At 48.4% G+C, this 54,915-nt stretch overlaps 8 protein-coding genes across 10 annotated transcripts; 4 read left to right on the top strand and 4 right to left on the bottom strand.

Annotated features, from left to right (window-relative positions):
- Positions 1-544: 544 nt before the first annotated feature.
- Positions 545-4,976, bottom strand: LOC112891539 (serine/threonine-protein kinase AFC1-like). Of its 2 annotated transcripts, XR_003228570.1 has the most exons (13): positions 4,638-4,976; positions 3,812-3,989; positions 3,238-3,264; positions 2,900-3,053; positions 2,769-2,817; positions 2,572-2,686; positions 2,293-2,384; positions 1,843-1,999; positions 1,667-1,731; positions 1,444-1,541; positions 1,186-1,291; positions 793-1,074; positions 545-684 (listed from the first exon to the last, which is right to left on the bottom strand). XR_003228570.1 is itself a non-coding variant. In XM_025958428.1 (12 exons), exons 1-12 carry the CDS (start codon positions 4,746-4,748, stop codon positions 922-924), a joined length of 1,305 nt encoding a protein of 434 aa, XP_025814213.1. In that variant the 5' UTR covers positions 4,749-4,976; the 3' UTR covers positions 735-921. The 2 variants fall into 2 exon arrangements, 1 of the variants encoding a protein (XP_025814213.1); XM_025958428.1 differs by lacking the exon at positions 545-684 and having other exon boundaries at positions 735-1,074.
- A 3,596-nt stretch (positions 4,977-8,572) lies between these two features.
- On the bottom strand, positions 8,573-9,193 carry LOC112895167. The gene has a single exon (XM_025963072.1). It carries the CDS (start codon positions 9,082-9,084, stop codon positions 8,824-8,826), a length of 261 nt encoding a protein of 86 aa, XP_025818857.1. The 5' UTR covers positions 9,085-9,193; the 3' UTR covers positions 8,573-8,823.
- Positions 9,194-12,840: 3,647 nt separating this feature from the next.
- Positions 12,841-16,304, top strand: LOC112895242 (40S ribosomal protein S15a-1-like). 2 transcript variants are annotated; one of them, XM_025963182.1, is made up of 4 exons: positions 12,841-12,963; positions 15,425-15,568; positions 15,648-15,808; positions 15,922-16,261. In XM_025963182.1, exons 2-4 carry the CDS (start codon positions 15,436-15,438, stop codon positions 16,018-16,020), a joined length of 393 nt encoding a protein of 130 aa, XP_025818967.1. In that variant the 5' UTR covers positions 12,841-12,963; positions 15,425-15,435; the 3' UTR covers positions 16,021-16,261. The 2 variants fall into 2 exon arrangements, with proteins under 2 accessions (XP_025818967.1, XP_025818966.1); XM_025963181.1 differs by lacking the exon at positions 12,841-12,963 and having other exon boundaries at positions 15,922-16,304.
- A 1,354-nt stretch (positions 16,305-17,658) lies between these two features.
- Positions 17,659-20,851, top strand: LOC112893672 (ras-related protein RABE1c-like). The gene is made up of 8 exons (XM_025961126.1): positions 17,659-18,003; positions 19,479-19,551; positions 19,694-19,794; positions 19,921-19,986; positions 20,081-20,178; positions 20,305-20,367; positions 20,445-20,537; positions 20,623-20,851. Exons 1-8 carry the CDS (start codon positions 17,931-17,933, stop codon positions 20,698-20,700), a joined length of 645 nt encoding a protein of 214 aa, XP_025816911.1. The 5' UTR covers positions 17,659-17,930; the 3' UTR covers positions 20,701-20,851.
- A 1,484-nt stretch (positions 20,852-22,335) lies between these two features.
- On the bottom strand, positions 22,336-23,137 carry LOC112895062 (zinc finger protein ZAT12-like). Its single transcript, XM_025962932.1, has one exon. It carries the CDS (start codon positions 23,081-23,083, stop codon positions 22,433-22,435), a length of 651 nt encoding a protein of 216 aa, XP_025818717.1. The 5' UTR covers positions 23,084-23,137; the 3' UTR covers positions 22,336-22,432.
- Positions 23,138-34,530: 11,393 nt separating this feature from the next.
- Positions 34,531-38,355, bottom strand: LOC112894065 (protein ALP1-like). The gene is made up of 2 exons (XM_025961648.1): positions 38,121-38,355; positions 34,531-35,794 (listed from the first exon to the last, which is right to left on the bottom strand). Exons 1-2 carry the CDS (start codon positions 38,248-38,250, stop codon positions 34,713-34,715), a joined length of 1,212 nt encoding a protein of 403 aa, XP_025817433.1. The 5' UTR covers positions 38,251-38,355; the 3' UTR covers positions 34,531-34,712.
- Positions 38,356-42,737: 4,382 nt separating this feature from the next.
- Positions 42,738-46,367, top strand: LOC112893831. The gene is made up of 4 exons (XM_025961334.1): positions 42,738-42,892; positions 44,590-44,734; positions 44,819-45,145; positions 45,514-46,367. The coding sequence occupies exons 2-4, from the start codon at positions 44,591-44,593 to the stop codon at positions 46,153-46,155; spliced, it is 1,113 nt and encodes a 370-aa protein (XP_025817119.1). The 5' UTR covers positions 42,738-42,892; position 44,590; the 3' UTR covers positions 46,156-46,367.
- Positions 46,368-49,718: 3,351 nt separating this feature from the next.
- LOC112894335 (zinc finger protein ZAT12-like) lies at positions 49,719-50,700 on the top strand. The gene has a single exon (XM_025962002.1). The coding sequence runs from the start codon at positions 49,902-49,904 to the stop codon at positions 50,463-50,465; it is 564 nt and encodes a 187-aa protein (XP_025817787.1). The 5' UTR covers positions 49,719-49,901; the 3' UTR covers positions 50,466-50,700.
- Positions 50,701-54,915: the final 4,215 nt, after the last annotated feature.

The raw sequence follows: 54,915 nt of genomic DNA, 5'->3' as shown, positions 1-54,915 counted from the left end.
GTACAATGTCTACGTTTTCCAAACTCCGCTGCTTTGACTGAAAACTAAAACGTGTCTTGTAATAATCTCTCCTCCGTGGGAGCTAATGATGTTTTGTACATTTTTGTAATATAACTGCCTGTGGTGTAAGATATTTTAGCATTGTATCTCTGGACTCACCTTCGTGTGAGGTACCTTGTTGGATCCGCGTTCGGTGGTTTATCGGGACGTTACCCGACAGACCAATAGTTTTATACCGTTTGAAGTACGAGGTAGCCCTTCGGTGAAGACTCGCGTACTTGAGCCGGTATAATTCAGGTTGGTTCTGCCACATTTTTCAAGCAAGCGTCACACTAAAGCTCAGTGCAAACCAAGCCTGACCATGATACAACGGCCAATCTCAAGCAGAAGTCACAGTCCAAACAAGTTGGGTGCACTTGTTTTGTGTCTGGACCAAATTTGCGCATTTGAAGACAAAAAAAAACACAAACAAACCAAAATATCCATGGCTTGCCAACTTGCACAAGAAATACTCAACTTCTAAATGCGCGCAAAAATGATTACCTGTTGACAAGTATGCTCACCGAATACCACCATTAAATATAGTGTACCAGTCTTCCATGCAAGCCACTGGAATCCCACTTATCATCAATTGACTCCACCTAGTTAGAGATTTCTGCATGCTACCTGCTAGTACTGACTGGTCTGGCAAAAATTAGTTTGAATGAAGACAGAAATTTGTAAGAATTGGAAAATAACATCCAGTTAAAATGGATCAACTGACGTAGAACTCTGCTTATATACAACAATTACCTTTCACATCATTGAACAGAATGCAAGTTAGCATATTTCATTTTTCGTAGAACATCTCCACTTTTTTTGTAGTTCTTAAACATCAAAATGAAGAAATACAGCATTGAGATTTTCAATCTCAGTATAGCCTCAGAAACCACATCTTCTGATGCATCTGGTAAAGAAAGGGTGTCGTAGAGCTTCACGTGCTTTAAGGCGCTCATTAGGATCATACCGAAGAAGTCCTTGAAGAAGATCTATTAGATCTCCAGCAGAATGATCAACATGTTGCATCACAAGATTCTGCATGGGTTGAATGATTAGAACATTTCAAAAGGCATACCATCATGCCAGTAGAGCAAAGAAAAAAATTTGGGACGAGTAACAGATGAACTACATCAGAAAGCAGAGTACCTGCAGACGAGGCAATTTCCAGACTGCCTTCATGCTCTCTCGTGAGGCCGCCCCCTCTGGCCAGTCCAACCTTACTCCGCGCTTGAAGTATTTTTCAGCACGTCGACTGTAAAATAGCATTAATCAATGTGAGTAGCTAATCGGGGTAAGAATTAAAATGGAACTCATCAGCTGCCTCATCTTAGAAGTACATCATCTAAGATTATTAAAAAATTAGTAAAATACATTAAAAGGATAGCAAAGGACTGGTAGACATACTCAGCTCTGACAATCATATGCTTTGGCAAGGGTCCTAAGACCCTCTCCATCATAGCCAAATGCTCCAAATTTTCATGAGTTTGAAAGAGAGCTTCGCCCTAGTATTATCATGCAAAACCAAAAATGCAAGAGGAACTTATCAAGACAAACACCACAAAGTAGCAACAGCTATGGATAAAAGATTAACCAAGTACTCAGATTCGAAGAGGTTTAGGAAACTAACCGAACAGAGCTCAACTAAAATACAACCCACGCTCCACAAGTCGCATGGATAGTTCCACCCAAGACCTAAAAAGGAAAGTAGCACAGATCAAAATACAAACAAAGCAATTCGTGGCATTTAGAAAATAAGGTGAATTGCCCATTTTGCATGGATTGGTGAAGAGGCGTTCATTATACCAAGGATAACTTCGGGTGCACGATAATGTCTTGTCGACACCACATAATTGTGGTCTTGGTGCTCAAATGCAGTACTCCCAAAATCAATAAGCTTGATTGCACTAGATTTTGGAAGGTTCTTGAAGAAAGAACCATCCTTGGGTGGTCGTATAAAAACCTTCATTGCAAACAAAAGGAATTCAGAAAGAGAAATGTATCCATGCACAAATGAAATTATGTTATCAACAATTCCATCCACATTAGAATCTGATGAACTCCTAATTTTGCAATTTCACAATCCCTTTTACTCATTATCAGTGACACAGGTGGACCCCACATGGCATTGGCACACAGCGGGACATAAGGAGTCGCATAAGAAATTCTATGGCAAAAAAAAAATTCTGAAAAATAACCTTAATCGACAAATGTCATACAGAAACACACGTGACAATTTAGGAGTTCAGTAACAACCTTATAATCAGGCACCCTAATAGACTCCGCTGAAACAAGGAGAATGTTCTCTGGCTTCAGATCCGTGTGAATAAGTCGCAAGTCATGCATAACTGCAGAGGTAAAACAAACATCAGCTGCTTCTAAAGGGAAGAATCAAGCACATCAGAACTAGCAAATCCAGCTTGACAAGATCATGCCAAACAAACTTATAGCAGTTTGGTAATTTAATGGTATCGATGGAAATTCAAAAGACTTGATGATTGCATCAAATGCAGCAAAAGTAGACTGAGTACTCACATGCAACAGACTCTAATATTTGTCTGGCAAATTCACGAACAAGGTCGATCGGAAATGAACGGTAGCTATTCTTTCGCAGAAAGTCATATAAGCTTGGCCCGAGCTTTTCAAATACCTGAAGAGATCATTAATCCGATATCATAACCTGAACATCAAAAACAAGAAAAGGATAGGCTTCTTGATGCATATGTACTTACTATACATATATGATTACGATAGTCAAACCAATTCCGTATTTGCACACAACTGCAGGCATAGAACCATCGATGCAAATCCATCAACTCACAAAAAGGGTCAATAAGTGAAATAAGGGAGGAAGATTTCTTACCGGCTGCCAGTAAAATCATGCTTTCCAAGTCTCTGAAGCACGTCAATTTCTATCATAGCAGCCTCTCGGTATTTCTGGAGGGAGCGCACAATCTTGATAGCCACTGCTTCTTGGTTTTCCAAGTCCCAGCACTCCAAAACTTGTCCAAATGTCCCTGTTACACACAAAATGAAAAGATAAGTATAGCATAGAAACAATGAAAGCACCGAGACTGAGAACATAAAACATCATGCCTCCTCATCCAGTACAATTCAAACAGAAACTAAACATTCAAACTAAGAACCAGATCACTACAGAACAGAAAATGGATTGAAGTAGATCAAACGAAGCACACTAACCTTCACCCATCTTGCTAAGTATCCTATCTGCAAGACCAGGAGAGCAGCGTTAGTAACTATTATAAAATAACATACAAAACAGAACCAAAAATATAAAGAACTGCTAGAACAGATGCAAGGATCAAACAGTTGTCAACAAAATCTAGAGGCTAAGACAAATACAGAATATCAAGCCTGTTTAGAGCAAATAATAAAAGCACTTTCTTAGGTTTTAGTTGACAGCATTTGATGAATGTGTTACTTGAACTTTTTTATTCAATGATATGTGGTTCTCCTGCGTATTCGAGAAAAACAAAAAGAAAGAGAATGTGTTACTTGAAACTGAAAAATGAACCAATGATCGGTAGATGAAACATGAATCTACATTCAACTAGTGATTAATTCATGAAGCATGAAGCTATGTAGAGCCAGAACACAGAGATGAAAACTCCATGGACAAGACTGCAACTTTCAGCAACAGATAACATCTGAATGAAATTTCATCTAAACAAGCTATAGGTCAGAGATTCAAACCAAAAACAAGCAACCAGTGCAAGGAGCGTAAATGAAATATCATTGAGTTGTGGAAATATACATCTTGGTGTGAGATTCTCCCCAACTGCAAAAACATAGTGCCCATCCTTGTCATCAGGCCTCCATGGAGGTGAAAGATTCCGTGGAGGTCCGGTGTAATAAATTGGTGGCGGCGGCAGAAAAGCAGTCGCAAAATTACCATTGATTAGTTCCTGCCCACAATATAGCATTGGAATTGCCTACAAAAATATCAAGCCATTTAAACTTCTTATTGACAGCAGACAACTAAAATTGACCACAATGGTACAGAAAAAACTGAAGCCTGGCCTCTTGTATTTTGTGTAATGTTTAGAAACCAGTCATATGAGTTGATGCTATCTGAAGTAGCAATTGATTTCGTTAAATAGCCACTGATTGAAAGCTTGCATATTCCCACAGAATTTAATGTGGAATTATAGATTGGTGCAACAATAGTGAAGCTCTCCAGATTTAATAACTGTTTTATGTCTATAGCCTTTACTTGAAAAATTCACCCTGCAACACTTCCGCATTCTATAAAAAAGGGCCGTTATCAACTCCAAAGTGATATTAGAAGGCTCCAAAAGCCAGAACAACGTAACGCCTAGGTCATAAAATTTTCCCTTATTTCTCGAAATAGCTCTTATCACGAGCGACCTGCTCCCACCAAATACACAACTAATTGGCCAAATCCCTATGATGATCCGCAACAACCGCACCACAAATCTTCAATTCTTCGAGCTACATGCCCTGATCGAACATATGGACTCCAAATCTAGTGAAAACTGCGCCTAGATCTGGCCAAAACTACCACCGCAACCCCACGCCCAGTAACCGAAGGAGGCGGCAACACAGCGCGAGTACGATACCTTGGGGGGCTGGAACACCGTGGGCGCGACATCCCAGGCGAGCCGGGGCCGCTTGCGCGGCCGCTTGTCGGCGCCCTGGTGCGGGTACTCGGCGAGCCACTGCGCCTCCATTGCCGGCTTCGGAACCCTAACTGGTCACTCCATCCGCGGGTCCAGTCCGGCGGCGATTTTCAGGGTGGAACAACTGCGCGATTCGGGATGGGGACGCCGAATCGGAGCTCAATTTGGGGGGAACTTGGAGGAGGAAACGAAGCGGTTGCAGCAGAGGAGGGGGGAGGGGAAGCTCGAGGAGGTGGTGGTGGTCTGGTTGCGCTCGCGTCCCGTCCGAGGAACCCTGGTTTGGTCTGACCCCCGCGGGAGAGGCGACGCTAACTATGGTTAGTTCATTTTTAGTTCGTTTACATATCAGCCCCTGAGTTTACGTCGTATTTGATTTCCCTAACTGATCCGACGCGTTTTCCGTGTGGACTGGGCGGGCGCAAACCTTGTGCCTATCTTGCGGGGCTTTTATGAAAAAGAGCCTTTGCGAATTCCCGTCAAATTTCAGACCTGGGGGCTGGGGCCTGTCCTCCGCGGTTGGTGGGAAACGGTTTCAACTTCCAGCCGTACCTCTGCAACTGCTTCGTTGGGCATCCTCTTCCTCTCTCGCCTTCTTCCAATTTCAGCGTTCCTCGCAGATGGGTGTCATGGAGGCATGCGCTGGATAACTCATGGATATCATAACTGCCTCATGGGCAAATTGATATTCTAAGCACGCCTTCGTCAGGTTCTCTTTTTGGGGTTGCCTTGCTTGAGAGAGCTCACCGTATTCTGATCGAATCCATTCTGCTCTGCAGATTGTGAATTGCAGGTTTCAGATCACTGCAATCTCCAGGCCGGGGGAAAGCGGATTCTTAGATCGCAGATTGAATGGACTTTTGAAACGGTTTTGGCCTTTTGGGTGCAGGCATCAGATGCAGAGCAAGGATCTGTTCAATCGCCTGGTGCTTGGACCTTGGAGGCAGAAGCCACCTTCGTCCTGCAGGTTGGCAAGTGACAAAGCTCGTGGAATCGTGGCCTTGGTGCATTGTTTGGTGCTGGTCGTTGAGAAAGAGGAGACCAGGCCACGATCCATTGCTGGTACAGTTTTTTTAGCTAACTAAAGTCCAACTTCCTTTGCCGAAAGAGGATAAAATGGATCAGCCGATTCAACTTAGCATTACCTGACTCGTAACTTCAAGCACAACCATCCATCTCAATCCAAAATCTCCGATCGTCTGTGATCCAAACCCTCCTCCGATTTTGCATATATGGACAGTGCCTGCTCTCAAACCAACCAAGACAGCAGCAAGTTCCTATCGAGAACAAGACGACAGATCAATATGACCGCTTTATCTAATATCTCGGGTGAATACGTGAAAAAGTGTTGCTTAGCTCAGTTAAATGGAATAAGGAAGAGAAAGTGTAGTGTGATAAGGGAAGATGCAAGTCAATTTTTAGGTTTTCAAGCAAGGGCGGGATCGTCAACAAACCTTAGCTATTCGTTGGATCCTTGGAGCAGCTTTCAAACGATGTATAAGCTACAGGATAAGCTTAGAGAAATGTTCATTTGCTGAGATACTGGATGCTTACCGAAAGAGGGGAATTTCACGTAAGAGAAGGAAGAATCTTCATGGACTGGCTTCCACCAATCGGAGTTTCGTGCATTTCAGATGGTGGTAAAGTGATACCAAATAAGAAGCTCTTCCTCATTCAGTCAATCATATAGAAATTACCTTTTGCTGTCCAACTAGCAATTACATTTTGCTGTCCAACTACTTGCAAGTGATATACCCGTCCTTAGGGCACTACAGGAAGTCAATCATATAGAAAGAAAATAGTAATCCTGGTGAGTCCGCACAAGGCCTCAGTTTTCCTACTCCAACTCCTGTTCCAGGTGATCCTGGTGAAGGAAAGAACACAGGGTAACTAGCAATTACCTTTTGCTGTCCAACTACTTGCAAGTGATATATAGGGCACTACCCGTCCTTAGGGCACTACAAAAGTCAGAAATATTTGATCCTGATCCTTTTTTCATCTTCATATAGAAAGAAAATAGGCCTGATCTTCACCTACTTTCTCCAAATCAAGTGCTAATTGATGCATTCATGCGAAGTTTGGCCACGGGGTATCGTCTTGCGAGCGTTCGATTCGCAGGACCGGAAGAACGGAGCTGCCAAATTCATGACCTGCGGAGGCGCCATGCCGTCGAAGGAAAAACGCGGCATGGCGCGGGCGGCAGCACCGTTGCAAGCTGGCATCTGGCAACGGCAAGTTTCGCCCGGTGCGCGGCGTTAGGCATCGATGTGTCTGAGTCTCTGAGAACCCGGTGTTCTCTCCTTTTCCTAAAGGTCAGCTAGTTAGGCCATCCCGAGGCTGAGAACTTGCTTTCTGCGAATAAACACTTCTTTTTCCTGCAGGATTTTTGAGCTGCTGTTCGTGCTGCTAGAAGCTAAAAAAAAGGAGCGCCGAACTTTGCCACCATGAGAAGCTGACAGCGATGCCTCATGCCTGTTACGCCGCCGCATCGAGCGCGAGAGGCAGCATGCGATTGCACGAAGCGTCAGAGCCCATCACCGGTCATTACGGATCGCAGGAAATGCGAGCGGGGCTCACTGGAAATGCCCAAAAAATTGAAGTATTTTCATGGATACTCCAATAACAGCCATCTAATCTCAGCGAGAGCAAGTATATTGGAACCGTCTAATAGACGATCTCATAAACGATCTCATGCAGTGACACATCATCCTAAAACGATTGAACAAATAATCTCTACAATATATTATCGTTTTATTGTCTCATAGTATATCGTATCCCTCAATTTGTGGAATGTAAAAAGGGAATATTATGAGTAGTATAACAACAGCTCGTACAATGATGAGTAAGGGTCTCATAATCCTTAATCTTAGTCTACAACCATCTCGTTCTCTCTCCTCCGTATCATCAAAAATTATACATAAATCTGTATTAAACAAGCTATGAGACCGTTGACACGTAACATTGCCCCTCACTCGCCGATCTGCGGTATACAAGCGGGTTCGCCAGTGGTGGTTCGTGACCTGCCGAGGCCAGTTCTGCCACGCTGGGACTACGGGCCGCCAAGAATTTCACATTACGCATGCCTCTTCCTACAATCCTGCCGACCAGATGAGTTCATAATTCAGACGGCCCGAGGGCGGGCCCTCGAGTCGGGGGAAGCGAGCGCTCCACATGCACTGCTGAACCGCGCGCCCGGCCGAGACGTTGCCGCAATGCGGCGTGCTCGCAGCATCCACGAAAAGGACTTCGCCCAGTTGGTCACACTCGGCTGAATCGCATCGCACAAGACGCGCGCGCCGCCGGTTCTGCTCCATCCCCGTGGGTCCATGACCGCCGCTGCCCGGAGTCTGGACGGACGCCTCCACCAGCACACGAGCGGCGCGGCGGCCGTTCCGAGGGCAACAGCGTTCCGGGCAAAATCAAAGCGACCGAGGCCGTGGCCGCGTTCCTGCTCGCGGAGGCGCAACGCGGCTTCGCCATTTGCCGGCGAGCACGCGTACGCTGCCGCCGTACGGGCACTGCCTGCGGGTGAGGGGACACTGTCGAGTGTCAGGCACGAGCTATTCCAGACTTCCAACACCTCAAAGTGTCAGACTGAGGCCATGCCCCTTGCTTCAGCCTTCAGCAGAATGCGCATTTGAAGAGGACTGGATGTCTGTATCGTGTCGTGGTACTGAAGAGGACGATGTCTGAAGGCTGTGGCCTGTGGGTTACTCCATTCTAGCCTGAATGCCGAATGCTATGGCTACTGAATTACAGATGGCTTCAGCAGAACGCTGAATGCACATTTGAAAAGCCCGCTCGCAGGCTGGTTGCGTGTATGCACAAACAGGACGATGTCTGAAGGCTGTGCGTTACTCCATTCTGACCTGAGACACTGAAGCTGAAGATTTTTTTTATTTACTTCTAGATCAAGGAGAAGGCAAGTACACGTTGATATAGAGAAGAAGCATCGATTCATCGAGGAACTCAACGCCAGCAAAGGACAGGACACCGGACTCGATCGGAACACCGCCACCTCCTTCTGCACCTAACTGAACGGCCCGAGAATCAACGAACCGGAGCCGGAGGAGCGCGTGCACGCACCAGCCGCTACTACCACACGCACGCCACCGGGCGCGTTCATCCCCTACGCGCCGTACTTGTAGCTCCCGATGTCCTCGGAGATCATCTCCAGGTCCCTGGAGGCGACGGCCATGGACATGGCCCGCCGGTGGCGCCCCGCCTGCCTGGCCGCCTGCAGCTCGGGGGCGTCCGCCGCCGCGGGCTTCCGCTGCTCGACGCCGCCCTCGGCCACGGCCGCCGGCACGTCCTCCAGGGCGAAGTTCTCCGGGAGCACGAACACGCTCTGCGACGCCCGCCGCTGGTGCCTGCCCGCCCTCTGCGACATCTCTGCAGCTTGCTCAAACGACGACAAGGCCCGGCCTCGTGCGGCTGTTCTCGCTAGCAGGCAGAGGAAAGAGAGCTCGAGCTACCTGATTGTGAGCTAAGCTGAGGAAGAACTGGCCGCTATATATAGCCTGCCCGGCGCATGCTCGAGACTGGAACGAAGGAAAATGTTTTTTCCACGATCAGCTGAGCATCTCGCCAGTACGAAATTTGTACAGTAATCTGTACGCTCACGCCGCCGGCCTATGCGTATACGTATCTGACATCCTGACGGTTTCTGCTTCCCGAGGGCGCTGACTTGCGAAAGATGCATGTGCAGACGTGCGTTCGCATGGCCATGCCACATATCGTCAGGGATTGGGTCCCTCATCGCGAGAGGAGATGGCGTCTTTGCGTGCTCATCTGGCGCCTCATCAGGTTCTACATCAGTGTGCGACCTCTCTGCAGCTGGCCCCTGGCTGCTGGGCCTGCACGCTGCGATCAACTTGGCACGAACTGTCTGCTGGCCTGCCCGGCGAGCGCAGGGGCGTACGAATTTCCTGCTCGTCTACGATGTCTCCAGGAAGCTTCCTGCTTGGTAAACAAATGGTATTCGCGAAGCGTATGTACCGGAATCTTAGGACCGGGCTCGCCAATTTTATTAGGCTAGTGCTGCACTCATGATCCATTCTGGCGTTGTTAACTGAGGCCCACGTGCAAACCGAAAGAAGGAATCCGCCAACGAAACCAATCACGGAGGAAGAGCAATCACCAGTTCGTATAATATGCCGGTACGGATCGAACTCCTGCCCTAACGGTTTCTTATTGGAAGTTCCTTTTTCTGATAATACACTAGCTCGATATATCGTCTATTCCATATTTTCAGTACTTGCAAATCTGCAATTATTTTTTGAAGGAACGGCACACGACGTGTTCGTTTCTACTGTTATAGCAAAAAAAATACAAAGACTATTTCCCTATAAGACCATAATCAGGTAAAACAAAGACAAATTAAAGAAAATCAACTAACAACCAGCATATTCGATTAGGACATCGACACCGTACCACACAGACAACCTTAGAAGGTTGGATTGGGGCGGCGCACCACCTAAACCACTTCACGTCGCCATCGCTCGAGCACCAGAAATGCACCACCATCACCAGGGCGAAAGCCCTCACAGGATAAACCATTATCATCGTCAGCGCCGTCGTTGCCAACGATGTCCCACATCGGATTAGCCACTGTTATACAGGGTTAGCCACCGTGATCCACTGCAAGTTGTGTAGCTACCAAGCCATCGAGTCCGCTTACGCCTCCTCACGAAGTTGCCATACACAGGACCAACACCCGCCGTGCAGGGCTGACCGCCGTAGGTCGCTGCAAGCTATCAAATCGATACCCTAATAGCTGACTCTGGCCATCCATCTGCTGCACAACGTCCACCAATATCTGATAGAACACTTTTGGAGTCCAAGCCACCAATCGCCTCATCCAAGAAGCAGAAATGTCGCACGATCACTTTGGAAAGGCACCTCCATCGGCCTCCTACCACACTGGTCTCTGCCAACTTCGTGGTCACCTCAGGCGCACGGTCCGGCCAAACCATCACCCTCAAGCGCCAAGTAGAGGTCCTGCCCTCCCAACACAGCGGCAACGTCCACTGCTTGACCACCATCTGCCACCGCATACACATGCCCCTCAAGTCCATGACCTGGTGTTCTCCGACTGTACCACCTGGCCCCTTACATCAAGGTTGGGGTCTAGCACCGGCACGGCCGATGCTATACATGGCCACTCGTCATCAAACCAACCAGTGAAGGCTCCAGCGCACTGCAGAGAAAGGGAACTCCAAAGGCGGCATCTTTAAGAAGAATATGACGCTAAGCTGCGGCAACGCCGCCGCCCGAGAAGGGCAAGGTTTCCACCTGGAGAATCCACCATGGAAGCGAGGAGGGTGCCTTGACAACGTCCTCAGCAGGAATATGGTGCCCAAGGCGTCGCCGTTGTCGGCTCAGCGTATCGCCGAGAAGCATTTCTCCCGGCACTCACCTGCCCGCAGCCGCCACAAGCCCATTTCACTACCAACCATGGCCACCACCACCACCAACCTCGCATCCTGGACCGCCTATCGCCGCCGCCACGCGGGCATCGCTGAGCGACCTGCATGCCCCGCACTCACGTCCCACTGCTGCCACGCGACCACCTCCACACCCCGCACGCGGCCTCCGCTCCCTGCAAGCTCCACACCTGCCTTACCGCGGCCGCCGCCGGGAGCGCATGGCCAGCCCAGCCACGCTGGCGCGAGGCCGGTAGGCCGCCTCCCTGGTCAACCCTGCCGCATCGGCGTCCGCAGACACCGCACACCCTCTCGCGCTGCCAAACCGCCTCCACTTTCTGCACCGTCACACCGCCTCCGCCTGCAGCCACTACTCATTGCGCTGGTCAAGCCGGAGCCGCCGCCACTCGCCCATCGCCGGGCGTCGATCTCGCGTCGTGCCTTCGCCCCCGCACTTGGGAGCAGCAACCGCCGGCGGATTATACCGCGGGGACACCGGATCCACACTCGCCGACGTCGGATCCGGCCTTCCTTGCTGGCACCGCCACGAGCCGTGCTTTTCCAGCGACTGAAGCGGCCGCGCTCGCTTGAAGGCGAGGGGGAACAGGACTGCCCCGCCATCCTTGCAGGCCGCACGGACTTCCGGCGACCGGCTCGGGCCGTGGTGCCGCGAAGGGAATGGGGGAGGGAGAGGGTGGCGGCGGGACGCCCGCCCGAGTCGCCCATGCGGGAGCGACGCGGGGGGTAGCCAGCGAATCTGTAGCTGTGCTCTTGTTCCTAAATCTGCAATTATTGATGATTGAATATGTCCTGCACTGGGTTTATACCCTATTATCACAATGGAATCTGTTGTTTTTCTTGCTGTTTTCCTTTCTATACTAGGTGCTACAGCCTGATCGAGCTGGATGCTTATGCAACCAGAAAAAAGATTGCGAGGGCCAGTAGTGTTTAACTGTTAAAGATGGCACCCGTGCATGTTAGTAGATTCCAAAATCCTAGCCCTCGTGTCCAGCCTCACATGGGCTGCTCACATGGCTCCATCAACCGACCGGGGCATGACAAGCCCACGCTCATACACAGAATTATTGGTGTCCCTCCGCTCGTGTGCGCGTCGCCAAAATGTTTGCTGCCGGAAAACGAACGGAATTTTGCAGAAAATGTGTGGGCATATATAAAAGAAGGTACAACTCAACATTTCCAGCATCCGGAATATTAACTTTGTAGTTTTGGTGAAAAAATGAATATGATATGGTAAATTTAAATTCAAGCCTCCCATGTCTTGCAAATTAGTAGAGTTATTACTTCCTCCGGTCATAAAATGACGCATAGTCTGAGTCCATACCAAACTTTTAAAATTTGAACTGTCATATCTTCTTTTCTTAATATTGTCAATATCCTCTCAAAATATTGGTTCTTTGGGTCATTGTCTCGACTCAATGCTCATTTAATTCAACCATTCAAGATTACAAAGCAAAGAAAATATGATTGAAATATTTTAACAAAGTGACCCAGAACTTGGAATCTGAATCTGGCCCGACTTGTCCAGTAAGCCCATTTGGTAAGATGACCTGGCAGGGAGCCGGAGCCCATTTAACAAACCATCGGCTTAAATGGGCCTCAGGCTTTTGTATCAAGTTCCGGCCCTTCAAGCCCACATACCGGACCCGTCCACACAGAGGCAAATCGTCACCGTTGCATCGATATCCAACCACGCGCCGGCAGTACACCCATCCCCTTTTAAGAGCTCAAACCCCTCGTGGAACCCTACTGCGCCGCTTCCTCCTCGCGATTTCGCCTCTCGCCGCCGCCGCCGCCACGGCCAAAGCTCGAGTCACTCCCACGAGGTATGTGTTCTCCATGGTTGTACATAGCGGTCTCTCCTGTTAGTTTTATATCTGCTATTTCTATTACCCATTTTTTCCCGTAAAATCGCCATTCTAGATCCCTGCGCCCCGGATGCTCCAACTTAGCATCATGTTGTTTTCGGTGCCGTTGTATTTGTATCTGCTTTCTACATGCGATGTCAGCGGTGGCGGCGCTGGGAAGGGGGCAGTGCGGTGGAGGGTACCGGTGACGAGCAGGTTTTGCTCGGATCGCACTGACCATGCCGCTCGCACGGGAAAGGCATTGCTACTAGAGGCAGGGTAGGCTTCTTACTTCTTAGGGTGTCCGGTGTCAGACTGCCGAGCTGTGGATCATTTCATGTGGTATCCTGTAGGTTGGAGACGACTTATGAGTTACTTGATGTCAGTTGGGACTTGGCAAGGGGAGATCACTCGTTGGATCTAAGATCCTATGGTTGACAAGGTGACTGGTTCCGGAAGAGATTATTCGAAATGGAAATGGAATGTGTATGCGACGCTGCTCTGGTGGGGAAGCTATGTAGGATCACCACTTAATGCATGATGATTTTGCTAATCTCTGTAGGTTCGTATTTCATTAGGGACTGTGCAGTTTACCTTAGATAATAAATATGTTTCGTGTAGTTGATCTGTGGCATTTATGGTTTATCTGCTTTATGTATTTGTTCTGTGATGTGATAACATTCCACATTTGTGCGTGCAATAAGCCAATAACAGATAGAAAGTTGGTCTGCGGGAATTATGGTCTGTAGCGAATTACTCATTTGTCTGTGTCCTGTGATTAGAACGACTTTCCTAATGTGCATTAGTTTTAGCTTCTAGGTGATTATTCATGGCAAAATAGACAATCTCGTCCTTGAACTTTTGCTCTCGGGTCAAGTTCATCCCTGTACTCTAGAGAAGACCAATTTAGTCCTCAAACTCTTGTTTTTGGATCAATTTCGTCCTTCATCCGAGCTGGACGTCCACGTGGGCATCCAACTCAGCCAGCCGCATCTAAAATGTCTTATGTGCCCTTCATTCCATTCAGCTCAACAGCTAGCTCACCTGAATGTCCTGACCTGGAATCAGGTCTCACGCACAGAGACCAGCTCATCATAAACCAGCTCGGCCTCCGAACCAGTCGACCCCAAGTCATCCTCGCCAACTTGGCATGAGAGGGAGCAAGCACTAGCAATGCAGCGGCGGCGCGAGTTGCTGCGGTCCGTGCCGAGCCTTGGCGTTGGGCACTAGCTAGCTGGGATTCCTCTGGCTAGCCTTGGCGCTCCGCAGCGTGAGGCGAGCTCCGCATCTCATCTGACATTATCTGACTATCTGTAGATCCTCTGCAGTGTCCGCGTACCAGATCAACTCCTCTTGCAACAATTAGTAGCATTTCTGCAGTTCCTCGACAAAGGCTGAAGATCCTCTGCTCTGAATCGCATAAAAAAGCCTCACCTCTGAAGGAACATCCGCAAATCCATGAAGCATGAACAATCGTCTTGAGCATGTGTTACTCGAGTTCTTCCTTGCTTGGGTGAAATCGAAAGACGGTGGCGGATGACCGCCCTACCGCAATCGCAATCCCGGCTGCCGTCGTGTGCCCATGCCCGTCAGATCGAGGGCCCGCGGTGGCTCGCTCTGCATTGCCCGGGTGCGGCGAGCCGCCTGCTAGCCTCCTAGTTCTTGCTGCGGGTGGTGAGATTGGTGTTGGATGGTACTAGGAATTGAGCCGGGGACTGGTCATGAGTCTGATGGTCATGACTCCCGTTCCGGCAATAGGGACTTTTTGTGAACACAGGTCTTTTCTTTGTTTGAGATTTTAGATGGTAAGCTGAATGGAATGAGGGGCACATATGACATTTTAGATGCGTCTGGCTGAGTTGGACGCCTACGTGGACGTCTAGCTCGGATGGAGGATGAAACTGAACCCAAAAACAAGAGTTCGAGGATGAGATTGCCTATTTTGCCATTATAGGGATGTCTAGCTCGGATGGAGGATAAATTGGACTACGCAAGAGTATAGGGGCGAACTTGACCCGGGAGCGAAAGTTCAAGGATGAGATTGCCTATTTTGCCATTATTCATTCTTGCCTACAGAGTTATGAATACCACACTAGCCCTTTGTTGCTGTGACACTTGTGGTTCAATTCATCAACTTGTTTGTTATTTTTGCACGTCTGTATTAGTAAATGTAGATGAGCCTCAACACTTCCATTTTGGTTCTTTTCTAGCGCCAATTTACTAGTGTTGTATTGCAGTCTGCTTCTTCTCTATTACTTAGTTTTTGACCAATATAAATGGGTTTTAACTGTCTTATGTCACCTTGCTTAAGTATCAGTTGTATTTATTAAGCTTTATATTTGACCCTCAATATACTATTTTTATGACACTTCGGTTGATTGTACTTATTTAGAATGGTTCCACTCCTAAACTAATTTTTTTTTGATGTGATGTTCTGCAGGTAAGGTCATTATGGTTAGAGTCAGTGTTCTCAATGATGCTCTGAAGAGCATGTACAATGCTGAGAAGCGTGGGAAGCGGCAAGTCATGATTAGGCCATCATCCAAGGTCATTATCAAGTTTCTTATGGTCATGCAGAAGCATGGTTAGTTACCAATTGCTTATTCTAACGATTTTTTGTTTCTCATGGAGGATGTGGTCTTAATTGCTGTTCTATTGTGTAGGCTACATTGGCGAGTTTGAGTATGTGGATGATCACAGGGCAGGAAAAATTGTGGTTGAACTGAATGGTAGACTGAACAAGTGTGGTGTCATCAGTCCTCGCTTTGATGTTGGAGTGAAGGAAATTGAGGGATGGACGGCCAGGCTACTTCCATCTCGTCAGGTCAGTTCCTTGACGATGTTACTGATTGCATTTACTTATATATTATGAACTTTCTGGATTTTGTACATTGCTGAAAAGTGCTAATTTGATTAACATACAACTTGGATTTGCAGTTTGGTTACATAGTGCTGACAACATCTGCTGGCATCATGGACCATGAGGAAGCCAGGCGGAAGAATGTTGGTGGCAAAGTTCTCGGCTTCTTCTACTAAGAAGGAAATTTTGCAAGGAACATCAGTTTTTTTGTCTGAATAGCTGGAGACATGGAACTTATGAAGAATCATCATGTTTGCTATATTGTTTTGGCTTTTGTGCTATGTGAGGGTAGTTGAAGGCTCGCTTGTTAGACACCAAACTGAGCACAACTTATATAGTTGGCAGTTGTGTTTTAATCGAATTAAAGCTTTGATATGCTCTTTCGAGTCGTGGTAATTCTTATGCGCGTGTTCCCAACCGCCAGTGAAGTTTCTTTCACTTATGTGAATAATTTGGATAATATTGATGCTGCTGAATTGTAGCTCCTGGAGTATTCTTGATCTGGAATTTTATGGGAACTCTTTGCTACAGTACACACGATTTACAATTCTCTTCCATATTCTGTTGTCACCGAATGTATTGCAGAGCATATGCATCAGATACACCAATGAAGATAAACCTTCGGAAAGAGCACAACGTTACTACTAGCTCACTACAAACGAGGGCACTGGCGTGCTCCACATGGAGTACTTCACTGATACTGATGTATTGAATAGAAAACGGGTACAAGATGTTGCATTTCTATCGTGACTCGTGAGAGCCCCGGGGGATACACGCGCTCGATTACCATCTTCCTGCGGAGGAGGAAGATCTGCCAAAGATGTATAGTTGCCCTACATGCCCGAGCACCAGCTGCCTATCTCCACGGCGCCGCCGCCGCCGCCGTCACCGTCGCGCGGTCGCCGCCGGTGAAGCCGAGGGAGGGCTCTTCGTGTGTTACATGGCAGCGGGATCAGGACAATGTTGGGGTAGAGACTAGAGAGACACCCCGGTGAAGGGTCCTCCATGGAAGATGTTGGATGAGGATGCATATATAGAGAGCCTGAGGCTTGTTCCGGCGAGTGGAAACTTAGGTGGTGGACGGCCTTTTCGCGGACCTGAATGTGGCATCTTCCTTGGCATATTCTTGAGCACATGGAAACTTCTCCTTTTTCGTGTTCGATGCTTCGCTTCGCTTTCGAGTATTCAAAGGATATTCCATGCCTTTGCGTGTCTTTCTCTGGACGTGGAGTTGGAGTGGCTTGACGAAGCATGGGCTGGAAAGCTGGTTAGCTGTGCTCACGTAGAAGAGTCGCCTGGTGCTTTATTCGTGTAGAGTGTACCAGGGACATGCAGAGTGATCTGTTCCTCCCCAACTCTGATGATCTTCCTCGTTTGCTCGTTTCGTTTCTCAATGAGTACGAACACCATAAGCAAAAGAAAAATGTTAACCATATAATCTTTTTTTAAAGGTTAATTCAGCCTAATAAATAACGTTGCATATTGCCGCGGTGTCATGGTGCGTCGACGATGTGAGTTGGCGTGAAGTCGACCAGCACCTAAGACTAGGCAAATTCAAGTTGGTGTTCTTTTTCGTTACCACAAATACACCTCAAGTCCTCAACAACCACGAAATGGCAGCTCGAGCAACACTGTAATTTGTACATGAAATCTGAATGGAGTGCTCCCCGGCCCATGATCTCCATTTCTCCAGCATACACACGGCCCACTGGCCCAGCCAGTAAAAAGGGTTGCAACTTGCAAGCCTCGCAGCGACCCACCAAACCACAACGGCGCACACTCCCCGAAGGCCAGCACCTCCCAAATCCCATCCCAATCATGACGAGATCACCGGGACAGCCCAAAATTGACCAAAATACCCCCGAAGGGACAACCCACCCGTTCCCACGATTCCCTCAGATCCACCCCCGCTGGGAACCGAATCCAAAGCGATTCGATTCCCCGCATCGGCTGGTAAAAATCCGTCGCTTCGCGCCCGCTGCTGCTTCGATTGCTTCGCGTGATCAGTTGCCTCGTGCTCCTCTCTCCCTGCCTGTTCTGGCCAGCGCGTCGCGGTTGACGGTCGGGGTGGTCGGGCGGGAGCGCGATGGCTGCGCCGCCGGCGAGGGCTCGCGCCGACTATGACTACCTCATCAAGCTGCTGCTCATCGGCGACAGCGGTGAGTGAGCGTGTTGCGGTCTACCTGGCTCCTGATGCTGTTGTCTCCGCTTTGATTCACCGCTGCCATTTTTTGTTGTTGTCTGTGTTGGTTGCGTGCGAGCGTAAGCCTGCTGGAAAGTGGCTCGTGACGAAATGCCAAGCTAGCTGTTAGTGGATTGCTTGTTTCATTTGTTGATTTAGAGCGGATTAGCAGAAGCGTGTGGCTTGGTTTACTTGCTGGTGTCGAGTTGCGGGTGCATGAGCATATGCATGCCGGATTGTCAGTAGCTGCGATTGATTAGCTGCTGCATTTGTATTAAGTGACAGCTACGGGCGCCTTATTTTCGTGTTGATTTAGTGAGCTATACAAAAGATAACAATGAGATATTGATAAGAGAAGTTAGTAGTTATCTTATGTGAAATTGGAAAAAGTGCTACCAGCAGGGATATGGGGGACATTATTGTTCAGTACTGCAGAAGAGCATTCTTGTTTTGCCGAAGCACTGCTGAACTTGTAGATGGGGTGCCATATGCAAGTCGGATTATTTGATTCCGTGTTTGAATAAGTGTCTGTTTGTTTGGATTATGATCTACAAGGCTAGCTTATGGTGTTCCCAAGCATGTAGACAAGGACAATAGCTCATGCTCATCTAGTTAGCTGCATTCCTGAAGTACGGGTGGCTGTAAATTGGTTCCAGCTGTACTAAAAAATATGGTGCGAATGCAAAGGTTTACAGAGGTCTGTTCCTTTCTTCAGATATATGTGCATGTGTGGTGTTCAAGACCATCTGAATATCCCATAATCAGTGACAAACACATCATGTATAAGCTATAATGAAACCATGTATAGTTCAGATGGATTGGCATAGGAAAATGAAATTTTTGAGCATAAATCATACCAAACCACAATATTTGGGCCCTGTTTGGTTCCGGAGGACTAAACTTTAGCCCTGTCACATCAAACAGAATCTTGTCATTTAGAAGCATTATAATAAAATCTGTTTATAAAACTTTTTGTACAGATGGGTGCTAATTCGCGAGACAAATTTAATGAGCCTAATTAATCCATGATTTGCAACAGTGATGCTACAGTAACCATCCGCTAATCATGGATTAATATACCTCATTAGATTTGTCTCGCGAATTAGCCCAGTGGTTCTGCAATTAGTTTTGTGATTAGATTTTATTTAATACTTCTAAATGGTAAGATTCTTTTTGATGTGACAGGGGTAAAGTTTAGCCCTCCGGAGCCAAACACCCCTTTGGTATACTTCAATTCTTAGGACACGATTAACATCTGACTCTACATTCTGCACTGTCACTCTCTATTCTCTTTGGTCATTACATTTTTTGTAAAGTACAATAAACATGCCACCTCCAATGGAATCTTGTTCTGCACTGTCACTTTCTAAATTTTATATCCACCATTACCATCATATTTCTTCAATTTACAAACGAGTCAATTCCCTGAACCTTTCCTTTCCCTGTACATAGGTGTTGGCAAGAGTTGCCTCCTACTGCGGTTCTCCGATGGTTCCTTCACCACTAGTTTCATTACTACAATTGGGTATGCTCTATGTTGAAATATTATTTGTCTCTTCCCAAGCTTTCCTGATAAATAGTTTTGCATTCTTATTCTTCCACCTCAAGTTTTCCTTAAGGAATATAGCATTATTTGCGCGTTGATCTTAAATCCTGTTTGCGTGCAGCATTGATTTTAAGATAAGAACGGTTGAACTGGACGGCAAGCGTGTTAAATTGCAAATTTGGGATACAGCTGGTCAAGAGCGGTTTAGGACTATCACTACAGGTGCTACGCTCGTTTCACTACATGCCAGTGGCCAGTTCTTTGAAGCTATATGCTAAACTGATAAAATTTCCCTTTTTTAAAAAAATGATAAACTGATATTTTCAATTGAGTTTCCTTTTATCTCAGCATACTACCGAGGAGCCATGGGTATCTTGCTTGTTTACGATGTCACTGATGAGTCATCTTTCAACAGTATAGCCCCTTTATATCTCTTTAATCTTCGATTTGGATAATTTGACCCAATTTGTTGTTTGTTTGTTGATATTCTGGTCCATTTGATGTACAGATATACGGAACTGGATCCGCAACATCGAACAACATGCATCTGATAATGTGAATAAAGTATTGGTAGGCAACAAGGCTGACATGGATGAGAGTAAAAGGGTATTGATCGAAGCACCCCTAGCCCTATTATGTGATATTTTTTACTTCTCTAATATCGGCTCTAATAGACAACCTGCTGTTAGTTTTGAATTACTGCTTCACCTCTCTTTTTGACTGTTATTGTAGGCTGTTCCTACTGCAAAGGGGCAAGCACTAGCCGATGAATATGGCATCAAGTTTTTCGAGACTGTAAGTTCCTGTGCTGTGTTGTTTTGTTGTTTCACTGACGAACTTATTCTGATTTTACTTCATGCTGTATCTTTCAGAGTGCCAAGACTAACCTCAATGTGGAGCAAGTTTTCTTCTCCATTGCCCGAGACATTAAGCAGAGACTTTCTGAAACTGATTCCAAGCCTGAGGTATGGTTACACAGACGCTTGTGTTTATGAGCATGTGAATTTATTTACTCTGTTCAGAGTTTGAAAAATATCTTATTGTTTGTAGGATCGGTTAGTCAATATTAGAAAAGATCAAGGTGCCGAGGCTTCGGAATCTCAGAAATCTGCTTGCTGTGGCTCATGAGGAATTCTTTGTCTTCATTATCCTAAACTATTTTGGCTATGTTTTCTTACCTTTTTACTTGATATTGTAGGAAAAATGTTGAGAAGATAGTCATGATGTGCTTATTCTTTTACTTGATTTCAGTCTGTGCAACAATTGCTCGTCGTTTTAATTTACTATTGCAGCCTCTCTTTTGGGTTGCTGGTGTTTTTTTTTTGGGGGGGGGGAGTTGGGGGGGTGGGGGCATTTTTTTATTGAAATCAATGGGCACGCCTACTCTGGTATAGTGTAATAATACGTCAAGTCACAAATAAGTTTTGCATGAACATTAATAGTCACAGTTATCATTTGTAAAAACTCAAGTTTTATGATATTATATATAGCCAGATCCATCTTTTTGTATGGTTTGTCTGACTACTTACAAAAGAATATCACAGGTCATATTTAAAAAATTTGACTGCACATGTTCTAAGACCAGTTATTAAAACTATTGTAGTGAGTATGCCAATTTTTTGGACCATTGACAAGCTAAAGCTTTTGACTTCATGATTGTTGAAAATGATATTTGCAATTGGTAGTTGCGTATTGTGCATGATTGTAGCAACTGATGGAACAACTAGTACAAGTTTTTTCTAGAAAAAAGATATCTTTCAAACCAATACACAGTCTATTTTTTTTTGCCTAGTTAAGCAGAAATAATAATGGAATGATGTGGATTTTTCATAGGGGCAATACATCGTGAGAATTGCAATACAACTTTGATTTTAGCACCAAATCAACATGAAGTTTTCTGAAAGGAGTATAGACATGCACTTCTTCATTTTACTCTATCTTTATATAAATTTTAAGTTCAAATGATTCTGTATGTAGTTACAAAAATTGAGAATCCTAACATTATAAATCAAGAGGAAAGTGGAAAGAAAGTCAGTATTTCATTTGAGTTTTATGTTGAAACTGTAAAGGGATATTTGGTTGTGCCGTGAATGTTGATTACACCTGATACGTTCCCATTCATCCTATTATTGTAATTGTTTTCATGAGAGGTAGTTAGTTTGCCCATCTCATTTCGTTTTGTCAAATTGGTTGAAAAGGCAAGCTCCGTTATTCTTCCATGTGCGTGGGTGAGTGAAAGATTTAACTGTTCTGAATATGTTTAAAATTGGAAGAATCTGTAGAAACTGTTAAACACATTCTGCTTTGTTTTATTCATATTCTTGTGGGGTTTTTTTTGGTGTATTCTGACCTGCTGAAGATACTGGGAAATACTGACAGCCTTGCAATTTAGTCTGCGTGCACTACTGCGGTTATCAAAATATAAGCATTTGTTCAAAAGAAAAGGTAAGGGGCATTAAAATGGAAAAGAAGGTTGATATCGAACTTGGCCAATAACAACTGTTTAAATACCATTACTACAAAGTGGTACAGGATTGTTACTTTGGTAAATTGTCTCTGCTTTGTCAAATGAAATGCACAGCATGATTTATTACTATTTACACCAAGGAAATGGAAGAATTCATCTCTATTCCCTTGAAACTACCCTGGCCTATAAAGGTACCTAATTAACAACTCCATGGGACTATGGGAGAAACCGAGAATTACATGAAACTAGGAAAAAAAACTAACATGTCTCCTTTGGAAAGAATTTGGGTACACCCAGAAAGTAACAATGAAACTGTATACCAAGATGAACTCAACAGTCAACAACGACCATGAAAGAAAAACTCTGTGCAGCCTAGCGTAAATGAAGGCTCAACTAGAGCGAGCAATCTAACATGGCGAGCGCCTTATGTGCACCCTGCCCGGCGGCGCCGAGCACCACCACGCTCCGGCACTTGGCGCAGTTCTCCGACGGCGTGAGGTTGAGGTCCAGGCAGATCCCCCCGGCGACGTCGCAGGCCTTCTCGGGCGCCGGCGGCCGCGCCTTGTTGTGCGCCTCGGCGTCGGCCTCGGCCTCGGCGCGGTGCCGGCGCATGTGGCCGCCGAGCGCCTGGCCGATGGCGAACTCGAGCCCGCAGACGGGGCACTCGTGCACCCTCGGCTTGGCCGGCTGCGGCTGCGGCGCCGGCAGCAGCGGCCGGCGCCCGAGGCAGAGCTCCGCGTGGTCGGCCGGACTACCCTGCTGCTGCTGCGGCTGGTGGAGTAACCTGGGCCGCTTGTGGCTGGCGCGGTGGCCCCCGAGCGCCTGGAACGTGGGGAACTGCCGGCTGCACGTCTTGCACTCGAACACGCGCCCGTGCCCGCCGCGCGCCGCTGCCACCATCCCCGGTGGGAACGGCGCCGCCCCGTGCCCGTGCCCGTGCTGCAGGAAGCGCTGCTGCTGCGCCTGCGCGAGGAGCACGAGCAGGCGGGCCGTGTCCGCCGCGCCCGCCTCCACCTCCCACGCCGCCCTGTCCCTCTTGGCCATGTCCAGCTATGAGCTCTCTACCACGCGCAAACGGCCGGCGAATGTGCGGGGCATGGGGGCAAGGGCGCTCGTATATATAGCAGCAGCAGCAGCACGCATGGCGGCGTTGGAATTGGATGCCAGCAGCCTAGCAGCCCGGTCGGGCCCGTTTCAGACCGCCTGCCCTGCACGTACTCCGCAGAAGAAACGGGCCACGACTCGCCTATAGTGGCTAGCGGCGTCGACTGAAACGACCCGATCCCCTCCCATCTGGTCTGTTTCTAGACGTGGATGTGTGTACTATTCCGAGCGCTCGCGACACCTTTGACCACAGCCGTGTGCGTGTAATCCCGGCAAGAGACACCTCTCGTCTCGTGATGCCCTAGTCAACACATGTGTGTGTCGATCAAGCTGTGGCTACCCCCGGCCGGCTCCGGCTCGACGTACTGGCGCTACTCTTTCTAGATCGAGGAGGCTGCGCCGCGAGAGTGACGTGCGCGCTCGTACGTGGGTGGCGTCCGCGACCTGCCGGACGCGTCCCTCCCGTTCGCCATGTTTTACTTCCGTCACTCGACCGGGCACGGCTTTCACACCTCCATGGATCCGGCCGGTTGGTGATGGTGTCACGGTGACTCCTCGATCGGGGTGCAGTCCGTTCAACTCAATCCCATTTATTAGGTCGGCTGTCCGGCCGGGCAGCCGGAATCCTGATCGTCTAGAGCGTACGGGTGGCGTCAGTGTCTGACTACACATGTGCTGTATGTAATCCTCCTGTCAGGCCCATGATCCACGGGTTTATTATACTATTGCCGCTGTTCATTTCCTTTCCTTGAATCCTTGGTCATGGGGGTGCCGGTTAATTGTAGGCATCTACTAGTATCTGACAGGAACCGGAGTCGACTGAACAGGTGGTTATTATCCTGCCCGCTATTTATCCATTGTCAGACTGCCAACTAACTTCGTTTGACAGGGAGTTTTGTTCCAATCCGTAATCGATCACACGTTTGGACTTTGAATAATTTATCTGTTCATCGTCGGAGTTGTTTGAAAATGAACGTACGTGGTTGTATTTCTTGAGCGTACTCCAAACGAAGCCTTCCTCCGTTTCCTCGTAAAAAGAATGCAGCCTTTCAGAAGGCAGCAGCCAGCCAGCTGCTTCCACGAATGCGCACCCCGCCTTTTTTTTTTGCATCGATCAGCTAAAAAAGGTACCCGATCGAGTCAAATGTCAACGCGCTAGCCGCTAGCCGTCGTGCTTAACTTTGCCGGCCACCAGGTGCCTAAAACAGTCGTAAAACTAAATCTCCTTGGGAGTTGCGAAGATCAGTACGTAGTAGGTGAGGCACCAAACTCCATTCTCCAGACGCCAATTGTATTCGGCCCAACTAACCTGGCCACGTAGACAAGCACGCGTGAAATCTGAATCTGAGAGCTACTACGAATTTGGTCGCGCAGTGGTATGAACAGGAGTACTGACGACGCTTGCATTACGTACCCATCGTTAGGTAGAGAGTGCAGCCCCGGTCTTGCCGCCTTGACGCCAAAACGTACGAGCGATGATTTGACCAAATTATTCTGGAGACGGAACTGAAAATGATGAGAGGCCTAGCTAAAGTACCAGGGAAAGAAAGGCTCGATCCCTGTGCATTTTCCCATTATTTTTCCAATCACACTTGGCCAAACTTTTAAGTAGCACTACATGTGATCAAAACACGTGTGCACGTTTCCGTAGCATTTTGGTTTTGAAAGGTGCCCGGAGCCAAAGAAAAGCTCGGTTCCGAGGTCATACTAATGAAGCGTGCATGGTTCAGGCACTGCTGCATGCTGTCGGTCAGCACAAGCTACCATGCATGTCTTGAAACCCGGCGCCCCAAAAGCTAAGCTTTGTACCCCCTGCAAGACTCACGCGTGTGCGCGAGTCCGAGCTGCGCCAACCACTATTCCAATCACCTGCTCAATTTTCCACACGAACACCACGAATCACGAGCGCCACGATCTGATAAAGATTGAACCAGATCTTGGACTGGGGCTCAACTGACTCAGCAACGCAAGGGCAAGGCGAACAACGATAGATAAGCGCGGCACGATTCACCCAACTCTTTGGCTCTCGTTCTCTTTGGATTAGTCTATGACGACGCACGACCCGGACGGGTGCTAGCTCGAGTAGTAACTTGGCCAGGTCATGGTTGCATCAGGTCTTACATATATATATATATATATATATATATATATATATATATATATATATATATATATATATATATATATATATATATATATATATATATATATATATATATATGCATCACTCTGTTAAAAGATATATATGTGCATCAGTAGCTGCAAGTTCGTGTAGAATAAATTATATATATATATACACGTCACTGTAAGCACGATCGATGATAGCTGCAGAAAGTCAGCTCCGTCTATTTAATCCCGCGACTTGTGCGCTCGGAGTACTTGCGGAATTGTTAGTGGTACAGATGTCAGGCCGGTTGCTTGCGTCGCTTTGTACATTTGTGATGCCAGCTGATGGAATGATCAGGCGCCACGGGATTTTCAAGGAAAATTAGGTCGTCCGAGTGGAGTACACCACGTATTTCTCTCTAGAAATACACGACTTTCTCCTGCTAATTCACGACCATCATGATGCACGACGTACCCGAATGATCGTTGAAATTCGTATGTTTTCTTCCCACCCGTTTAAACTGCCACATTCCAATTCAAGATAGATCGGAGCAGTACTACTAATGCTAGTTAAGAGAAGAAGCACGTACATCATGTTGCAGACGATGGCGACCTGTTCCTGCAAAGTTATTCAGTAGAACAGGCTTCTCAGGGCATGCATGGAAGTCAAGGGCGCAGTTGGAAAAGCGCATCGATGACATGGACTTGGGTAGATCGAAGCGATGTGGAACCCGTGCAGATTGGGTTCACAGAAACGGGTTCACACGGGTCAATCGATCGGCGGCTCAGCTGGATGGGTCGCTACGGGAATATTCAGCTCTCTAGCTCGTTGCCTTTTACACTAGCTGCTTCTGTAGTGACAGCGAGTTACTAGGCAGTCAACAGCGTACCATCATAGATGATGAGTCGATGACTACTACTTGCGGAAAGTTGGAGATCGAGAAGACCTGCGAGTACTCGCTGAGTCATATCAAACGAAGGAATGCGCCTGTCACAATTAACACTGCAGTTAGCACCCATCGGAAGAGGAATTATCATCTGCCTGGAGATGGCGTCAGAGATGACGTAGCAATCCGGGCCCAGGCCGTCAGAGTTTAGCTTCGATCCTCTTCATATTCAGTTCGTTCGGATGAGCATGCTGCTTCCTCCGGCCTCACATATTGCATTTTCCTTCACGTTACTGCTAAGTTAATGGAGAAAACGGAGAAGAAAGGACATACGGTGATATCTAGCTAGTGACTATGTGTATTTTGTTCCCTCTGATCTCTGAATGAAAACCATATTGAACCAACGGTGCAAAACTACCCTTTGATCTTCATCAGATGTCTGCATATGGCGCATGGCATAACCAGTTGCAGCAGCAGGTTTCGTGGGGTTTTTTTTTTCTGGTTATACGAGTTGAGTATTTCGTTGACATATTCAGTTTACAGGTGACAGGCGAACCTTCTCAGATACTTCAGATAACATCTTTTCTAGGGATGAAAGATCATCGTTCGATGCTAACCTAGACTTCAACCGTCCCTGAGTCAGCTAGCCAACTTTTCCAGTAACTGCACCCGACAAGTATACGAGATAGGAATAAAATCACACAACCAGCGGGCAAATTAAGGCGATATACGAATACAATTCATGTTTAGTATTCGCTGTACAAATGTTCACGGCTAGGAGTATATATCTTTCAAATCCAGCTCGACGGCTGCACTATTCAGTTGAACAATATAAGCCATGCATCCTATTCAGGTTAGGATGTGTACTGCAAGCCAAGGGAAACCTGACACAATTTCGGTGTCTGGTAAGCAACCCATCAAGGCCATCAAAATCACAAAGATCTTGTGCTGCTTGTGAGGAGATGAGTTGCCGGCACTAATCGGCCGGTCCACGGGGAAGGAGTCAATACGCGGGAATGACCGGCAGGAGATGCTTCTTTCAGTAACACAAGTTTACTTTCTCATCGGTTTGTTGCTGTAAACCTAGTGAGGAAAGAAACGAGATCTAGCGAAAAGAGTCCCCATCTTGAATTCAGCATTGTTGTCTGAAAATAGTTTTTTCTATTTGAAAATTTGGCTTCATCGACCAATCACATATTATTGTTTGGCATCATGGTTTCTCCAATCCTAAAGGCATAGATGGATAATTAAAAGAGTCTCTGACGGTGGGTGAGCCGCAAGGGATTCGTGGGAACCCCCGTTTAGAGATTCGGCTAGGGGTGTAACACGTAGTAGGATTCCGGCCGTGTGACGATCAGGAGACAAAAGGATTTAGACATGTTCGGCCGCTGTGAACGTAACACCCTATGTTCTGTGTGGAGCTGGTAGTTGTATTCAGTTGAATTTGAGTTCGGCTCGATTGGATTCGATCTCCTTACGCATTGCCCGTCTATTCTATTTATAGCCTTCCCCGTAGCTCCCAGGAACAGGTTTACCGCCTTAAGTGTGAATGCGGCGCCTGATGAGGGGCGCCGACCTGCAAGTGGCGTTCGTCCGCCAGGCAGGGTCGTGTGGTCCTCCTCGAGGGACCCCAGGATGCCTCGAGGTCTCTCCCGGGATCTGTGCATCGCCCGGGGTCTTTCCTGTGCTTTGCCCGGGTGCGCAGATGCTCCTCTCCATGTCTATCCAATTTGATGGGAGGTGTGAGTAGCGGGGCCAGATGATGCGACCTGACCTGGGAGGAGAGGCTCCCTCTGTCCCGGTCGCCGCGCCGTCTGAGAGCACGCCTCCCCGTAATCATGTTGTTTTACGGGGAAGGTGCGCCGCCCACGGGCCTCGCCCAATTGTAGCAGGACGAGCGCATTAAATGCACCGTCAGGCGATCCCTTCTCCACGAAGGAACCGCCCCGAGGCACTTGGCCTCCCACGATCTCGGATCCTCTAGGAGGCGTCTCCGTTTAGCCCATTGCTGCTAATAGGCCAAGAGAGCCTTTTAGATATATTTATCCTTAATTTGTGCAGGGCTGGGGGGACCCGTTCCCCGGCGCCGACAATCTCCATCTTATATTCTTTATTCCTGAAGCATAAACTGACATAAGAGTTCATTAATTATTCCGGTAAAGAATACGATATAAAATTGAATAAAGAATGCCACTAACTTGACTTACCAATATCTCTGATCGCAACAGGCGAAAATATGATGGATGAGCGAGTAAGGGCCTCATGTGCCACTAGCTAGATGGAATGACCAATCGACTAGTGGTAATGCGGCTGGTTTTTGCCAAAGACCAAAGTGCCAATCCACGCCTCCACGCCTCTGCCTTCTCCCACCATTCTCTCGAGGTCCTCGCGGCTCTACGGCTGATGCTTGTTCGCCAACGCATGCGTGTCCTCTAGAAAGATACGACTTCGTGGTAATTCACGATCAGCATGGTTTACTCTTTACTTCTAGTACTGGTTGAAAAATTGCAGACGTTTCCGCCTTGAACAGCCGAGTTCAACAAGAGTGCTAGCTAGTACTAGTTCAGATGAGCACCTTTTGCAGATGGCGTGATCCCGTACAACACTAGCTAGAGCTCGATCAGCTCAGTGGATGGAAGTCAAAAATGCAAATGAAAATCAAGCACGCCACACTCACATGAAGATCTAGACTTTGCAAACGATATGGGAAATGAGTTCGAGCAACTTGGATCAGAGAAACGTTTTTCAATTTTCTTCGCCTTTCATACTAGTTGTCATGTGAGTAACAGTAAAGTAAACCACTAGGCAGTCAAGAGAATGTAGTTGCGGCAATGCAGAAAGAAGATTTGCAAGCTCATTCTGCTTTATTTTCCTTTGCTAGTACTCGCGGAGTCAAATAATAAGCAGAATGTCAGGACAAGTTTTCCCCATCTGATCAGGCAACTTTCCAGTAATTTCACCAAACAAATAGACATTGTCGTATCACTACACCAAAACCGCTCAATTTCATCGGCCAAAACCAAGCCGACGAAAATACATACTTTATTTCGTCGGCCAAAGCAAGCCCACGAAATTAAATTTTTTTTCGTCGGCCCAAAACAGACTGACGAAATTAAACTTTTTCTTCGTCAGCCCAACCTAGACCGACGAAATAAAGTATGTATTTTCGTCGGCCTGGGCGGGACCGACGAAAATAGCAGTAATTTCGTGGGCCCACGGGCCGACGAAAATACCGGTAACCTAATAGCGCCGTTAGGCCCCCACACGCACACTCCTCTCTCTTCTCTCCCCCGCACCCGAGCCCCCCGCCAACCCGCCCGCGCGGCCCGGCCCCGCCACCCCCGCCACCGCCTCGCGCCCGCGCGGCACCCGCCGCCGCCGCCTCGGGCTCGCGGCCTCCGCCGCCGCGCCAAGGCCCCGCACCTCTCCGCCCCGCGTGCCCCCGCGCGGCTCTGCCCGCGGCCGCACGCCCCTCCTATTAACTGATATAGGATGGAAAATTAGGTCTAATTTTGTCTATAAGTCTTTCTGCTCATGAGGATGGCTGCAATGCTGTATTTCCCTTGCTCCTCTGACTTTTTTTCTTCTCCTTCCTTTCGCAGGCATCTTCAAGAACCACCAAGTCTGCAATTAGTACACCATCCAGGTGAATCCGTCAGTGGTTTATAGCTATGAATGATTGACATTTCCTGCAATTGACTTCCTAATATTGCTATCTTTGTGCAGTATTTGTATCAAACAAAGACAGGGTATTAATTTGTCTTACTCTAAATGTGTTCAGAACTAAACTGATAGATAATTGTGCCATTTGTATAAACCATTAGACATGTGATTTTGATCCACATCACAAGATATACCTGTTTATAAGAGAATTCTTTTGTTCATGGACTTTTGGCCTGGTGCTTCTATGTAGTGTTTTTGGCTCAGTATGTCTTCTTTAGGCTTTTGGTACATGCTTTACAAATGGTCAATTTCGTGATACGGTCATTTGCTGCTTTTAAAGTATATGATGCTGCTAACTTTTTGTTTCATTTATAACTGGATCTATTGTACTCCTATGGTCTGCATTCCAGTTATTCTTCACTTTGTTCCCAAAGACATCGAGGTGTCTTTGGAGTCATTTAAATCCCAACCCGAAGGAAGATCAGAGATTGTAATGGACATGTTCGATGCCATTATCTGGCGCTTCAAACAATCTGATGATTCAGGCCACCAAGGCACACCTTGTCGTCGGAGGCGCAACATTTTTGAGTCTGTCTTTCATGTAAGTTGTGATGCAATCATATTAGCTTCTTTATTTTCATTAGTTTGTATATTGTTAGTCCCGGTAGCAGAAGCCAAGGGGGGCAAATTTGCTGTTTTATGTGTCTAAGTGGTTGTACTGTGTAATTGGTAATAGGGTTCTTTGCTCGCTATTTTATGTATCTAAGTGGGGGCAAATTTGCTGTTTTATGTGTCTAAGTGGTTGTACTGTGTAATTGGTAATAGGGTTCTTTGCTCGCTGTTTCATTAGTTTGTATATTGTTAGTCCCGGTAGCAGAAGCCAAGGGGGGCAAATTTGCTGTTTTATGTGTCTAAGTGGTTGTACTGTGTAATTGGTAATAGGGTTCTTTGCTCGCTGGAACATTTGATGTGTAATTGGTAATAGGGTTCTTTGCTCGCTGGAACATTTGATGTTGGGGGACCTGTTATTCGTGATCAGATGGTTGGCCTACACATTAGTTACAAACTCTTGTCCTGCAATATGGTATGAGTACATTTTCTTATCCCAGCTATTGCATTTTTTTTCTTTAGCTCCTATATATGTTGGTTTGTTCTTTATTTAAAACATGTGACTCTTGCACATTTTATATATTCTTGCACATTTTATCTATTTTTTAACAGCTGTTACCTCCTGGCATTATCGAGTACCGATGGGTTTGCAATGTGTGGTGCCTTGCGATTGGTAAAATATCTGTATTTGACCCCGCATGTTATGGTGGTAATTTCGAGGATACAAAGGCTGAACACAGACCCCGCATGTCATGGATGAGTGCCTTTCGCAACCGCATAAATGCTGTTTTTTTTGCAGGAGGCCCAGTATTTTCGTCGGCTAGGTGGCCGACAAAAATACTGTTCACTGCCGACGAAAATATTTACGTATTAAGCCGACGAAAATACTGACGTTTTTTTTCGTCGACCACCAAAGCTGATGAAAATAAGAGCAAATTTTCGTCGGCAGTAACACCTATTTTCGTCTGTTTTACTCCGTCGGCCTAATTTCGTTGGCAGGCCGACGAAAATAGCTGTTTTCGACGGCTTTGGGTCTATTTTCGTCGTTTTCTGGCCGACGAAAATATACTATTTTTCTGTAGTGTATGGAGATACAAATTCTGGTGTACTAGTACTGTACGCACGTGTTTTCAACTAAATTGTACACAAGAAATCAAATAAGATGCTAGCACGTTTCAGATAATGATGCGTGCAACCCTAGAGGGAACCTGTTCAGAAGCAGTGTCTTTTTCATAATAGTACAGTTAAAAGAACCCCTCATCAAGACATCTAAATCACAAGGTGCTATACCTTTGAGGGGATTAATACCAGCAATGAAAAGCAAGTCAACACACAAAAAGGGCCTGCTGGTGCTGCACTGCACTCAGTATTGCTGAGTTCATGTGGCTTACTTTCTTGAGCTGCTGAATATTTAGCGTTGCAGTCCTTGTCAACATGTTGCTGGACCTTACTTCTTTTTGGAGAGGAACTGGACCTTACTGAGGAATGAAACAAGAAAACAAGCATCCAGCTTACTATTGAGAGATTTTTTTATTAATTCGGCAACATCATACACAATTGAAGACAAGAACTTTCATCATAACTGAAATTGTAAATAAAACCATTTGAGTCAAGGAAAATTGTAGTGTTTCTTAACATGGCATATATATACGAGCAGTTCAGAGGCAAAATTGTTTGACATCAGAATTCAGAAACAACGTTGCATCTACATTCCACATGAGGTACATCAACACAAAATCAAACACCACAATGGCTACAACGACAAATTTCCTGCTTATCATCACCAGCCGAGGAGGCTAGCGGCTGCCCCGTTGCACAACATCTAAATTTTCTGAACCTGAGCTAGTTGTCAGCTTGTCACGCCGCAGGTTGTGGACGATGGCCGATGTCAGCTTGTCACGCCGCAGATTGTGGACGATCGGATGATGGTCGATGGCAACTGAGAACTCCGGCGCGCCGCGATGCGGGCGGTCGTGCGCTGCCAGCCCTCGTCGATCCCGTTTGCCGAAGGGAGAAGGGAGGCTTGATCTGCCATTGCGACGCTCCTCATGCTAGCATGTCGTGGACGCGGTCGGAGGCGGAGGCGAGAGACTCGAGAGGAAGGGACTCGAGGACCGCCGCCGGGCCGCCACCTCTATCTTCTTGTGCCGTGCCATCATGGTTGGGTGAAGTACATTTGCAACGGCGAAACGTCGCGTTCGGCGGGGCGCGCGGATCGGAGGCGGTTCGAGCGCCGCGGCGGGTGGTTACTGGCGAGGAGTCAGGGCGCACGAGCGGGCTCGGGGGTGACGAGACCCGCCACGGTGAGATCGTGGGCGCAGAGGGAGTGGAGGCGGAGAAGCGCGAAGGTCTCCGGGGGCGTCGCGCCGCAGCGTGGCCGCGCAGCAAAGGACGTCCATGGCCGGAACGCCGGCCGCCGGAATCTTTTGCAAATAAGACCCTGTTTTGGATCGCGGTTATTAATGGCGATCTAATTTTTTATAGACCCCTAGATATTTACACATAAGCCCCTCATTTGGATCGCAATTATTGATCCGCGATCCAACTATTTTTATATAGGATCTAGATTGATCGCGATTATTAATAATCACGATCCGGATATCTGCTTATAGATTCCTAAATATTTGTAAACAGGTCCCTCGCTCTAAACAGATGTTCCGAGGCGGATTGAAGCAGAGCGCGGCCGGCGGATGGAGATGGGCGAACGGCGGTGACAGGTTAGGAGGTAAATCAGTTGATTAATTGTAGGTAAGCGCAGATAAGGCCAGCTTCAGAGGGAGGGTCGTGAAGACGGTGTCGGCGGCGGCGGCGGCGGCGGCAGCGGCGCGCTTCCGCCTTGGGAGTTCGGCCATGCGTCGGCAGCTGAACTGCGGTACCTGGTCTGGGCGGCAGATTCGCGTCGCGGAATTTGGGGCCGAGAAACTGAGGCTGGCCGTGGCTAATTTCGAGATGGGTTCGTGGCGGCAGTCCTCGCCGTGGCAGGAGAGGAAACTACCAGGGGGCATGTCTCGCCGGGGTGAAAATGGTGAGCGAAAGCTGGGATGTGTCGAGCCCCGGGCGGCCACACTGATCTTTGCTGGGCTGCCTTCACATTTGCAGCTGACTAGAAGCATCCATTTGGAAGAAGTGAGAATCAATCTCCAGTTGTCTGAATATTCACACTCAATCTGAATATTCAGATCACCAGGACATTATGAATGTTGCAACATGAACAAAGGCGCAAAGCTGTGTTTTCAGTACCCTTCAGCCCACGGATGCCATGCCGTGGACCCAATCTGAACCTGAACAAGACTTGGTAGTTAGTAGACTGGTTTTGACATGCAAAGATGGTGCTGGAAATGGTGGTAGAAGATGATGCATTTCAAGTACTCCTATACATCGCGCGAATGACTAAACCGTTAGCCCGTTTACTGAATTACCACTCGGCGCTATTAGAATCAGTCAGGGTTCATCTGTTAACGACATGTTTTTTCTTCTCACAGAAGTTTCAGTAGTGTATTTTGGATAGATACCTTCGGGTTTGAGGCCCGCAATCTGAACTCTGACAGCGCAACAGGTTTTTGCAGCTTGTTCTTCTTTGGTTCAGTTAGCCATGTAAGCTCTTGTTATCTTCTCCGTGTTACTGATTGATTTACATTATGTTGCAGTAGATACGGGGTTACATCTGCTCTTGCAGTTTACGGTGTCTGAGCTGAGTTCAGGCAGGATATGAATGCTCTAGCAGCTAGCCCTTGCACAGCTACTGAATTTTCTGAACTTGAGCTAGTTGTCAACTTGTCACGCCGAAGATTGTGGACGATGGCCAATGGACAGTGACGACGACGAAGGTTTCGGCGAATTAGCAAACTCGATCAAGATGACCATCTTTAGCTGACTGAAAAGTCCACGGAGATTTTCATTTTTTTTTTCGCAACACGAACACAATGCCCTCAATGGCGATCGGATTGATGCGACCGGAGGCGTTTCGAGCAGGGTTGTTACCGGCGAGAGCTGGAACTGGCTCATGGTGACGAGACCCGCCACGGTGAGATCGTGACCGGAGAGGGAGGGGGAGGCGGAGAAGCAAGAAGGTCTCGTGCTCTCGTGGCGTAGCGCAATCGAGAAGCTGCAAATTCTGTCCGGTAGACATGTCTCTGCTCAGACATGTAGAAAAATATACTATTATAGCAGGATTCACGAGCTTAAAGACATTTCTTGTTCACTAATTTCACTATTCCAGTCTACCAATGCCCAGAATCAATCATACCCAAAACTAAGAAAATCCGCACTGCTACTGTAATCCTGATGGTATGCTTCGTTTCGTATTAGCAAGGAACTGAAGGGACGGGACCACTTAGGCATCTGCTGCCGACTCTACTGACGTACCGGCTCAGCAGGTCTCTCTGCATGACCGCGTCGTCCTCCATCACGCTGCTGATCTGCTGCCTGTAGCCCTCGTCGTGGTTGTGCGATGCCGGCATCCCATCCCTCACGGCATCTTCAAGGTCGATCATGATGTTAGTTAGCAAGCAGCAAGCGTAGATGATCCTTGGCAGCCGGTGCTTGTCCGGCCTCCACAGCTCTCCCTTGAGGACCTGCCACCGTTCCTTCAGATTGGCCAGGGCACCTTGCACCACCATTCTCATCGCGGCGTGACGCTTGTTGAATTCCACTTTCTCTGAAGATAGGCAATGGTCTTGGTATGGAGTCATCAGCCATGGAAGGAGAGGATAGCTGGGATCACCAACAACGTATTCTCTGACCACTGACCCTGCTGATTCTCCAGGAAGCTCCATTTGCCCGGTCAGCCTTGATCCTTTCTGGCAGAGTCTGTAGAAGCCCGAGGTGCGCAGGATGCACGAGTCGTCCAAGCTCCCAGGCCAGCCACTGACGACGTCTCTGAATCGCATGTCAGGGTCAACAACAGTCTGCAGGACCATGCTGTTCTTGTTCTCGCCGTCCAGCCAGACATTGCTGTTAGGCTGAGCTGAAGAGCACATAAGGATGTGTGATGTGTCTATAGCGCCACAGCAGTTGGGGAGACCCTGTTTTTTTTCAAACTTTGCTTTAATGGTTGCCATCTCCTCAGGATCAGGCCACTTCAGATGACAAGTGGCGCGCTCCTCCAAGCACTCGATGAACTTCCAAGTGATGTTGGAGATGGCTGAGTGGTTCATCCCAAAGCGTGTTCCTATGCTCAGAAGTGATTCACCAGTGGTCAGCCTTAGCAGAGCAACAGCAACTTGATCCTCCACACCTAGAATCACCTTGTCCCCAAATCTGAAATTCCTGAAACTTTGTGTCTTCCTCGTGAAATCCCCTTTGATCAGAGAGCAAAGGTAGTCAAAGGTCTTCCTCGACATCTTAAAGGCAGCCTCAAAGTTTACGCATTCTTTGGAAGGTTGTCCTGTAAAGGCATCAGATTCAATCATAAGTAGAGATACCGTTATCTTAATCGCAATGAAAAGTATTGTACAAGACACCATGCAAAAGACATGAAAGGTTAAAATCTGAAGGATTAAAACTTATGCTCTGCATAGTTTTAGAGAAAAGAGGAAGATGCGTGAGACTTTACAATGAGTTAAAATCTAAAATATTAATATTTTAGAAGATGGCAGGAAATCAAGATAAAGCAGTACACGGGCAATAGTGCCCAGCTGATAGACAAGTCGAATGAACGATTTCCATCATTTGCAGAAGAGGTTAAGATGTTTTTTTCAGGATAACAGAAACAGGTTCTACATATGATTGCACAAGATACTAAAGTCACAGTTCCGTAGAAATTTTGTCGGTTGAAAACACACTGTGCAGTTATAAATACATAGCTAAGTAGCTTTAACCCTTCATGTGACCATCTGACTAAATCTTACTTGATGCCTGGGTCTGCATCAGAGTTTGAACAGGTTACTCAACTGTACTCCCTCCGTCCCAAAAAACAAGTCATCCTAGGAATTCTAGACAAATTAAAAAGAAGGTAAAATGACCATATTTGCCCCTATTTATTACCCATATTTGGCACTAATTGATTCTTGCATGCACATGCACTTTCTAAATAGGGTAAGATGACTTGTTTTTTGAGACAAATTTTAAATCCTAGAGTGACTTGTTTTTTGGGATGGAGGGAGTATCTTGCAGTGACTTGAGACTGATAATATCACCATTCAGCTTATTGTCAGCACAAATGCTTCCCGGTAATTCAACTAATTTATAACAATAGAAGGTGATTGCAGACAGAACACTCCTAGGACTAGAGAAAGTCTAAAATCCATATTCTAAGGACTCTGCAATAGGTCTGACCAAAATACAGTTAGCTAAATACTGTGGCCACCTACAGTATCGTTTCTCTCTTGGGAGGCCCAACCCATAGACATCTGCAATTTATACTCTCTATATGGAGAGATAGATTAATCAAAATGGATGATCCTTCGTATCAAAGCTAGACCAACCAAGATCACTATCTGTTCCTAACTCTTACATGATCAAATTATAGCTTGCTGAGTTACTGTAGGCATATACAGTATGCGTTAAAACTCTAAATCTACAGTGTGTTTAGGCGAAACATCTTTTGGGAAGCTACAACCAGCAGACACTGACATCTGACATACACATCATCTGGAGATTGTTTGATAAATCTAAATACTGCTAGGATGATCCATCAAATTTTAAGGTCAACTGTATAAATATAAATGAGAGTAATGAAAATGTAAGTTCATCCAGTATGTTCTGTAAGCTCATTGAGCTAGCACTGCATCACTAAACTCGTTTAATGAAGTTTAGAGAGGCAACACTGCCACAGGAATCATCTTCAAATTATTTAGTTAAAATATAGTAGCAACCCAAATTGCAGGAATAATTAATCATATAACCAGGTAAGCTTGAATACACGACACCCAGATAAAAATCGACTGTAGGATTGGGGGAAACTATCATATATCCGATTAATAGCTAGCTATTCTTCACTAATTAAGTTTCATCATTCTTTGCCGGCCTGAAGAAGAGCTAGTGTTTATTCAGGTTCCACTTCCTCCCTTGTTCGAAAGTTTTCGGTTCATCAAGACAAAAAAAGAAGAAGAAAGAACCCTTAGCATCCATACATGTTGACATCAACAGTCAAGCAAAAGATTTTGGATGGTTTAGTCACAATGGGCAGAACAATGCCATCAGTCAAACCCAAAACGCCTAAACACCACTGCACTCAGTTTTTGCAGATCTGGAATGGACATGACGAGGCAACAAACCCTCACATGGCAAAATTCATTGTGCTCCCAAACACACGCTGCTCCATCGATGCCATCAGACCTGTTGCATTGACAGGCTGTTGGTGTCCAGGCCCTCAAAGCAACACTCATCGCACACACCCCGTATGCCTCAGGCTGGAACACCCATCCCGGTGGTTGCTTGCCTCTGCACACCGCGCAAGCCTGATGCCCACCAGCTCCAATAACCGCGAGCGAACAGCAGATTCATTACGCTAACCGTCCAGATTAAGGAGCACGGCCAGAGCGTTTTAAGCAGCGCGCCGGACGCGCACGCCATACGAGCACTGCAAATTCAGCGACGGCCCTCCTGATCTAGCGCCGCGGAACCGGTCCACGAACAATCCTAAACGCGAGAGGTTAGCACGCATTTCCTGGGGCCGTGGCTGCGAGGTCGCAGCGTCCCAGGAAACGAGGCGCGGGGGCGCATGGCTAGGGACAGAGAGCACACGGTGGCACATGGGTGCGTGTGCGTACCTGCTGCAAGCCTGCGGGAGAAGGCGTCCCACCAGTCGCCGGCGAGGGGCTGCGGCACCGGCGGCTCCTGCGCCGGCAAGGCCCGCTCGGGCTTGCGCTTCCTCCGGCTCGCCCCCCTCAGCGGTGCCATGACGAGCGCGACGCCGGAGGGATCAAGAGAGGAGGCAGGCTCCCAGAGCAGCAGCCTGCAACCCCCCAAATGACGGCCTTGAAAAGGCCCTGGTGTTTAGTGCCTCTAACAGAGTTGCGGTACAAGTAGTTCCGCCGTCGCCTGTTGTTATGCAGTGCTCCTACTCCTATTGCTCACTGGCATGCAGGAAGGCCATTCTCATGTGCCATGTCAACAGCCCATGTCTCTGCTTCAGATTCAGTTTCCTTCCGTGTGCCTGTGACCCTTTTGCTGTGTGTGTTTTGTGTGTGGGGCATGCGAGACGATGGCATTGGATGCAAGGAGGGTCTTGCTAAGGCAAGGTGTGCTTGGGAACAGTCTTCTTGGGTTAGGTTAAGGGAATGGCTATTATTGTATCCATCTATGGCCTACCTTTATTTCGTTTTGTAGAAAGGAGAGAAAGTTCTCGTGTTCTTTGTAACTTAAGGAAAGCAACCAATTTCCATATCATCGCCACTTTTGGTCACCCGGTTCACCGCTACTGCTCTAATTTTTCGTTTAGTTTTCGGGCATTAGGATGGCCTTGCATTTATCTTTTTATCTATATATTTTTTAAGAACACGTAGGTTCTGAATAGTAAAAAATATTATTTTTTGGTGTGTAGAACAAGTGCTCCACCGCAAGATTGGTCTTGCATGATAAATTGATTGGTGTTGGTGGTGCTGTACAAACTTACATGGTTTTTATGGTGCACTGATCTTTTTGTGACTGTATCAATATTTTGTACGACATAAACATTTGAAAAGAAAAAAAATCATGCTTCACCTGTGAGGTATGATGTATCGAATACTCCCTCCGTCCTATAATATATCCTAACATTTTTATGACAGATTAAAGAGATGAGGAAATGTCACGTGTACCTCTATTTAATGCCTTATTTAATTGTTATTTTGCTGATTTTGTGGCTTTCCAAAATACTCCAGAATGCTTTGTATTTGGGTATAAATTTTGAGTCCTTCGATACCAGAATGGAGAGAGTATGTACAGATACAGCATGTTGATGCCGACTAGCCCACTACCTATAGTGGGTCAACGTGAAGTTGGAGAGGTTGATGGTAGCAGTGTGACACGAGGGAATTTATCTGCTTAGAAGAATTGGTGTTTCTCGTAGGGTACACGATGATGAAATTGTGGACTGTGCTTACAAGGTAATTGTGTTTCCTTAATTGAAAAAGTAATCTCATTAGTGGCCCAGTGCTCAATCTAAGACATGATTTTTGCGCGGAATCATTGGGAATTTACTGCAGGAAATCAGCCGAAGTTGGAAGCTTTAGTTTGGATAGAATTAGGATCTGTCTATAAAAGAGGATGATGTTGCTTGTTGCTATACATCGGTGTACTACGTGATATTTATTCACTATTTCACTAGCCCACATTATTTATGCCATCTATACTTAATTAGTCCAAGGGTGTGTTCGTTTCCCAGCGTCTAAAGTTTAGAGATGTCACATCAAAGAGAATCTTGTCATTTAGAAGTATTAAATAAAGTCTAATTACAAAACTAATTGCAGAACCCAGCGCTAATTTGCGAGATGAATCTAATGAGGTATATTAGTTCATGATTAGCAGATGATTACTGTAGCATCATTGTGGCAAATTATGGATTAATTAGGCTCATTAAATTTATCTCGCGAATTAGCACCCATCTATGCAAAAAGTTTTATAAACAGATTTTATTTAATATTTCTAAATAGTAAGATTCTTTTTTATGTGACGGGTCCAAACTTCAGAGGGGAGAAAACGAAGAAACCCCAGGCCTCCCTCCGTTATTGTTGTTGGCAAGAGTAGAGCCTGAAACAGAACGTCTCTGATTTGACCCGTTCAGTCAGTACTGTGACTCCTGAACTACTGAACTATATTTTTTATTTCCCCTACCGAACTAGTCAGTAGAGTCTCCGTCCCACGTAGAGCTGGCACTTGGGCCTATTTGGATAGACTATAACACGATCTTTTAGCACGGTACGGCAAGTAAAATTTTGGACCGTGCGAGTATGATATAAACACGAGAGCCGTACCGTACTTAGAATTTTAGCACGATAGATCATATGGCATGACTCGTATTTTGGACCATGCTTGGGTTGGGACAGCACGAAAATAACTCATCTGCCCACGCGCATCTCTTATTTTATTATGATAGTTAATATTGCTTTCTAATTAATAGTCGCCGTGGAAAAAAAGATTCATTCAAAAAAATCACGTAATTTTCTTACTATAGATGGTCTATGTATTTTTTAGTTGAGATATATTGCCTTCCATATGCAATGTACTAATGTAAAATAAGATTAATAAAGCATATTTTTGTTCCTCACATTGTTAGTAGTAGTAGCAACGTATATGCATGGTGGGTTAGTCGTGACCATATCTTACTATAACATCGAGTATGTAAGTCATAAGTAAGTATTTGGAGGACCGTGTTTAGACCAGCATAGTACGAAGATGTGCCGTGAGCTTTGCTTAAATCTGGTAAAAGATTTACTGTACCAGCACAACACGGAGGCTATCTCCAGCGATGTCCTGTAAAACGTTCTGTTCTCTATTATGGATGATACTGTTGCTCCTGTAATGTTCCAGCGGTGCCCTCTATCGCGTGCGGTAAAATGGAGGACGAGCTCTGCGTCCCGCACAGAGGAAGGCACGACCGGCGTCCTCCATCCCGATCGCCCTCCGGCGCATCTCCACCAGCCCCTTCCGCGCAGGCGCGGGAGGAAACTGCCGGGGAGGGGAAAGCGACGGCCGCCGTTGGGTCGCCGGTGGGGGAGGGCCTGCCGGGTGCGGCGGGGCTTGGCGGGCGAGTAGATCTGGAAGAGGGGCGGCGGGGTCAGATCGGCGAGAGGCGCAGGAGCGGCGGACGCGTCTCGGTCGGCAGCGGCGTTGCGCTCGAGGGCCGCCGGGGGGCGGCTCGGGCCTGCGCACAGGGAGAAGGAAGTCCCGGCCGGCGTCCTCCATCCCGATCGCCCACGCTCGCATCTTCACAAGCTGATTCCGCGCGGGCGTAGGAGGAAGTAGCCGAGCAGGGTCCCTGGTGCATCGGGTCCCCGGCGGAGGAGGACCTTGCCGGTGCCGCTGCGGTCGAACTTCGTACATTGGGGCCGGGACCGGCTCGAATCTGGCGCGCGGCGGATCTGGAGGAGTGCGACAGTTCCTCCTTCGGGGCCGGCCGAGGGGAAGGCGAGAGGGACTCTCGGCCGTCATCTGCAAAAAGGAGGGGGCAGCAGCGAAGGGAGACGAAAGAGGCGGCGGTCGGCACGCCCTCGACCGCGGTTCATCTCCAGATCCGCCGACATCCCGTCTTCCTCGAAACCGCAGACACATTATGTTACACATGCATGCGACGCACCGTTGTCGAAACAGCCGGTCGCCATACACCAGCTGGGGAGCGAAGTAGTCTGCCCATATCCGACGGTATCCTTCATGGTGATCACGAGGCACGATTTGGCGAGGCACCCTTTCGCGAGGCACCTGGGGACCCCCATGGACATCGTCAGGAGGGTGAAGTCCTCCAGATCATCTAGCTCCATCTCCATTTGTCGCTGATGTTCATCTTGCTCCATCTCTGTTTGCTGTAACCAGTCCTCGAAGTCCATAGTGCGGGAGGAGGGGCGGCACCAGGCCGAGAAGCGCGGGACGATGGGCAGCAGCAGCCGAGCAGTGCGGGAGGAGGGGCGCCGGGAGCAATGGGCGCCCGAGCAGCGCACGACGAGGGAGGCAGCTTGCGCGGGCGGGCCACCGGGCCGCGAGAGGACCACCGATTCCGCGCGGGAGGCGGCTCGCGCAGGCGGGACGGCTGGCTGGGCACGCGAGGCGGCTCCCGCGCGCGGGGCGGTGGGGCGCGGGAGGGGCGGCGGGCCGCGGGAGGTGGGGCGCGCGGGCGGCGCTGCGGGGCGCGGGAGGCGGGTGCCGGCTCGCGCGGGCGGCACGCCGGGGAGCGGGAGGCGGCGATGGTGCCGTTCGGCGTTGCGGCAGGGGAAAGGAAAGTTGGAAGAAAGGATAGAAAATTAAGATTGTGGGGTATAGAAGATGGAAATAAAGGATGTTGTTGGAGTTAAGTTTGGTATAGAGAATGAAGTTCATATGGAGGAAAAAGGAGGGGAAAAAGGAGGGGATGACATTTACAGAATATCGCTGGAGATAGTCTTAAGTCCCGCCTCTGGTCCCATGAAAGCGCACGAAGGCAAGCAGCCACGGTCCACGGGCCCACGGCCGACGCAAGGAAACCTTGACCCACTCACGCCATCGGCGTTCGTCATCATTCCCCGTCGTGTCTTGGGCTCCTCCGCGCCGCGCGCAAAGAAGAAAGCCTAGATCCGCGTCGGTGTTGGGAAGGCCAGGCCCATGTAGCCCGTTTTACTGACGCTGACAAGCCCAGCCCAGCCCGGGCACCGCAACACTCTCACGGTAGGTGGGGGCGTGAGGCGGCGGCGTGGACGCGTCGCCGTCACGTCGCGTGGAGCGGAGTGGTGTGCCGGCCGCGCGACACCCCGCACCGTTCGTGCCGTGCTGACCACAGGACAGCACTCCTTCGCTCCCCTCTTCCTCCCGTGATCCCGTCCGCATTCGTCTCCCTCAGCAGGTCGGACTTCTGGCTCTCCAGGAACTCGGCGAGGTATCTGCCCTCCACACGCCCCCTTCTTCGATCTCCCTTCGGCTCCTAGCTCCTCTCGTCGCTGTGAATTCGACCTCTTCCCCCGCGATTCGCCACGATGAAGGAGGTCCTCGTGGCGGGCGGTTTCCTTGATTGATGGATCCGTGGGGATTGGGGAACCAGTAGGCTTGAATTGATATGATCTGGGGGCGATTGGGTCGGACCGGTTGTCGTAATTGGTGTGAGCGGGGTGCGATTGTCTCGGTTTCGCGCGGGCAGATCTGGTTGCTTGTTCGTGCCAAACTGCCAATTCGTTGGGTGCTGGCTCGCGAGATTTAGGCAACTCAGGGATCTGGTTCCCTCCGGGTTGGCACTTGGGAGCATGTGGGATGGGGTTAGCTATGCGATTGCGTAGTTGCCCAATCGATGTTGGACAATGGCATGCCTTGTTCCCCTCGCACGACGCTAAAGGTAACCTGTTGTGCGAGGTTGTCATATTCAGCCTGGGGATTCTAGGCTTCGAGCTCCTGATTTGTCAGGAACCGTGCTGACCGTGTGGGAAATGGTCATTAAGGATTTCTCTTGCTGCAAAATTGATGAGGGTCAACAGATTAGGGGTAAACTAGATAGGAGAGGTGAAGAGTGCATTACCCAGGTAGAAGCACCACAAGGATACAGCAAATATATCAGTGCAAAATCTGTATAGAACTCCTTTGCAGGAGCGCATGTATTTTGCGTGGACTTGAAAAAACTTGTACCGATGTAGGAGTGACAATCTTACATATGAAACTAAAATAGGTAATCAATCTATGGTTACTCTTTGGCGCTGATCATGCCTAAAGCGTACATCAAATCCCATATCATATGGTAACACTAGGGCCTTCACAAACTGTTACTCCAGGGCCTTAGTCTTATTAGTTCTGTTGACGGCAGCCTGTATTCACTTCACAGTAACAAACAACTCTAGGGTTCTTGATGGTGGTGCTGCATTTGTCAGCAGATAATAGTAGCATGCACGGAATTGCATTGCAACGTTCAAGTCGTACCGCAATAACATGTCTACAGAATGGCATTGCAATGTTTAAATAGGATGTCTGTTTATCTTAACAGTTTGCTTTATATGCATAAAAAGGCATATGTGCTGTGTGTCCATCTCTACCTAGTAACCTTTAAATCCAGTTATGTTTTAAATCCAGTTATATAAGGAGTAATAAGTTATTAACGCCGTATTTAGTACACCTAAACATGACTACTCGCATCATCTAGCATGCATATGAACAAGTGTTCCTAGGACATTGCTTGCTGTATATGGCCACACATGTGGTTATATTTTATATGTCTCGTGTTATCCAAAAAAAATATAATACTTCCTATAAGAGACTACAGAATCACACTTAATAATAAAACAAGGGCCTCTGCATTTCCTTTTCTGATGTCTATAGAGTAAAACTACTGTGCACTTCTTGCATGTAACATGCCTACATGTTTCATTTGTATGTGTGTCAGGAAGTTGTCTGAGTTCTTTCAATTATCAGGCGGCAAAATGTTTGTTTAATCATGCATGTTATTTCCCTGGCGCTCACCTCTCAATTATGATTCTGTTAACGATTCAACTACTCCTAGTATCACCTATGTGTATATTAGTTTTGATGTTCGTCATCCTAGCTCAAATACATCCTGCTATGTTGCTAATGCTCATCTGATTTTGTGGTTGTCAGGATGGAAATGTTTTTCGGCAGCTTTCTCAGTGAATCAGCATCATCACAGAACCTTTTTGGCCACCCAGATGTTGAGAGATGCCCATTCCTTAGAAACATCAACGGAGCTACAACCTTATCATTTACTTCTGCTTTGCCAGTAGCTGTAAGATCTGCTTCCTATGACCTTTTGTACTAGCAGTGATTAATGGAGTTTGTCAGTTCCTTGACAATATATGGTACTGTGCAGGCCCGAGGAGGCAAGGGTCCAATTTTTGAGGATGGACCAGGCTTTGAGTCAGCATTCAAGCTTTTCCATGGCCGAGACGGAATAGTTCCCCTTTCAGAAAGATCATATGTACCTGATGAAAACCACAATGAGAGCATTAATGTGAAGACTGAACCTGCTCTGCCATTTAATCCCTTGGCTGCTAGAGCAGCCACAATAAGTCTATCAGCATTTGGACCATTTGGTTTTGGCTTTTTCAACGGCAAGGGCAAAAGGCAGAACAAGAAACCCAACAATCTAGATCAGTCCCACAAGAAGCCCAAGACCCCAGATCAGTCTTCCATGAAAGTTTGTTCTGACGCTTTTTTTATATTATATGTCTCATTTCATTTGCATCAGATAATATGTTACACTTTTCTATTCTTTCCATCGTAATATCAACCTGAGGCCCAATATGTAATATCACTTATTCTAGATTTCGTCCGAAGTCAGAACATTTCCTAACCATTCATTACATGGCTATATCCTAATCAACCCAAGGCTCAAATATATAATGTCACTTGCTCTACATTTCATCCAAAGTAATATTTCCTAGCTATTCATTACATGGCTATATCCAAGGGCTAGTGTTGTTGATCAGAAACCAGAACTGTCTCATTCTGCTTGCTTTAGTATATCTATCAGTGTTATCATTCTCTTTCGTTGGTTCTTTTCAGCAAAAGGGAGTCAACCCACCATCGCACGAGGCATTCAGCGATGAATGGTTGGAAAATGGCCAGTGTCCACTTGCGCGGTCTTACCGGGCAATGAGTGGTGTTTTGCCCCTTGTTGCCAAGGCTTTACAGCCACCAGCTGGTATGAAGCTGAAGTGTCCACCTGCTGTGGTTGCTGTCCGAGCCGCCCTTGCACGAACCGCACTTGTGAAATCCCTGCGACCGCAGCCCCTGCCCTCGAAGATGGTAGCCATTGCACTTCTGGGAATGGCGGCAAACATCCCTCTTGGGGTGTGGCGGGAGCACACCAAGAAGTTCTCTCCTCAGTGGTTTGCAGCTGTCCATGCTGCTGTTCCATTCCTTGCAATGCTGAGGAAGTCTGTTGTGATGCCCAGGACTGCGATGGTATTCACCATAGCAGCCTCCATTGTTGGCCAGACTATTGGGTCAAGGGCTGAGCGCATCCGTCTGAGGAATCTGGCTGCAAAGGGTGCTGTTGATTCTACGACAACTGCTGCCATGTATCCAAACAAGAATGGGAATTGCAGCAACACCGAGGGCAAGGCATGGGATCCCCTCGCAACGAAGATGGCGGACCCAGCTGCTAGGCGTGCATCTGCGCCAACCCCTAGCATGTGCTTCTGATTGTGTTGCCCATGTAATTCACGCAAGTCCCTGCAGAATGCCTGAACTACTTTATCTTATAGTGTCATGTAATTGCCATGTTTGTCCCTGAAAACTGAGCTGTCCATGGGGCGAGACAAGTGGAATAAATGGTACCACAGTTTGCTGTGTTGTTATGGTATGGGCTTATGCACGCATCTGTAATTTGATGCTGCTATATTTCTACTTAAAAATTATAGTGTATGATTAAAGAAAAGTTTTGGGAGTTGTTCTCTGAGCTTTGTGTCGTCTTGCTTGTCTGCTGTCCGGTGCCAGGGGGCAGTTCAAGTCATCAGCTACCATTTGATCAGTTGAAATGTTGGAATTATGAAATGTGGCGTTTCGTTTCCGCCACTGAATTAGCCCTGAAATGATAAACTTTATCATGTGTGGGAAGTAAATGTAATCCCTGACCATTTGCCTGCCGGCACTGGTTTATGTCAAACTTGAGATACCTTTAGCAACATGCAAAGAATGGTACACTCAGGCCGGCACTGTAATTCTGCCGCCCTTCTGAATTTGCTGTCTGTAATCTGGGACATCTTTAAGTGATCAAGTCTATTGCTATTAGTACAGAGGAACGGGTAAGACAGGTTAACGGCTTTGTGAAGTGTTGCCGTGTTGGACTGTTGGTGTTGGAGACGATTCGCAGAGTCTCGTAGTGGCCGCGCCTTTTTCTTCTGCAGGTCCTCGTTTTGCTTCGGAAGCTCGTTCAGTCTGTTTGGTCTGCTCTGAATGTTTCCTCGAGCTGCATTATTGTGAGCTAGCGAATAGGGGGCTAGCTAATGGGTAATGACAATTCACAAGTTCGTTCACCCTTTGCTTTCTGCCAACCTGAACCACGCTAAACGCAATCCAACATCAGACACTGTACACGTGCAGAGATAACAAATTGCTCAAGAGCTGAAGAGGACGTTGTTGCGACCAGTAACCTTTTGTGCGAACTAGGAACGAAGGCTCTCTGGAACTGGCACCCGAGCTGAGCCTCCACTGCAGATATCACCCGCCTCCAACGATGCGGATGGCAACCATCCCAATTGCGTTCAGCGAGCAGAAATCTGGCCGCACAGGCCGCAGAAACGTGGTGCCGGAGTGCTGGCGCTGGACCACCCACCTGTGGAACGGACCGGACGGCTCGGGCGGAGCCGGTTCCGGCGTGGAAGGCTCACGTTTTTCCGGTCAAAAATCAATGAATTTCCAGCAGTTTTTGTTCTTCTTCCCGTGCACCGGCTTGACTGTAAGTGGATGGATCCGACCCTCCTTCGTCCCGAGTCCTGCACATTCCTCCTCGTCTCGGCTGCTCCCTCCACCAGATGGCAACCGGCAGCATGGTATCCTTTCGGTTTCGGTCAATTGTTCTCCGGAAGACTTGGATGATGCTGGCGACATTGCCAAAGCACATTCCGCTACCACCAGCACCAGGTCCATGTCCCAAAAAGGGCCCGGCACGCGAACTATCTTGTGGGCCTCCAGACAGACGGCCCCCGCCGTTAACGCGTCTTCTTGAGGCCTAGTCCGTCGTCCATCTGAACGATCCGGATTCCTCTGTGAGAAAGATTCTGAATGATCTGAAACTAGATGGTCAACATGTGTAACCCTCTCGAGAAAAGGCGGCGTTCAAAGAAAGCATGAAGCCATGGACAATAGAAAATGACGAGAGATCGACGTTCTTCCTCCTGCTGCCAGCAGTGCTTTTGAATCCCTACCCGGTTTTCCATTTCTCCCGTGCAGAACGTTGAACCCATCGGCGATCACACGCTGGGCTGCTGGGGGGGGGGGGCGCTGCTGTCAGAATCAGCACATGAGATTAGAACCGTTAAACCCGTGGCCCGGATGTGCACAAACCCGGCGAAATTTCTACTCCTGGCGCTTTGTTTTCCCGCTGCCATCATGTACCTTCTCTGTGCCTTTTGGAACACGTAACACATGTAAAAAGAATCCTTGAAAATGTTGCAGGTCAAATCTGCTCGCATGTCAAAGTGTTAGGCTTTTACTTTCGCTCCCTCCTTGAATTATTCCCCCTCGATGTGACGGTATACTTGATCTAGTTAGTAATCGCCACGACAGCAATGCAGAGAGGGCAGCCAACTACTCCATCAGCTACACTTGCCAAGCATGTACCATGTCACTAGTCACTACCAGCACTACCAGTTCCACCACGCTGGCCAATCGTCTGCGTCAGGCGCGTGTTGATGTAGCCTTCGCCTCAGCACGGCGACGTGGCCATCCACATCAAAGCTACTGGATGGATGATTTTTTTTTTAAAAGGAAACTGGATGGATGAATTGAAAGGCCCAAGCTGACTTGTACCAGTGGCTAGCTAGCTACCTCTCTTCCAGTTCCAGATCCGTTGCCTGCTTTTCTGAACATATCCTGACCATGACCAACCTCTCGGACAAGCGAGCGAGCGAGAGAACACTCCAAGAAATCGGTTCCGGGGACTCGATCGCGCTCCGCTTCCGGCCCAAGAAAAGCGCACGGGCACGGTGACCCAGCGAAACGTCACGAAACGGAGAGGAAAATGATTCCGCGTCGGGTTCTTTTTTTTTAAAAAAAATATGTCGTCTGTGCCGCGCAGGCGAAGTGACGGCTCGTCGGCTCGCACGCTTCGCGCAGCCGTGCATCACACCTTACGTCCGCCGCCGCCGTGTGGACTCGCGGCCGGCCGCAGCGGCCGACGTGGTCACCTCGCCAGCCGCGCACAAAACTATGGGGTGTGTTCTGGTAAACGCCGGCGGATCGAGCAGCGTGCGGTTCGGCCGCCGGCCCAAGCTACCAGCCAGCGCGCGCACAGCGCCGTCTTCTTCTGCCGTGAAGAAATGGTCACCGCACTTTCGATTCGTCAAGATATGCACGTACAGTCACGGAATAAATAGTCAAGGCATGTACATATATACATGTACAAGCCAAGCAATAAGTGTATCTTTTTCAAAGAAAATAATAGCAAGCAAGCCAAGTACTGCGTAGACACAATGACACAAGCAAGTTGGCCGACGATGAACAGGTACTCTAACTAACCGATCACCCATACGCGAACGCCGAGTGATGTGTCCTCCGAACGGGATCGCCAAGGTGACCTTTTCCTTTGCGTGTGTAAAGACACGCTGCAGTTTCATCCTGCACTTCGCTGGAAGCGGCCACTGGAAAGTGCACAAAAGATCAAACCAGTGGGTCCAGACTGCAGCCGATGGATTCACGCTTGTAGGTAGGATCGAGGACTCGAGGTTCCTGCGACGCCGCCATGGCCAGGATAGATCGATGAGCCATCTACCGAAAAGCTAGCTAGCTTCTGGACGCGCGGCGAAGAGAGCACGCAACCTCTCGCTACGTGCCTAGCCTAACCGCGCGTTCTCATCCGAGGCGCCACGGGGGTGACCAAGTGTGAGACGCACGAGTGCGACCGCGTCACGTTCCTTCGCGTCCAAGCTCCGATCGATCCCATCGTCGCGTCGCGGTGGTGGCTGGCTCGGGGCGGCCAGTTCGCACGCGCACCTCCACCACTAAAGCCCTGACGTGAACGCCTCTTCCATCACACATGCCCCTGTCCAGTCACGCACACAAGCTCCCTCTCGTCAGCGCGCACGCACGGCGCCGCCCCGGTTTATATAGCAATCAACACGTACGTGCGCGTGAGGGTGGAATTTTTTAGCTCGTTTGATAAGGAGAAGAACGAAGCTTGTGGGAAAGGTCGGTCGGTTTGGTCTGTCGATCGGGTCGGATCGATCGCCATGACGCTCACGAGGCACGAAGCAGAGGAGAGCAAGGAGATGGAGGGCCTCCGGGCGCACGCCGTCGCGCTGCTCTCGCTGTCGTCGTCGCCGGAGCCGGCGGCGTCGGGCGGCGGCGACAGCAGGCCGCCGGCGTCGGCCTCGAGCAGGAGGGCCATGGCGGCGGAGGGCGTGTTCGAGTGCAAGACGTGCAGCAAGCGCTTCCCGTCGTTCCAGGCGCTCGGCGGGCACCGCACCAGCCACACGCGGCTGCAGGCGCGGATGCTCAGCGACGCGGCGGCCGCGGGCGCCGAGAGGGACAGGACGCGGGTGCACGAGTGCGCCGTCTGCGGGCTCGAGTTCTCCATGGGCCAGGCGCTCGGCGGGCACATGCGCCGGCACAGGGGCGAGGCGCCGCTGGCCGCGCACGACGACGGCGCCGCGCACCCGGACCAGGCCATGCCGGACCTCAACTTCCCGCCGCTGGAGGACGGCGACGGCGGCGGCGGCAGCGACGGTGGCCAAGATCAACAGCCATCAGCCGATCACAGCTCGGAGCCGCAGCTGCTCAACCTGCTTGTATAGCGTGGCGTGCACAGCGTGTATGTGCATGGTGATCCTATGGTGTGCATACATGAGTGGTTTCTAAATTTTCGGAGCCTGGACATGACAAGGAATTCCTCATTAACTGTAGCTTCGTTTCTTAGGTTCTGTTTCATTAGTTGGGTTTCCTTTGTAAAGCTATTCGTCGATTGCAATTCATTTGTTGTAAATTAAATTGTCAATATCTTTCTTATCTGACGACAGCTTGTTGTGCAAATCAGTGGTTCAGTAGAAATTGTTGTTTCCGATTAGTATCTCTCATGCAGTTCCTAGAAAATGATGCAAAATTCCTCACGGGAAACCAAAACATTCCGGGGAAAACTAGCACGCGGCATGCAAGACCTGATGTTCTTTGTGGAATTTATTATTGGGCCACTGGGTGTTAATTAAACAGCTGCGATAAATCTCCAGGCCAAGCCGAAAAGTCTAATCACCTGCGATAAATTGGGCCGTTCACGTTCTGTAAAGTCCAATCTGTTCCGGCCCACTCTTGATAGGAACTGCACGAGAGATACTGGGCTTCTTGGGTACTTGTCGGAAGCACTTGTGTGCTCAACTTCAGTGTGACTTATGTGACCACTATGTGAACCTGATTCATCCACTTCGATGTGCTGAACTTCAATGTATTGTGCTCTTATCATGCATCTCTGAATGAAGAAAATATGTGAACTTCATCAGATTGTTTCTGTTTCTGTAATCTCTCTCGAGTGTGTCTTTTCGTTTTTTTATGTAATTTACAGCCTCCTGTAAAACTACTTTGCTTCCTTCTTAAATGACAAGTGGTACTCCTGCTACCTTTCAAAAAAAAAAAACAGATTGTCAGCACAGAAGACATCCATTTCATTGTCACTGAACATTACATCCAGGACATTTCATTGTTAAGGGACACCAAGTCATTGCATCCAACATAACACCAAACATTATATCCAGGACCTAAACATTAGTATCAGAGCTGCACATGCTGCAAAAGCATCTTTGCTTCTCTAGTTTCCAGACCCTTTCACTAAGTAACAGCAACAGCATTGTCTTTGGCCTGAATTCTTTCTCGACAGCTCTCAGCTCTGCAGCTTGCGCAATTTCCCCTCCTATAGCTTCCCCCTTGCTTCGCCTAGTGCACCCAACAGATCTGTGCTCACCATTCTCAATCTCTAGACAATGGCCTGCACGTCAATTCGTAACTGCCTCGCAAATGGAGTTCTCATCGAATTCTCACAATTGCTCCATCTCACATCATTCAGGCTATCTTCTAACAATGACTGCGTTTGCGGATAACAGAATACAGCATCACGCAATGCTTGAATCAAACGCTCCTCCACAATCAAACACGCAGCATCACGCGCCACCCCCGGAAGATCCACCCAGTCCTCCTCCTCGGCTCCTCCACAACCACCCGCGGTGTGTGCTGGTCGAGAATACATCGTCGTACGCACGGCGGAATGGCGGAGGAGCTCGAATTGGTGGGACGCAGCCAGGGGGAGCGCGTCGAAGATGCCGTCGTCGAACGCAGGGGCTGGCGAAAGCGCGGCCTTGGCCCTCGCCACCGCTGCCGAGGAGGAGGGGATGGTGGAGTAATCGAAGGAAAAGGTTGTGGGGGTGGGGGCGCCGAAGAGGTCGCCGTAGGACGCGGCAGCGGACGAAGATGGGTTCAGGGAGAGACGCACGGCCCGGGCTGGCGTGCAGGAAAGCTGGGAGACCTGCTGTCCGCTCTACAACTTCGCGGAGGCGGCCGGCGGCCCTACCTGCAATCGCAATCGAGGTTGCCGCCATGCCCACCCGACGCCTCGCTCCACGCCGCCCGGGTGCCGCACTGCGGCGAACCGCGCGCTGCCCCACAAGTCTTGCAGCGAGGGGTGAGATTATGGGGAAGGTGCTAGGGATGAAGCTAGGGATTGGTGGCCGAGGCGGGGTTTGGTATTGCCGGCGTGGAGGACGACGGCGGACGGGCGGAGGAACGGACCACGACCAGGGGTCTATTTGAAAATAGTGAGGGTCTAAATGAAAATATTCGGATCGCGATTAGGGGTTTATATGTAAATTTAAGGGGTAATATGAAAATAATACAAATAGGGGGTATTTGAAAATAAAATGCAAATGTACAGGGCCGGCGAGGTCGCGGCGCGCCGCCGGCGCGGGCCTCCCCAGGCCGTGTGCCGTAACTGCCAGCGGCAGCGCCGCCCGGGGCACTAATTCGTCCAGAGATGGGCCCGCGGCAGCGCCGTCGCGTCGACTTTCGAAAGGCGGTCCTGGGCAACTCCGGCGGCCCTCTTGCCTACACCGGCGACGACGCCTGGGGATCCGTTGCTCGCGCCCGTCCCTGCCACCGGCCGGCGCGAGCGGCGAGCCTCCTCCAGCGCTGCGGTGGCACGAAGCATTCACCGCGGCGCAGGGCGAACGGGGCCGCACTAGTCGCTGGACCTGGACTGAGCATCACTTGAAATGTGCAGAGATCCGATCCTTTTCGTTTTTTTTCTAAGGCCAGCAAAACGCCAGCCTGAACATTTAGATTGATATGTGATGTTGTACATACAAGATTTACAGCCCGATCCTTTTTTAAAGGCCAGTTAAAAAAAATTGATCCACGAACACGAAGGAGGCCTGGTGGCGCGCTCTTGTCTGGCCCGTTTGCGCGACGGCAAACGACGACGGCCACTGCAGCGAGCTGTCGTCCTCCTCCTCCGCTAGCGTCTCGATCTCCGACCACGTCCATTGATGAGCCCCGGCCGGCCAGCGAACTTCACACGTCGAGTGCTTTGAAAGCCGAAGGGTAGGATGACAAACTTTTAAGCAGCAGAAATTTAGGACAAACTTAGTTACAGAACATCAATCTGCATCATCCCTTGCTTTGATTTTCAAACTTGTGTCATAAACATAAGTCCAATTCATAGCTGCATTCAACTGCAAAAAGTTTTAAACAGCCGCTATAGTAACAGCTATAGCCGGCTATGGTATTTAGCCCGCTAAAGCCGGCTGTGACCCGCTAAGCGTCATAACAGCTGCTCTACCGTTTATTATCTTAGCCGGCAATTTAAAACCATATGCAACACATACATCTGCATGCACCACTGTTGTGCGATCGGGTTGGAAGGATTTCACATGTGTTGTAATTTTGCTTCCGAGATTTCTGACAGCATATGAACACGCATGATAGATTGACAGTCGACAAATGTAATTGGTTAAACTGTTCACAAATCTAGATTGAAAGTTAATATTTTTTTTCGAAAAAGAGTCATTGCTTTTCTAATCGACGGTGGGAGTGACAGACGCACCTCTGCAACAAGCCGGCAACACAAGCTGCCTTGTAACTCTCTCTATTATTGGAACAATAATATTGATTCTGCTCCAATTAAGCGGTCTATTATCCTTCTCATCCACAACAACAACAACAACAACTTAACCTTTTATCCCAAGCAAGTTGGGGTAGGCTAGAGATGAAACCCATAGAAAACAAGAATAAGAAACACAAAAAGGACACAAACCAAAGGAAGAGTTAGGGATTAAACAAAAAGTAACAAAGGTCACGGTTCAGGTACGTTAATTGCTAATCTCCAAGCGCTGCTATCCATAGCTAATTTCTTAGCGATATTCCACTCTTTAAGGTCTCTCTTAACCGTCTCGTCCCAAATTAGTCTAGGTCTACCTCTACCTCTCTTTACATTATCGCCCCGCTTTAAAACTCCACTACGCACCGGCACCTCGGCAGGCCTCCGTTGTACATGTCCAAACCATCTCAACCGATATTGAATCAACTTCTCCTCGATAGGTGCCACCCCGACCCTATCTCGAATCTCTTCATTCCAAACTCTATCCCTTCTTGTATGCCCGCAGAACCAACACAGCGTAGGCTTCAGTCAGTGTCTCAACTCTTCAACTCCCAGCCACATTGAATTGGTTCACATCACATGCCGAGATTGCCACCATTGCCCAGAATCAGAGCAACGTCGAGAAAGAAGAAGAGATCGATCCAAGCAAAGCAATGCAACGCCCTGCCTAGCCTATCCATCACCTAGCAGTTAGCATCCAATTATAATTAGGTTGACAGCATCAGAGGAAGGAGGGGACAAAATAAAAGTGATGGCGGAGGAAGGAGGTTGACAGCATCCGATGGTGAAGCCTCTGGCTGCTGGCGGCGGCGTGCTACGACAACAACCTGGTGAACTCGCAGCTGGACGACCAGCCGCTGCGCTTCTCCCTGCCGCTCATCCTCGTCCAGGTCTCCGTCATCCTCGTCCTCTCCGCTGCCGCCCACCTCGTGTTCCGCCGCCTCGGCCAGTCCCGCTTCATCACACAAATGCTCGTCGGCGTCTTCCTCGGTCCCACCGTGACCGCCAACAATTTCGCGGAGGCGGCCGACGGCCCTGCTAGCAAATCGAGGTCGCCGCCATGCCCGCCCAACGGCTCGCTCCACGCGGCACTGCGGCGAACCGCGCGCTGC

The sequence above is a fragment of the Panicum hallii genome, chromosome 5, assembly GCF_002211085.1.
Source record: "Panicum hallii strain FIL2 chromosome 5, PHallii_v3.1, whole genome shotgun sequence".
Lineage (NCBI taxonomy): Eukaryota > Viridiplantae > Streptophyta > Magnoliopsida > Poales > Poaceae > Panicum > Panicum hallii.
This window is presented reverse-complemented; position numbering and strand designations above follow the sequence as displayed.

What these genes read in the sequence shown, in the direction of transcription:
- LOC112895062 (XM_025962932.1), bottom strand. Translation starts at nt 23,083, where the DNA reads ATGGCCAAGAGGGACAGGGCGGCGTGGGAGGTGGAGGCGGGCGCGGCG.
- LOC112895167 (XM_025963072.1), bottom strand. Translation starts at nt 9,084, where the DNA reads ATGTCGCAGAGGGCGGGCAGGCACCAGCGGCGGGCGTCGCAGAGCGTG.
- LOC112894065 (XM_025961648.1), bottom strand. Translation starts at nt 38,250, where the DNA reads ATGGCACCGCTGAGGGGGGCGAGCCGGAGGAAGCGCAAGCCCGAGCGG. An exon ending in CTCCCGCAGGCTTGCAGCAG is followed by an intron (nt 35,795 to 38,120) that starts GTACGCACACGC and finishes ATGCCTTTACAG; the next exon opens with GACAACCTTCCAAAGAATGC.
- LOC112894335 (XM_025962002.1), top strand. Translation starts at nt 49,902, where the DNA reads ATGACGCTCACGAGGCACGAAGCAGAGGAGAGCAAGGAGATGGAGGGC.
- LOC112891539 (XM_025958428.1), bottom strand. Translation starts at nt 4,748, where the DNA reads ATGGAGGCGCAGTGGCTCGCCGAGTACCCGCACCAGGGCGCCGACAAG. An exon ending in CATATGATTGTCAGAGCTGA is followed by an intron (nt 1,292 to 1,443) that starts GTATGTCTACCA and finishes GCTATTTTACAG; the next exon opens with TCGACGTGCTGAAAAATACT. An exon ending in GGAAATTGCCTCGTCTGCAG is followed by an intron (nt 1,075 to 1,185) that starts GTACTCTGCTTT and finishes CAACCCATGCAG; the next exon opens with AATCTTGTGATGCAACATGT.
- LOC112895242 (XM_025963181.1), top strand. Translation starts at nt 15,436, where the DNA reads ATGGTTAGAGTCAGTGTTCTCAATGATGCTCTGAAGAGCATGTACAAT. An exon ending in TATGGTCATGCAGAAGCATG is followed by an intron (nt 15,569 to 15,647) that starts GTTAGTTACCAA and finishes TCTATTGTGTAG; the next exon opens with GCTACATTGGCGAGTTTGAG. An exon ending in GGCTACTTCCATCTCGTCAG is followed by an intron (nt 15,809 to 15,921) that starts GTCAGTTCCTTG and finishes TTGGATTTGCAG; the next exon opens with TTTGGTTACATAGTGCTGAC.
- LOC112893831 (XM_025961334.1), top strand. Translation starts at nt 44,591, where the DNA reads ATGGAAATGTTTTTCGGCAGCTTTCTCAGTGAATCAGCATCATCACAG. An exon ending in CTTCTGCTTTGCCAGTAGCT is followed by an intron (nt 44,735 to 44,818) that starts GTAAGATCTGCT and finishes GGTACTGTGCAG; the next exon opens with GCCCGAGGAGGCAAGGGTCC. An exon ending in CAGATCAGTCTTCCATGAAA is followed by an intron (nt 45,146 to 45,513) that starts GTTTGTTCTGAC and finishes GGTTCTTTTCAG; the next exon opens with CAAAAGGGAGTCAACCCACC.
- LOC112893672 (XM_025961126.1), top strand. Translation starts at nt 17,931, where the DNA reads ATGGCTGCGCCGCCGGCGAGGGCTCGCGCCGACTATGACTACCTCATC. An exon ending in GCATCAAGTTTTTCGAGACT is followed by an intron (nt 20,368 to 20,444) that starts GTAAGTTCCTGT and finishes TGTATCTTTCAG; the next exon opens with AGTGCCAAGACTAACCTCAA. An exon ending in AAACTGATTCCAAGCCTGAG is followed by an intron (nt 20,538 to 20,622) that starts GTATGGTTACAC and finishes TATTGTTTGTAG; the next exon opens with GATCGGTTAGTCAATATTAG.